This window comes from Rhinopithecus roxellana, chromosome 10 (genome assembly GCF_007565055.1).
Source record: "Rhinopithecus roxellana isolate Shanxi Qingling chromosome 10, ASM756505v1, whole genome shotgun sequence".
NCBI classification, from domain to species: domain Eukaryota; kingdom Metazoa; phylum Chordata; class Mammalia; order Primates; family Cercopithecidae; genus Rhinopithecus; species Rhinopithecus roxellana.
Window position 1 is genome coordinate 37876046 of NC_044558.1, and position 60948 is coordinate 37936993.

General features: G+C 37.8%; 1 long non-coding RNA gene across 1 annotated transcript; it reads right to left on the reverse strand.

The window, feature by feature from the left end:
- Window positions 1-47396: 47396 nt before the first annotated feature.
- Window positions 47397-59007, reverse strand: LOC115899884. Its single transcript, XR_004059467.1, has 3 exons — window positions 58559-59007; window positions 49991-50038; window positions 47397-48196 (listed from the first exon to the last, which is right to left on the reverse strand). It is a non-coding gene; the product is annotated as an uncharacterized LOC115899884 (long non-coding RNA).
- Between the last annotated feature and the right edge of the window lie 1941 nt (window positions 59008-60948).

The window sequence follows — 60948 nt, forward strand, 5'->3', positions numbered from 1 at the left end:
GTCACAGGTTAAACCCAAATTCAAGGAGAAGGGAAATAAAGCCCAAATAAACTACCTCTTGATGAAAAGAATGACCCAAAAGCTGCAGCTATCTTTAATATACCACTCAAACTACCAGGAAAATGGTGTGGAAAATATCCGTGAGTCCATCATGAACAACCACAGCATTGGGATACCCTCTGTTTCAGTCAGATACTACCAGAGAAACAGGAGCAATAGGAAATATATATACACGCATACATGCACACACACACACATATACATATGCATGTACATACATACTTAGAGTGAGAGATTTATTTTGATAAATTGGCTTATACGATGTGTAAGCCCCATCTGAAATCCATAGAGCTATCTAGTTTTTCTTTACAGAATATGATAATTTGTTGGAGCAACTAACCAATACTGTTTTAACATTCCTTTCTACTTGACTAAATTTTAGATAGGCCTCTTCCTGACTATAGGCCTCTGTCCACCTGTTTGCTAAAGCATTTACTTCAAAACACTTGGAACTGTAAATTGCTCCTCTGCCCCTTTGAGATGCAAATCTTCCACAATCCAGAACCCTCTTTCTCAAGGACCTGGGACCACCTCTTTGAAATGTGATCATGAAGAAGATAGGACCCCTCTATCCCAGTCTGTGCTGAGGAGTAGGAACCTGACTTCAATAAATGCCGATTAGCAAACATAGGTAATCTAATTGTATTAACCAACCTCCCCACTAATGTTTTCTGGTACTTTTCAACTAGGTTACCCAACTGCTTAAAAACTATCCTGCTTTTCAGTGAAGTTGAGTTCTATTTCTGTGCCCTATCTCAATAATTTTGAACAAGGTCTTCCTTGTCCATTTAACCAGTCTAGTGTAATTTTCTTTTACAACAGATATAAAGCTAATTATTGATGAGGCTGATCCTTTTGTGGCTTGCTTTCAAGTTTTCTTAGAGTGGTTCTCTAGTAGTCTTTTTACTAGGGCTGCTTTAGCCTTAGGCATCACAATGTTGTAGTGGTCTTTCTTGAATTCCCATGTTTTGTGCCAATGAGGTTACACCACTCTAATGAATTAGAACCTGAAATTCTACCACTCTTCTACAAGCTATGGAAATTGTTTGACTTATAACACACTAGTGTTGTTTCCCTGAGCATGAGAAATGCCCCTATACATGTGTACAGGTCAAGTCCTTAGCCAAAGATCCAGGAGGACATCAATACAGATTTTGAGCTTCTCATCTATGTAGCTCCCTTCTCTATAACACTTTGACCAGCAAAATTTAGCTGCCTTTGTCTTTTTGAACTCCTATTACTGACCTTTTGGCTCCATGAATCATGGTTCTGAGTCTCACGTCCCCACATTGTTATCTGGAAACACTTCTCCAGCAAAAAGTCAGGAGAATAGCAGAACTCATTTCATTTTTTCCATTTTTTCATGGACCACTATCTTCTGTTTGTTGTCTTGTAGATCAAAATTGTTTCTCCAAATGTCAGTTTTAACCCTAGTTTTTGTTTTATTGTGGTGTTGGTCAAATACCATCTTCTTTTCTTGATAAACGGAAGTGGAAGATTTAAAATATTATATAATTTGAAATGGCTATTCTATGGTAGATAAAGGCTTTGTGCCCAAAAAGAAGTCATTAAAATTCCTAGTATCCTTATGTGTTTATGTAAAATGTCATTTTGTTTGCATTTGAAAAACAGAAGTTTCCTAGATTAGTGCCTAAATACACAGCTGGTCAATTGCTTGCAATGACTTAATGTTAAATGCAATTTTATATAATTATTTTCATACATTTCTAACAAACACATGGTATGTTATTGGGGTTATATTTAGATCTGTAGTATATAAAAATCCTTTAAAGTATTCGTTTATATAGAGATCTATTTTAACTGTCCTTCAAATTTTAAAAAAATTAAATAAAACATAAGAACGCTAATTGCATGACTACAAAGTTTTCACAGAGAGGCTATTAAAAACCTGCAAGTGCATCATCAGAAAGCTTTTTCCATACTATTGCGTTTATTTTTCTCAAACTCAAAGTTTCCAGATTCTGTAGCTCAAAGAAATATACCACATCATGTGCGCAAGTTACACCTGAGAACCAGCCAAAAAAAAAAAAAAAAAAAAATGTTATTGAATGATGATGCTCATGCTTCAGTTCTTACTGGTAAAGATATTGTGGTAGACGAAATTCTAAGATGGTCTCCAAGATTCACACCCCCTGATGTATGTGTCCAGTATAACCCCTCTCCCCTTGAGTATGGACAGGACTTTGGAATATGGTTAACATAAACACTGTGATTAGTTTATGATTAGTTTACATTGTAAGCTAATTGCGCAACTGTGAGGGGACTTTGCAGATATAAATACATCCTTAATAATTTGATTTTGAGGTAATCAAAAAAGAGATTATCTCAGATGGGCAAGACCTAATCAGGTGAGCCCTTTATTTATTTATTTATTTATTTATTTATTTATTTATTTATTTGTTTGTTTGTTTGTTTATTTAATTTTTAAATTATATTTAATTTTTAAATTATAACTTAATTTAGGTTCAGGGGACATGTGCAGATTTGTCATATAAGTAAACTGCATATTACAGGGGTTTGGTGTACAGATTATTTAATTACCCAGGTAATAAGCATAGAAACAAACAGGTAATTTTATGATACTTCCCCTTCTCCCACCTTCCACTGTCAAGTAGGCCCCAGTGTATGTTGTTCCCCTCTTTATGACTATGCATGTGTTCCCACTGTTTAGCTCCCACTTATAAGTGAGGACAGGTGGTGTTTGGTTTTCTGTTCCTGCATTCGTTTGCTTATGATAATGGCCTTCAGCTTCATCCACGTTGCTGCAAAGGACGTAGTCTTTTTTTTCAATAACTGTAAGTATTCCATGGTGTATATGTACCATATTTTCTTTATTCAGTCTGCCCTTGATGGGCATTTAGGTTGATTCCATGTCTCTGCTATTGTGAATTATACTGCCATGAATATATGATTGCATGTGTCTTTATGGTAGGACGATTTATATTCCTTTGGGTATATACCCAATAATGGGATTGCTGGGTTGAATGGTAATTCTGTTTAAGTTCTTTGAGAAATCACCATATTGCCTTCCACAAAGGCTGAACTAATTTATAGTCCCATCTGCAGTGTATAAGCATTCCCTTTTTTTGCCAGCATCTGTTAATTTTTGACTTTTTAGCAACTGCCATTCTGACTCATGTGAGATGCTATCTCATTGTGGTTTTGATTTGCATTGCTGTAATGATTATTGAGGTAGATAGTCTTTTCATATGCTTGTTGGCTGCATGTATGTCTTCTTTTAAAAAGTGTCTGTTCATGTACTTTGCCAACTTTTTAACGGGGTTGTTTGTTTTTTGCTTAGAAATTTAAGTTCCTTGTGGTTTCTGGACAGTAGACTTTTGCCAGATACGTAGTTTGCAAATATTTTCTCCCATTCTGTAGGTTGTGTGTTTATTGATAGTTTCTTTTACTGTGCAAAACCTCTTTAGTTCAATTAGATTCCACTTGTCAATTTTTGTTTTCATTGCAATTGCTTTGGGCATCTTTGCCATGAAGTCTTTTCCATTTCCCATGTCCAAAGTGGTATTTCCTAGGTTATCTTCCAGGGTTTTGAGTTTTAGGTTTTACCTTTAAGTGTTTAATCCATCTTGAGTTTGTTTTTGTACATGGTACAAGGAGACAGTCCAGTTTCAATCTTCTGTATATGGCTAGCCAGTTATCCCAGCACCATTTATTGAATAGAGAGTCCCTTCCCCATTTTTGTCAACTTTGTCATAGATCAGATGGCTGTAGGTGTGCATCATTATTTCTGGGTTCTCTGTTCTGTTCCATTGGTACACTATCTGTTTTTATACCAGTATCTTGCTGTTTTGGTTACTGTAGCCTTGTAATATTGTTTGAAGTCAAGTAATGTAATGCTTTATTCGTCTTCCTTCTTTTTGTTTAGGATTGCCTTGGTTATTCAGGCTCTTTTTTCATTTCATATGAATTTTAAAATAGTTTTTGTTAAATCTGTAAAAACTGTCGTTGACAATTTGAAAGGAATTGCATTGAATCTGTAAATTGCTTAGGGCAGTATGGCCAAGAATCAATGATATTGATTCTTCATATCCATGAGTATCAAATGTTTTCCCATTTGTATCATATCTGATTTCCTTGAGAAATGTTTTGTGATTCTCGTTGTACAAATGTTTCACCTTCTTGGTTAGCTGTATCCTAGGTATTTTGTTCTTTTTGTGGCAGTTATGAATAGGATTGCATTCCTGATTTGGCTCTCAGCATGGATGTTGTTGATGTATAGGAATGCTACCGATTTTTGTACATTGATTTTGTATCCTTAAAATTTGCTGAAGTTGTTGATTAGATCAAGGAGCTTTCAGACAGACACTATCAGACTTTCTGGATATAGACTCATGTCATCTGCAAAAAGGGGTATTTTGATTTCTTTTCTCCCTATTTTGATGCTTTTTATTTCTTTCACTTGCCTGATTGCTTCAAGCAAGTATAGGACTTCCAGGACTATTAATGTATTGAATAGGAGTGGTGAGAGTGGGCATCCTTGTCTTGTTATAGTTTACAAGGAAAATGCTTTCAGCTTTTGCACATTCAATATGATGTTGGCTGTGGGTTTGTCATAGATGGCGGTCATTATTTTGAAGTATGATCCTTCAATGCCTAGTTTATTGAGGATGTTTAACAAGAAGAGATGTTTTATGAATTCATTTCAATAAAATGAATTTTATCAAAAGCTTTTTCTGCATCTATTGAGATAATCATGTGGTTTTGTTCTCACTTCTCCTTATGTGATGAATCATGTGTATTGATTTGCATATGTTAAACCAACCTTGCATCTCAGAGGTAAAGCCCATTTGATCACAGTGGATGAGCTTTCTGATGTGCTTTTGGATCTGGTTTGCAAGTATTTTGTTGAGGACTTTTGCATCTATGTTCATCAAGGATATTGGTCTGAAGTTTTCTTTCTTTGTCATGTTTCTGCCAGCTCTTGATGTCAAGATGATGTTTCATAGAATGAGTTGGGGAGGAGGATCTCCTCCTCAACTTTTTGGAATAGTTTCAGTAGGAATGATACCAGCTTTTTTTTATACATCTGGTAGAATTCAGCTGTGAATCCATCTGGTTCTGGGCTTTTTTTGGTTGGTAAGCTATTTATTACTGATTCCATTTTGTAACTTGTAGTTGGTCTGATCAGGGATTCAATTTCTTCCTGGTTCAGCCTTGGGAAGTTGTATGTGTTCAGAAATTTGTCCATTGCTTCTAGATTTTCCAGTCTGTGTGCAAACAGGTGTTCACAGTACTCTAATTTTTTTTTAAATTTGGAGACAGTGGTAATGTCTCTTTTGTCATTTCTAATTGTTTATTTGGATCTTCTCTCTTTTTAAAAAAATTAATCTAGCTTGAAGTCTATCTATCTTATTAATGTTTTTAAATAAGACACTCATGGTTTCATTGATCTTTTTATGTTTTTTGTGTTTCAATTTCCTTCAATTCAGATCTGATTTTGCTTATTTCTTGTCTTCTGCAGCTTTAGGTTTGGTTTGCTCTTGCTTCTCAGTTCCTCTAGTTGTGTTAGGGTGTTAATTTGAAACCTTTCTAACTTTTTGATGTGGGCATTAAAGCTATAACCTTCTATCTTAACACTGCCTTAGTTGTGTTCTAGAGATTCTGGTATGTTGTATCTTTGTTCTCATTAGTGTCAAAGATGTTCATACTTCTGAGTTAATTTCATTATTTACCCAAAAGTCATTCAGGAGTAGGTTGTTAAATTTCCATGTAATTGTATAATTTTGAATGATATTTTAGCATTGATTTCTATTTTTATTACATTATGGTCCAAGAGCATGATTAGTATTTTTTTAATGATTTTGCTGAGGATTATTTTCTGTCCAATTGTGTGGGCAATTTTAGAGTATGTACCATGTGGCGATGAGAAGAAGGTATATTCTGTTGTTTTGGGGTGATGAGTTCTGTAAAGTTCCATTAGGTCTATTGGTCAAGTGCTGAGTTCAGTTCCTAAATATCATTGTGTATTTTTTGCCTTGATGATCTGTCTGATACTGTCTCTGGGGTGATGAAATCTCCCACTTTTATTGTGTGAGAACTTAAGTCTCTTCATAAATCTATAAGAACTTCTTTTATAAATTGGAATGCTCCTGTGTGGATGAGTACATATTTGGGATTGTTAGCTCTTCTTGTTGAGTTGAACCCTTTACCATTATGTAAAGCCCTTCTTTGTCTTTTTGATTTTTGTTGGTTTAAAGTCTGTTGTGTCTGAAATTAGGAGAGAAACCCTTGCTTGTTTCTGTTTTTTATTTAGTTGGTAAATTTTTTTTCATTCCTTTATTTTGAGCCTATGGATATCATTGCATGTGAGATGGGTCTCTTGAAGACAGCATACCACTGGGTCTTGATTCTTTATCAAGTTTGCCACTTTGTGCCTTTTAATTGGGACATTTAGTCCATTTATATTCAAAGTTAGTATTGATATGTGCAGATTTGATCCTGTCATTCTGTCATTAGCTGGTTATTAAGCAGACTTGTTTGTGTGGTTGCTTAAAGTGTCACTGGTATGTGTACTTAAGTGTGCTTTTGTAGTGCCTGATTATGGTCTTTTCTTTCCATATTTACTGCTTCTTTCAGGACCTCTTGTAAGGCAGCTCTGGTGGTAACAAATTCTTCAGCATTTGCTTGTCTGAAAAGGATCTTTTTTCTCCTTTACTTATGAAGCTTAGTTTAGCTGGATATGTAATTCTTAATGGGAAATTCTTTTCTTTTAAGAATGCTGAATGTAGGCTCCCAATCTCTCCTGGTTTATAGGGTTCCTGCTGAAAGATCTGCTGTTAGCCTGATGAGTTTCTCTTTCAGGTGACCTGCCCTTTCGGTTTCATTTTGACCTTGGAAACTGATGTTTATGTGCCTTGGGGATGGTCTCATGTAGTATTTCATGGCGATTATCTGCATTTCCTGAATTTGTATATTGGCCTCTCTAGCAAGGTTGGGGAAGTTTTCATGGAAGATATCCTGAAATATACTTTCCAAGTTGCTTGCTTTCTCCTCTTCTCTTTCAGAAACTCCAATGAGTCAAGACTGTCTCTCTTTTTATAATCCCATATTTATCAGAGGTTTTTGGTCATTCTGTTTTCTTTATTTTTGGCTGACTGAGTTAGTTCTGAGAGAACTCGAAGATTTTGTACTCTGAAATTTTTCCTTCAGTGTGGTCTATTCTATTAATACTTTTGATTACATTATGAAATTTTTGTAATAGGTTTTCCAGCTCTGTCAGATCATTTTAGTTCTTTCTTTTCCTGGCCATTTCATCAATTAGCTCCTCTACTCTTTTATTTTTATCCTTAGATTCCTTGGAGTTGGTGTCAACTTCCTACTGAATCTCAATAATCTTCATTCTTATCCATATTTTGAATTCTTTTTCTGTCATTTCAGCCATTTCAGCCCAGTTGAGGATGCTCGCTGGGATACAAGTGCAGTCATTTGGAGGAAAGAAGCCACTCTAGCTTTTTGAGTTGCTGGAGTTCATGCACTCATCCTTTCTTATACATATGGGCTGTTGTTCCTTTAACTGACGTGTAATTTGTGATATAGTAGTCTTTTCTGGATATTTTCAGAAAGTGGAGGCTCTGTGCAGGGTCATTATTTATTTTTATTTTTATATATACATATTTTTATTTTACTTTAAGTTCTAGGGTACACGTACAACGTGCAGATTTGTTACATATGTATACATGTGCCATGTTGGTGTGCTGCATCCATTAACTCGTCATTTACATTAGGTATATCTCCTAATGCTATCTCTCCCCACTCCCCCCACCCTATGGCAGGTGCCAGTGTGTGATGTTCCCTTCCTGTGTCCAAGTGTTCTCATTGTTCAATTCCCACCTATGAGTGAGAACGAACTGGAAACCATTATTCTCCACAAACTGTTGCAAGGACAAAAAACCAGGGTCTTTATTTGTAACTGAATTCTTGTCCTTGGTTTCCCAGGATGAGTATATTAGCAAAGTATTTTTGGTGTTGAAGATTTGGCCTGTGATCCAGTAGGTGGCACATAACCAAAATGGCCAGTATGTAGGCTCCTGCTCAGCCACTTGACTCCTCTTTATTTCTTCAAGATGGTAGCCATGCTCTTTCTCAGTGTTCTGAAAGTGTGGACTCTTCTCCCACTTGATTACTGGCTACAGATCTCAGCATGGCACTCTCAGGCTGCACACTGTAGCTCTGGAGCAAGCTCAGGCTTTATGTTCTTTCCCTAGCTTGGAGGCAGCAGGGGAAGGGATTTTAGCAGTGGTTGTGGCAGAGGGCCTTTCACTTGTCTCTTGGGGCTCCACTCCAGAGAGATGTGGAGCTGCTATCAATCACTGCAATCAGTCTGGGATGGGGCAATTGAACTGTGGACCCAAGACAGGCGGGCCCTTCCTGGTAGTGAACAAAGAGGGAGGGCAGTTAACAGGAGAGACAGACTCATCTCTTCTCCTTAGGGCAACTGCAGCTTGCTAGAGGTGCAGTTAAAGCACTCATGGTATTTCTTTCTTTCCTGGTCTGAGGGCAGCAAGGGCAGTACCACTGTAGTGGCAGTCAGAGAGGGGTTTTTGGTGTTCTCTGGGAGCTCCATCTCAGAGAAACAGGGAGCCACTGCTACTGGGAATGTTCAGCCAGGTGGTTGAGCAGCTGCACTGCTGGCCTGATCTGAAGGTTCTGCTTGATGAGGAGCAACGGGGGTCAAGGACTCACAGAGAGGAGAGACTGATCTCCTCTCCATATGGTGACTGTGGCAAGCAGGGCATGAGCCCTCTTTGTTTCTTCCCCAGACTGAGGGCAGCAGAGGAAGATCCACCACTGTGGCAGTGGCAGAGGGGCTGTCAGTTGCCTCTGGGTGGCCCTCCCCAGGAAAACTCAGAGCCAATACCAGCGAGTGCGCTCAGTACTAGGTGGGGCAGTTCATGTGTAATCCTGAGCCAGGGGCCCTGCTTGGTGAAGGGTCAGAGATGAGCTCTTAGGTGAGCTCTTTTAAAGAGGACAAGCCTTCCCTGATTTTAGAGATTCTCCTGTTTTTCTAGAAGTAGTCAGCTATAAGAGAGGGCTACCCCTCTACAACTGTGAGAGGCTTCCAGTATCTGAGAGGGACCCATGAACAAAAGCTAACAATGAAATAACAACCTCAGTCTATATCCACCCACAAGGATCTCAATTCTGTAATATCTCTGTGAGTCAGCAGCTTGACCCTCAGCTCCAGAACAGAATGCAGTCTGACAAAAACATTTAACTGCAGTCTTGTGAGACTTTGAACAGAACATCCAGCTATGCCATGCCTGAACTTATAACCCACAGAATTTATTTTTTTATTTTTATTTTTATTTATTTTTTATTTATTTTTATTATACTTTAAGTTCTAGGGTACATGCGCATAACATGCAGGTTTGTTACATATGTATACTTGTGCCATGTTGGTGTGCTGCACCCATCAACTCGTCAGCACCCATCAACTCGTCATTGACATCAGGTATAACTCCCAGTGCAATCCCTCCCCCATCCCCCCTCCGCGTGATAGGCCCCGGTGTGTGATGTTCCCCTTCCTGAGTCCAAGTGATGTCATTGTTCAGTTCCCACCTATGAGTGAGAACATACGGTGTTTGGTTTTCTGTTCTTGCGATAGTTTGCTGAGAATGATGGTTTCCAGCTGCATCCATGTCCCTACAAAGGACATGAACTCATCCGTTTTTTATGGCTGCATAGTGTTCCATGGTGTATATGTGCCACATTTTCTTAATCCAGTCTGTCACTGATGGACATTTGGTTGATTCCAAGTCTTTGCTATTGTGAATAGTGCCACAATAAACATACGTGTGCATGTATCTTTATAGCAGCATGATTTATAGTCCTTTGGGTATATACCCAGTAATGGGATGGCTGGGTCATATGGTACTTCTAGTTCTAGATCCTTGAGGAATCGCCATACTGTTTTCCATAATGGTTAAACTAGTTTACAATCCCACCAACAGTGTAAAAGTGTTCCTATTTCTCCACATCCTCTCCAGCAACTGTTGTTTCCTGACTTTTTAATGATTGCCATTCTAACTGGTGTGAGATGGTATCTCATTGTGGTTTTGATTTGCATTTCTCTGATGGCCAGTGATGATGAGCATTTTTTCATGTGTCTGTTGGCTGTATGAATGTCTTCTTTTGAGAAATGTCTGTTCATATCCTTTGCCCACTTTTTGATGGGGTTGTTTTTTTTTTCTTGTAAATCTGTTTGAGTTCTTTGGAGGTTCTGGATATAAGCCCTTTGTCAGATGAGTAGATTGCAAAAATTTTCTCCCATTCTGGAGGTTGCCTGTTCATTCTGATGGTAGTTTCTTTTGCTGTGCAGAAGCTCCTTAGTTTAATTAGATCCCATTTGTCAATTTTGGCTTTTGTTGCCATTGCTTTTGGTGTTTTAGACATGAAGTCCTTGCCCATGCCTATGTCCTGAATGGTATTCCCTAGGTTTTCTTCTAGGGTTTTTATGGTATTAGGTCTAACATTTAAGTCTCTAATCCATCTTGAAATAATCTTCGTATAAGGGGTAAGGAAAGGATCCAGTTTCAGCTTTCTACTTATGGCTAGCCAATTTTCCCAGCACCATTTATTAAATAGGGAATCCTTTCCCCATTTCTTGTTTCTCTCAGGTTTGTCAAAGATCAGATGGCTGTAGATGTGTGGTATTATTTCTGAGGACTCTGTTCTGTTCCATTGGTCTATATCTCTGTTTTGGTACCAGTACCATGCTGTTTTGGTTACTGTAGCCTTGTAGTATAGTTTGAATCAGGTAGCGTGATGCCTCCAGCTTTGTTCTTTTGACTTAGAATTGTCTTGGAAATGTGAGCTCTTTTTTTGTTCCATATGAACTTTAAAGCAATTTTTTCCAATTCTGTGAAGAAACTCATTGGTAGCTTGATGGGGATGGCATTGAATCTATAAATTACCTTGGGCAATATGGCCATTTTCACGATATTGATTCTTCCTATCCATGAGCATGGAATGTTCTTCCATTTGTTTGTGTCCTCTTATTTCGCTGAGCAGTGGTTTGTAGTTCTCCTTGAAGAGGTCCTTTGCATTCCTTGTAAGTTGGATTCCTAGGTATTTTATTCTCTTTGAAGCAATTGTGAATGGAAGTTCATTCATGATTTGGCTCTCTGTTTGTCTGTTACTGGTGTATAAGAATGCTTGTGATTTTTGCACGTTAATTTTGTATCCTGAGACTTTGCTGAAGTTGCTTATCAGCTTAAGGAGATTTTGGGCTGAGACAATGGGGTTTTCTAAATATACAATCATGTCATCTGCCAACAGGGACACTTTGACTTCTTCTTTTCCTAACTGAATACCCTTGATTTCTTTCTCTTGCCTGATTACCATAGCCAGAACTTCCAACACTATGTTGAATAAGAGTGGTGAGAGAGGGCATCCCTGTCTTGTGCCAGTTTTCAAAGGGAATTTTTCTAGTTTTTGCCCATTCAGTATGATATTGGCTGTGGGTTTGTCATAAATAGCTCTTATTATTTTGAGATACGTTCCATCAATACCGAATTTATTGAGCGTTTTTACCATGATGGGCGTTGAATTTTGTCAAAGGCTTTTTCTGCATCTATTGAGATAATCATGTGGTTCTTGTCTTTGGTTCTGTTTATATGCTGAATTATGTTTATTGATTTGCGTACGTTGAACAAGCTTTGCATCCCAGGGATGAAGCCCACTTGATCATGGTGGATAAGCTTTTTGATGTGTTGCTGGATCCGGTTTGCCAGTATTTTATTGAGGATTTTTGCATCGATGTTCATCAGGGATACTGGTCTAAAATTCTCTTACTTTGTTGTGTCTCTGCCAGGCTTTGGTATCAGGATGATGTTGGCCTCATAAAATGAGTTAGGGAGGATTCCCTCTTTTTCAATTGATTGGAATAGTTTCAGAAGGAATGGTACCAGCTCCTCCTTGTACCTCTGGTAGAATTCAGCTGTGAATCCATCTGGTCCTGGACTTTTTTTGGTTGGTAGGCTATTAATTTTTGCCTCAATTTCAGAGCCTGCTATTGGTCTATTCAGGGATTCAGCTTCTTCCTGGTTTAGTCTTGGGAGAGTGTAAGTTTCCAGGAAATTATCCATTTCTTCTAGATGTTCTAGTTGATTTGCATAGAGGTGTTTATAGTATTCTCTGATGGTAGTTTGTATTTCTGTGGGGTCCGTCGTGATATCCCCTTTATCATTTTTTATTGCGTCTATTTGATTCTTCTCTCTTTTCTTCTTTATTAGTCTTGCTAGCGGTCTGTCAATTTTGTTGATTTTCTCAAAAAAACAACTCCTGGATTCATTGATTTTCTGGAGGGTTTTTTGTGTCTCTATATCCTTCAGTTCTGCTTTGTTCTTAGTTATTTCTTGCCTTCTGCTAGCTTTTGAATGTGTTTGCTCTTGCTTCTCTGATTCTTTTAATTGTGATGTTAGAGTGTCAAATTTAGATCTTTCCTGCTTTCTCTTGTGGGCATTTAGTGCTATAAATTTCCCTCTACTCACTGCTTTAAATGTATCCCAGAGATTCTGGTATGTTGTATCTTTGTTCTCCTTTGTTTCAAAGAACATCTTTTTTTTTACCTTCATTTCGTTATGTACCCAGTAGTCATTCAGGAGCAGGTTGTTCAGTTTCCATGTAGTTGAGCGGTTTTGATTGAGTTTCTTAGTCCTGAGTTCTACTTTGATTGCACTGTGGTCTGAGAGACAGTTTGTTATAATTTCTGTTCTTGTACATTTGCTGAGCAATGCTTTACTTCCAATTATGTGGTGAATTTTGGAATAAGTGTGATGTGGTGTTGAGAAAAATGTATATTCTGTTGATTTGGGGTGGAGAGTTCTGTAGATGTCTATTAAGTCTGCTTGCTGCAGAGATGAGTTCAATTCCTGGATATCCTTGTTAACTTTCTGTCTCGTTGATCTGTCTATTGTTGACAGTGGGGTGTTGAAGTCTCCCATTATTATTTTATGGGAGTCTAAGTCTCTTTGTATGTCTCTAAGGACTTGCTTTATGAATCTGGGTGCTCCTGTATTGGGTGCCTATATATTTAGGATAGTTAGCTCTTCCTGTTGAATTGATACCTTTACCATTATGTAATGGCCTTCTTTGTCTCTTTTGATGTTTGATGGTTTAAAGTCTGTTTTATCAGAGACTAGGATTGCAGCTCCTGCTTTTTTTCGTTCTCCATTTGCTTGGTAGATCTTCCTCCATCCCTTTATTTTGAGCCTATGTATGTCTCTGCATGTGAGATGGGTCTCCTGAATACAGCAGACTGATGGGTCTTGACTCTTTATCCAGTGTGCCAGTCTGTGTCTTTTAATTGGAGTGTTTAGTCCATTTACATTTAAGGTTAATATTGTTATGTGTGAACTTGATCCTGCCATTATGATATTAACTGGTTATTTTGTTCGTTAGTTGATGCAGTTTCTTCCTAGCCTTGATGGTCTTTACATTTTGGCATGTTTTTGCAATGGCTGGTACCGGTTGTTCCTTTCCATGTTTAGGGCTTCCTTCAGGGTCTCTTGTAAGGCAGGCCTGGTGGTGACAAAATCTCTAAGCATTTGCTTATCTGTAAAGGATTTTATTTCTCCTTCACTTATGAAACTTAGTTTGGCTGGATTTGAAATTCTGGGTTTTAAATTCTTTTCTTTAAGAACGTTGAATATTGGCCACCACTCTCTTCTGGCTTGTAGAGTTTCTGCCGAGAGATCTGCTGTTAGTCTGATGGGCTTCCCTTTGTGGGTAACCCGACCTTTCTCTCTGGCTGCCCTTAAGATTTTTTCCTTCATTTCAACTTTGGTGAATCTGGCAATTATGTGTCTGGGAGTTGCTCTTCTCAAGGAGTATCTTTGTGGCATTCTCTGTATTTCCTGAATTTGAATGTTGGCCTGCCCTACTAGGTTGGGGAAGTTCTCCTGGATGATATCCTGAAGAGTGTTTTCCAACTTGGTTCCATTTTCTCCCTCACTTTCAGGCACCCCAATCAGACGTAGATTTGGTTTTTCTACATAATCCCATACTTCTTGCAGGCTTTGTTCATTTCTTTTTCTTCTTTTTTCTTTAGATTTCTCTTCTTGCTTCATTTCATTCATTTGATCCTCAATCGCTGATACTCTTTCTTTCAGTTGATTGAGTCAGTTACTGAAGCTTGTGCATTTGTCATGTATTTCTTGTGTCATGGTTTTCATCTGTGTCAGTTCGTTTATGGCCTTCTCTGCATTAATTATTCTCGTTATCAATTCTTCCACTCTTTTTTCAAGATTTTTAGTTTCTTTCCACTGGGTATGTAATTCCTCCTTTAGCTCTGAGGAGTTTGATGGTCTGAAGCCTTCTTCTCTCATCTCGTCAAAGTCATTCTCCATCCAGCTTTGATTCGTTGCTGGCGATGAGCTACGTTCCTTTGGAGGGGGAGATGTGCTCTTATTTTTTGAATTTCCAGCTTTTCTGCCCTGCTTTTTCCCCATCTTTGTGGTTTTATCTGCCTCTGGTCGTTGATGATGGTGATGTACTGATGGGGTTTTGGTGTGGGTGTCCTTCCTGTTTGTTAGTTTTCCTTCTAACAGTCAGGACCCTCAGGTGTAGGTCTGCTGGAGATTGCTTGAGGTCCACTCCAGACCCTGTTTGCCTGGGTGTCAGCAGCAGAGGTTGCAGAAGATAGAATATTGCTGAACAGCTAGTGTACCTGTCTGATTCTTACTTTGGAAGCTTCCTCTCAGGGGTGTACTCCACCGTGTGAGGTGTGGGGTGTTGGTCTGCCCCTAGTGGAGGATGTCTCCCAGTTAGGCTACTCAGGGGTCAGGGACCCACTTGAGCAGGCAGTCTGTCCTTTCTCAGATCTCAACCTCCGTGTTGGGAGATCCACTGCTCTCTTCAAAGCTGTCAGAGTCGTTTGCGTCTGCAGAGTTTCTGCTGCTTTTTTGTTGTTGTTGTTTTTGTTGTTTAGCTGTGCCCTGTCCCCAGAGGTGGGGTCTACAGAGACTGGCAGGCCTCCTTGAGCTGCTGTGAGCTCCACCTAGTTCGATCTTCCCAGAGCTTTGTTTACCTACTTAAGCCTCAGAAATGGTGGGCACCCCTCCCTCAGCCTCCCTGCTGCCTTGCAGTTAGATCGTAGACTGCTGTATTAGCAATGAGGAAGGCTCTGTGGGCGTAGGACCCTCCCGGCCAGGTGTGGGATATAATCTCCTGGTGTGCCCGTTTGCTTAAAGCACAGTATTGGGGTGGGAGTTACCTGATTTTCCAGGTGTTGTGTGTCTCAGTTCCCCTGGCTAGGAAAAGGGATTCCCTTCCCCCTTGCACTTCCCAGGTGAGACGATGCCTCACCCTGCTTCAGCTCTTGCTGGTCAGGCTGCAACAGCTGACCAGTACCGATTGTCCGGCACTCCCTAGTGAGATAAACCCAGTACCTCAGTTGAAAATGCAGAAATCACCTGTCTTCTGTGTCGCTTGTGCTGGGAGCTGGAGACTGGAGCTGTTCCTATTTGGCCATCTTGCTCCGCCCCCAGAATTTATGAGATAACAAATTTGTTATTTTAAACCACTAAGTTTCGGGTACTTTGTAATGTAACAATTGATAATTAATAAAACCACATTGGTTAATAAAATGTTAATACTTCTACCAGTTTGGAAATAGCTTCTGCCTAAGCTCCTGAATATCCCTCCACCATACCTGGTCATCAGGCTATCATTGCTCTTAGACATATGGACGCATCACCTAATTGGTTAATGTTTGAACCAGCAGGGACCTCCAGGACCTTGCTTCATCAGCATAGCAGTTTCCCTTCTGATTGGCCAGTGTTCAGGTAATACTAAATATTATACTATATTATATATCATTATCTATTGAGTTATATATATCAATTTGTGCCAATATTCCTTGACTTACCATGGGGTTACATTTAGATAAACTCATAATAAGTTGAAAATATTGTAAGTCTCATGTGCATTTAAAACACATAACCTACTGAACATCACAATTTAGCCTTATCCACCTTAAATGTGCTCAGAACATTTACATTGGCCTACTTTTGAGCAAAATTTTCAAACCCAAAACCTACTAAAATTAGTTGTTGAATAGCTCATGTTATTTATTGAGCACTGTAATGAAAGTGGAAAACAAAGAGGTTGTATGCATACTTGAAGTATGGGTTCCACTGAATGTGTGTCACTTGCACACCATCATAAACTTGAAATCTGTATATATTTCTCTCTCTCTCTCTCCATAAATATATATATATATACACACACACACACAGACAAACATGTTTATATATATATATATATATATATATATATTACATAATATATAGTAATCTCTTATTATGTTGGTGCAGAATTAATTGTAGTTTTTGGCAAAAACTGCACAATTACTTCTGCACAAACTTAATGCATTATGTAATATATATATTACTATACTACATATGTTAAAGGTATATCAAAGAATTGTTGAAATTGTAGAGAATAAAGCAGGAAAAGTCCCTGCCCTCATGGGACTTACTTATGAGCTAAAGAAGAGATAGAAGAAAAAAACATCAAGTTAACAAATACAATTTTGGACAGTGATCAATACTATAAAGGAAGTCAACAGAGCCTGCGTGACATAAACATCTGCTTCATGTCAACCATTTGCCAACTTAGTTTCCTGAACTGCCCTATTTTGTCACAGCTTCCTTCTTGACCTCTTTTCTCATTTTGTGCTGCTGCTGATAATAATGATGATACAATAAAAACAAGCACAAGTATGCATCCAGAGTTTTCTCTGTGCCAGGCAAGGAGATAGTTGCTTAACATACATTACCTCACGTAATTCATTCAACAACACTGTAACTTGAGTACTCTTTAAAGTACTCGTTTGATATATAATATGTCAATATATATATAGCAACATATATAACATAGTAAGGATAATATTCAAAGTATTTAACATCCAGTATGGCATGACTACCGGCCAAGCAAAATGATGGAGATTGATTGGCAGGAAAAGGACCTCTCAGAAATGTGGGATTTGAACTCAGATCTGAATGAAGCAGAGTCAGCCATGAGACAATCTCTAAAAGGTAAGTTCAGAAAGGTAAACCAGGTCACTTTATTTAACACTACTCAGACAGTTGTAAGTCATGTAATTTTGTTTTTAAGTGATAGGAGTGGGCTTTCAGTAGGCTTTCAGTAGGGAAATGACATGATTTAATTGACTTTTTATTTTTTTTTTTTTTTTTTTTTTTTTTTTTTTTTTTTTTTTTTTTTTTTTTTTTTTTTTTTTTTTTTTGAGACGGAGTCTGGCTCTGTCGCCTAGGCTGGAGTGCAGTGGCCGGATCTCAGCTCACTGCAAGCTCCGCCTCCCGGGTTTACGCCATTCTCCTGCCTCAGCCTCCCGAGTAGCTGGGACTACAGGCGCCCGCCACCTCGCTAATTGACTTTTTAAAAACACCACTCTGTTTCCTGCTGCATTTAACCTCCAGCATCTAATAGCCAGGCAATATTGCCAGGAGCTTTATATAGGGAGTTCCTTTATAATACTTCTGTGTACCCACATGAGTGTCCCATGTGGCCTCTCAAGTGAACAAATTTTAGTTAACTGGAAGCTACCAGTGTAATTCCTGACACCCTATTGTTTACAAAAGTTTTAGGTCAAGTCATGTAGCTGTAGCGTGTGTGACATTTTTTAAGCATATTGATGAGGTATCTTCTTAGTTGATCCTCATTTCCCCACTTCTTAGAGAAGCTGGAGAATCTGTTTTAGTACAGCTGTAATAGAAGAATGTAGGCTGGATTGCTATATGGCTAGAAAAAGATTAACTGCTGCTATATTTCCATCATTCTTTCCCATGTCTCCTCATTTAATACAGTATTTTGATGATATTGTATTTTTGGCTAGGATCTGAATCACACAAGTTTTTCTCACACAGAGTGGTCAACACATGACCTAAAAAGGGTTGTATTTAATGACAAGGTTTAGCTTGGTAGTGTGGATGACAGTTTGGGGCTATGTATGCTCCTCCTGATTCATTATTGGCCTGGAGCAGTACCTTTAAGGAGCTGTCCTGCTCTGGAAGTGCACGCTGAGCTCTGCATGACAGAAACATCTGCTTTATGTCACAGTTTGCCAGCTTCGTTTCCTAAACTGACTTGTTTGTCAGTGCTGCATTGCATTCCTCACAAGGTCTCTACTTCTTGACTTCTATTCTTTCTATGATGATAGTAACAATGATACTTATAATGATAATACAGTAACAATACCCAACACAGTATGTATCCAGTGTTTTCTGTATGCCAGACATGGTGATAGTTGCCTAATACGTATTATCTCATATAATTCATTCTATAACTCTGTGACTTGAGTATAATTTTTAAGCCCATTTTACAGAGAAGAAAACTGAAGCCTGGAGGCTTGACGATATCATAGCTTGTGAGATGTGAACTCAGAATGTATACCCAGAAGAGATTAAAGCCCAAAGAATTTTCATCCATTTTTCTTTTCCAAACTGCTGAGTGCTCTTGTTCCTCTAAGCTGTAACTGATGATTTAACTTGATGTGTACATAGACTTGTTTGGGTAATAATGCTTCCAGCTTTGTCTTGCCTTGGAAAAACCCTTCCAGTGTGCTTCTCTTGAGTAACAAAGGCAGATCCATGGTTTTCTTTCTCTGATTTACCCATAATGCTTCCTACTAGGCTTTCTCACTTAAAACCACTTGCAGAGCTCACAGATCAAAAGGAAACTATGTTATAAAAATGTTGTAACGTATACAAACTGAATTATTATTGAATTACGTTGCAGGGGCCAGAGAGTTTTTTATAAGGCCAAGAAATATATGTTTTTATTTATTAATATACACATTGCTAAAAAAATAAGATTTAAGGCCATTAAAAATATAATATCAACTCAACTTGAAGCTCTTTAATACAATCTTAAGACAGTTACAGAAAATTAATTGCAAAGAAATTTATTTTGCTAAGTAAAACTGTTTGGAATTGTACTTGGTCAGAAATAAATTATATTTGTGTTAGCCACAAAATATGTAATGGTTTTATAAAAATCTATTTTTCTCTAATCACAGTGTTGGAAATGTAAAAGATATTTATCTTTTAGAATCTTCTAGATTTCATCAGTACTTGTATTTGAATATGAAAAAGTATTTTCTTTCCCACTTATGAACTGAGTTAAAATAATATTCACTTTCCGCAAATTATTTGAATTTGCTTTTATGTTGCATACGCATTTAATCTGCTTTTCATACTCATTTAATCTGCTTTTGTGTTTGTCTGTTTGTCATCAAATAGCATGACAAGGCAATTTATTATTCTTAAGCAGCAGGTAGTATTTATTTTCTGGCTACCCTTCTAATGGATGCAGACTTCAATGTAGCAAGATAGAAATATTTTCAAAAGTACAATATTTGGATATACCCTCTGGCTGACCACAGTACCCCAACTGAGTAATTTCATTGGTTCTAAGGGAAATAAATCTTTCTTTCTTTTTCTTTTTTTTTTTTTTTTTTGAAATGGAGTCTTGCTCTGTCACCCAGATTGGAGTGCAGTGGCGCGATCTTGGCTTACTGCAAGCTCTGCCTCCTGGGTTCACGCCATTCTCCTGCCTCAGCCTCCCGAGTAGCTGGGACTACAGGTGCCAGCCACCATGCCCGGCTAATTTTTTGTATTTTTTTAGTAGAAACGGGGTTTCACCGTGTTAGCCAGGATGGTCTTGATCTTCTGACCTCGTGATCTGCCCGACTCAGTCTCCCAAAGTGCTGGGATTACAGGCATGAGCCACCGCACCTGGCCTCAAAGGGGAATAATTCTTTAAATAATATTGCAGCATCACAACACAGTAAATGGTCCAATAATTTTCAACAGTGACTTTTCTTGTGCATATTAACTCTGCATCTTTATATAAGCACATATATAGGTAAAAATAGACCTGGGCATTCTCATCCTCAGAAATTCCATTGTAAACAAACAGATGTGTTTTTTTCCAATCGTATTTCCAGATTTACAAGTCAATAAATTTAAAATATGTTAACTATTGAAAATAAAAATATTTTTAAATAGTTTTTTTTCTCAATAATAATGGCAAAAATATATTTTGAATATATTTCTGATAAATGCATTTGAATTGTTTTCCCCGTTATCTAAACTGAGTTTATTTTCTGACTGAATTTGTCTCATTGTTTTATCTTCTAAGGCAGGGAAATTGCTATCTTCAAAGAACATAGTAAACAAATTCAAAAGGCACAATCCTGTCTATTTCCCTTTGGATAGCTAAGCAATTTTTCAAAGACTTGTTTAGTTGAAAACTTACATAAGAATGGTAGCAATAATTCATTTTTTAAAAATAACATTTTGAAAATATTTGTTAAAATATAAGAGAAGAGACACAGGTGATTGTCATAGGTATAAAATTTTTCTGATTCATATTATATTAAACTTGTTATCAACTCATGGAATTTATATAAATCCAATGGAATGAAATTTGAGTTCATTCTAGTACCACAGAAAAAGTAACTCAGAATCTTCTAACTGCACATAAAAAAGGACATAAAAGTTAAGTAACATTTTTTTCTGAATCTTGAATAGTATTGATTCTGTGATATAGTGACTTGGATATGCTTACCTTTCTTATTTCTTGGTATATATATATAAAGACAGTGTTTAGTTTTTTATTCAAGTACATTATATTGGATTTTTCCAATAAAACCTTTCAAATCTCCAAGAAAGTTGATACTCATGAAAAATGGTAAGCATTCAATGAATGTTTGCCTTTCAAGATGATTTTGGTTAAAAACAAAGACTCTGACTAAGCACATTTATGGCTAAAATTAAAGAGATAATTGTGTTTATTTTCAGTTCTTTTGTGATCCATTTTCTCCCCCTGGAATCCTCATAACTAGAATGACAAGATGGTCTATATTGGTTTTTCTAGTTTTTATTCATTTTATTCTATCTATTTCTCTTGAGGTCTCAAATGCTATTATATATCATAGTTGTTTCCAATTATCTAATTACTTTTCATTTTTAAGAACTAAATTGATAAGGGCATTGGCCCTGTGGACTATTGGAATTTTGCCAACTCTAATTGTTGGTTGACAGCAAAGCCTTCTCCACAGACAGTGAAATACTGCTCAGGCATGACTGGAGTAGTTTCTGGGGATAGGAGATTATCTTATTGTGCCTCTTGCTGCCATAAATGCATTTTTATAAATAAAATCAGGTTAAAATGAATGTCATGGAGACATATGAAGGGAAACACAAATTGCTAAAAATGTAGTAGGCAGATTTGGAGAGTTGGGTAGAAGGCTGCAGGGGCCTGCAAATAGCCAAGAAACTGAGTGAGAACATGGACTGTGGACTCAAAGCAGTCGCGACTCGAGTTCTATCTCTACCACTTACTAACTGAGCAGGGCACTGGACCTCTCTGAGCCTAATGAATAAATAAGGATAAGATTAGTAGGTATCTCATAATATGATAAATAATTTAATACTAAAATTAAAGAGATAATTATGTCTGTTTTCAGTTCTCTTGTGATCTGTTGTAGGCATCATGGATACAGCATTAATAAAGTTTAATCTCTGACTTCATGGAATTTGCGGGGGAGAGGGACAATAAATAAAGATGTAATTGGTCAAGGAGCAAAGATAATACAAGATAAAAGAATAGAGAGTGAAAGGAAAAGAAAGTAGGGAGGCTGTTCATATTTTAGAAAAGATTCTCGGTGAAGATATCAGCAAAATAATTGAATCTGAAGGTAATGAAATAACAAGTCATGTAAATGTTCTGGAAAAAAATACCATTCTAGTCAGAGAAAGTAGAAAGGATTGAGTCAAGAACACATATGGTTTGTACAAATGGGCCACCAGTGAGGATTCAGTGAAGTAAGAGAGGAAAGAAGGCGATTTTCATTAGATAAGGGGCAGTGCGTGGGAAGGTAGCAAATCATACAGGCCCTTGAGTCAAGGTAAAGACTCTGACTGATATGTGAAGCCATTGGAGGATTTTGTGCAGAAACATGACACGGGCTTGTTTATGTTTTGTAGAATAGCCCTGGCTGATGAGTTGAAAAGGCAGTAGGAGAGAAAGAATGGAAACAGAAAGAAGTGTAAGAAATAAGATAATTGCAACTCCAACTAATGCAGTAGCCCAGTGAACAGATTCAAGATACCATTTAAAAATAGACTTAAATGAATTTACTTATGTATTGACTGTTGGGTAGGACAGAAAGAGAAGGTGTTTTGCCTCACAAATAAATTACCATATACTTAAATGGAAAAAATTAGAAGAGGAGCACTGTTGATAGAGAAGAGAGGTTAAGGACGTAATATATTTGAAATGCTCATTGGTAGGTAGTTACATATAGGAGACTGAAGTTCAGAAAAAGATGGAGATATAAATTTAGAATCCATCAATATGCAGCCATTATCTTAAGTGAAGACACTATGTGACTTCTTCTGGACAGTTAATGTGATAGATACAGGGTCTAAAAACTAAACTCGATGACATTCCAGTATTTGAAGTCAGAGAAGATCAGTAGAAACCCACAAAGGGCCCTGAGAAGAAATGGCTAGTAAAAAAGGAGGTGCACTTAGAAAATTCCAGATAATCAGGGAAGAAAATATTCCAAGGACTAATCAACAGTTTCAACTGCTATCAGCAGATGAGTAATGTAAAGTGACTATTGAATTTTGTAACATGGGAATGACTGTTGACCTGGATAAGAGAAATTTTGGTGGAGACAAAAGCACTATTGAAATGAGGTCAAGAGAAAAGGGAAAGGGGGAAACAAAAGATAGCAACTTCTAGGCAACTCTTTCAAGAAATTTTACTAACCAAAAAAAAAAAAAAAAAAAAAAAAAAGGAAAGATAAAGTAGCTAGAGGAGGAAGTGTGATTAATAGTTTTTTGTTTCATTTTGTTTTAAAATAAGAGATTATCATGTCTCTTAAATGAGATAAAATATATAATGCATATAGAAGAGAGACTTACAGCACAGTTATTCATGGTGGCCTTTGATTGATCCAGGAAAGGTCCAAGGACAAAGAAAACATCTAAGAAAAGAGGGACCCCCTACTTTTCCTTCATGTGGCTCTCAGAATAATCATAGTATGTGTTGGGAATACAGCATTCTGAGGTAGGGAGGAACTGCTTGCAACAGCTTCGGCCTTACTCCTATTCCTCCTAGGGAATGTAACAGCTTGAGTTAAAGGGAGCTGTCTAAGACAGCTGAGGCCTGGTTTCTCACTCCCCTCGAAGCAGAATGTCCTTCGAAGCTTTGCTCACTGGTCCTGTTGCTTTTGAGTTATATAATCTAGGATGGTCTGCCTTTTGGGGCCCTCAGCTGTGATGCAAGTGGGGCACACATAGTAATCATTTCATCTGCCGCAGGCAGTTTTCCTGAGCCTTAGTGAACTGGCTCACGAGGGATCTTAGCTTTCTCTTGTTCCTTGCAACTTACCTGCAGATAATAAATCCAATTCGTATAACTTGTTGCATATGAGTGTCTGTCTCTGTGGACTTAGACAAGTTGATAACCAGTGCACAGTGAACCTGCTCCTCCAGACTGGCATATAACAGCTCAATGTGGATACAAAAAGATTCTTTAACTTTCAACATCTTTTTTTTTTTTTTTTTTTTTTTTTTTTTTTTTTTTTTTTTTTTTTTTTTTTTTTTTTTACTTACCCTCAAATCCAGTTACTTTTCTGGTCCTAGTTTACATCTTTGTATCTATTTGTTTAAATGCCACCTGCTATGGTTTCGAAGTTTCCTCCAAAACTCATATTGAAACTTAATCTCTATTGTGAAGGTATTAAAAGGTGGAGTCTTTGAAGGTAATTAGTATTAGATAAGGCCATCAAGGTGGGGTTCTCTTGATAGTATTGGTGGTTTTAAAAGAAAAGAAAAACCTGAAATAGCATACCAGCTCAGCAGCATGAAGCCCCTAACCAGATGCAGCCCATCAACCATGGACTTTCCAGCATCCAGAGGTATAAGAAATCAATGCTTTGTTTATAAATTACCTAGTCTTACATATTCAGTTATAACAACAGAAAACAGACTAAGGCATCATCTAATGTTTATGACTCACAAATTTATATCTCAAGCCTAATCATTTCCTCTAAGTGCTAGACTCATGACAGCACTTCTTGAATGCCTAGTTGTCACCTCAAACTTGGCATATTCATAGCTGCAACTCCAAAGAATTCCCCATCACAGTAAAAGACATCTCCATTCATACATTCCTCTAGTCTTGAATTCTGTGGTCATTCTTAACTATTCTATTTTTCTAACATCTCACTTCCAATTTATCAGCATATCCAATTCTACTATCAAAATGTATCCCCTATAGATATCAGTTCTGACAATTTTCTACCCCTTCACAGATGCTACCATTATCTTTTCCCAATAATACTGAAATAACCTTTGTGGGAGGCATTATTTTTGTTAACCAATATCTGGTTCTTCTCTATTTGTGGGTACAAAAATTCTTGCTCGGCCATGTGACTTGTCTGAAACAGTAAGATATGTACAAATATAATCTGTTTCACTTCCAAATAAAGTCATTTAATTACCATTGCTGACTTTCTAGACCTTTCTTTCCCTTCTTCAGCAACTGTAGAAGCACCTGTTGGTGTGGTGGTGCCATGAAATTGAAAAAACCTACAATGCTGCATGTAGAAATGCCTCCAACCACAGCACACTTTGCATTGTTGTTACCTAGCCTGACTGATACAACCTCCAAACTGTTTTCCTTGGTATTGCTCTTATTTCCACATACCTATAGACTAGTTTCAACCAAGCAGCTAATTTCTCTCTTAGCACATAAAATATTATATCAGTCCTCTTCTTCAAGCCTTCTGCTGGCTTCCCATCACACCATAAATATAATCTACAGACAATACCAATACTTCCAAGGCCCTAAATACATGATTTGATCCTACCATACTGTTTGATGAATCTTACTACCGTTTCCCTTCACTCATTCATTACTTCAGTTACACTGAGCTTTCTAAATTCTTTATGACTAGTATGCTCCTGCTGGAGCAAAAATTAAAATAACATCTCTTTTGTCATCTACTCTCTGGTCAGAGCTCCCCAGTGACATAACTTAACCAAAAATCAGCTGGGAAATACCATTTGCAGCTTTCTAGTTCTAGCAATCCAGAGAAGAGTATACATGAGCAAGTATGGGCTAAGAGTCATAAACAACTAGCCAGTGCTCTTGGCATAATATAAATTGCACAATAAATATTTATTGAGAAGGCAAAATGAATATGTCCTCCTCAAAGTTTTTCCTATTAATCAGCACTGGCTTATAAGATTATGAATAATATAGAGAAACACAGCTTACGACAATGGAAGTGGTAATTAGAGAGTTGTTTAAGTAGGTACAGTAATCTTCAAAACTCAAATGTTAAGCAAGCCAGTACAATGAGACTCTTTTCTCATAGGTGAAAGTTGCATTAAAATATGTCACTGAATAATACTCTTATTGAAATCCTCCTCCTGAAAAGATGTGTTATAGTGCTAGTCTAAGGCTGCAGTCAGTTGAAAGACAAAATTAGAATAAATTTTGTTAAAGATCTAATTGGCTTTTATTCATGATTCATGGATTGGGCCACCTTTATTCTATCAAACAGATGAAAGCTCCCACCGGGCAATTGACAGAACAGTGGGATTTGTAAGGTAAAAACAACAAAACAGGATAATAGAAAAAAAATGCTGTTGGTGAACATAAGGCTATTTCAAGTTTCTTTTCTTGGAAGGGTAAAAGCACAGGGGACTTCCTTGTTACACTGACGTGGGTGACCTGAGCTCTTTTGGATTGGGTGCTGTGAATATCCTGTTTTCAGGAAAAAACTGATATGTTTAGGGATCCCACTGCTTTTTTAAAATTTCAGTATAATTATGTGACACTTAGCATAAGTGATGCCATTTTGCTTTGGTCTGGTCTGTTAAGGCCCGTTGCAAAAGATCAGTTCAAAACAATAGTCCCTCATAATTCCTGCTTAACAGATTCTAGTATCCAAATATGGCAATGATGCTAGGACTGACATGAAGGTCCCAGAGCATGAACTAAGGGAGATCTGAATAATGATAACCAGAGATAAAGCAGTAGTTTCATGAGACTAGGTAGTGAACATAATGAATAGTGAATACAGTGAAAATAAGGAATGGACAAAGACTAGAGTTGCGAAGAAATGGAGAAAAGGCTTAGAATAAAGGATACGAGGCTGAACCTTACAAAAATGCTTGTAGTTCTGGAGCAGAGCTCTTGGTAGCTTTCTGAACAGAAGTAAGTCTTTATTCTCTTTAAGGGGAAAAGCTTCTGACACACTGTGAGATTATGAAAGAACAGATACTTTGTTAAATTCTAGGCACTGTGTTAAGCACTTTACCTGAATGCATTATCTAAATTGTAGTTTATATTTTGTTCTGTTTGTTTTTGTTTGTTTGCTTGTTTTGAGACAGTGTTTCGCTCTGTTGGCCAGGCTGGAATGCAGTGGCACAATCACGGGACTTCCTGGACTCGAGCAATAATACTCTCACCTCAGCCTCCTGAGTAGCTGGGACCATAGGTGAGTACCACCATGCCTGGCTAATTTTTATTTTTATTTTTACTTTTTTTGGTAGAGATGGGGTCTCCGTTTGTTGCCCAGGCTGGTCTCAAACTCCTAGGCTAAAGCACTCCTCCTGCCTCAGCTTCCCAAAGTGCTGGCATTAAAGGTGTGAGCCACTGTGCCCAGCCTAGTTTGTAGTTTAGAAAACCCCCAAAGTTTCTACAGTCTCAATTTCATAACTGAGAATGAGACCTTAGAAGTTAAGTCATTTTCCCCAAGTCATACAACCAAGTAGTGGAAACAGACAAAAATCAAAGAATGACCTGTTTTCACAGTGATGGTCTTCCCCAGTAGCCAGATCTCTTGGTAAAAGTTTCTGGCATCAAATATATTAAATATATAGGACACATACACACAGACAGAGGAAAAAACATGTTATCAATAATGCAAAACGTAACTGTCTTAGAAACATATATAGTGAACTGATTTATCCTGCTAATCAAGTTTCTCATATTAAAATGCATTTTTTTTTTTTTTTTTTTTTTTTTTTTTTTTGCCCAGCAGCACAAGCCCTGTAAGAATGTGAGAGCACTCAAGGATGTTGGCTACTGGGAGTAAACATTTGTGACTATAACCCACAAAACTATCTGCACATGGCTAATCAAGAGAAGACTGCATTTTTCTATTTTTGTTTATAGGACACCAGTAGAACATTTTGCATTAAATCTATAGTGATGATAAACTGCCCAATGGGATTTTCTGCATTCTTGTAATCACCCTTAGGATGGAAAACAATCCCATAAGTTTGCACTTTTTGAATTCTATTGTGGGGAATGCTGCAGTTAGGTGCTATTGAACCAATCTTTGAAAATTAAAAGACCTGTAGAAAAATATGTCAGTTTACATTCCACTTTTTCACTCCCTTTCCCAGTGTGTAATAGACTAAAAACAATGGGTTATCTCTGTGAAGAACTTGGAATGTAGCATTAAAATCATTTAAATGTGCTATATCCTAGCACATTTCTCTGGCAAAGGACAGGAAGAAGCACTACAATCAAAACAACAAATTTTATACACAATTCAAAGATATAAATGAGAAAAGTAACTTAAGGAAATAAGATCCTTTTTTTTTTTTTTAGATCTTGAAAGGAATTAGCATTTTACCTAAAAACCATTTTGCTATTAAAGGCTAATATATGTAGCACAGTTACGCAATCATTTATGCTAGATTTTTCGTCTACCCTGGTTGACACCCGTATTCTTTACTAGAACCATTATCCTTTACAGCAGTGTTAACAGCTCTCAGGCACTTTCTAACCTCCCATTCAAACCACTACCAGTTGAATCTACCAAACACAGAATTTGCTCTCCTAGAATTTTTAGATTCTACATCGTTGAAAAGTACAGACCTAATTCAATTTTTGATGTATTTGATACTATCATTTGATACCAATTTCTGATACTAATATTCACCAGTACCTTCTCTTTGAAATTTTCCTTCTTTGGGTTGTTTATCAACATTCTTCCCTGGTTTCTTCCTACCTCCCTGACCACTCCTTTACAAAATCTTCTCAGGGTTTCCCCTCTGCTTTTGTTAATGCTGTAAGTGTTAGTGTTCAACAAGATCAGTTTTTCTACTGTCTTCTATAAGTCATTAATTGTGATCTCATCTCCTCTTAATTACGATTTCAAAAATTATACTGGATCTTTTTAATCGTACAGCACACTGGATAGTTCCAGTCGAGCCTCTATATCAATAAAACTAGATGCAAATCTATCATATTGACAAACAATCTGTTCTTTATCCTGTATTCTTTATTTTGTCTAATGTCACAGCTATTCATATAGCTTTCCTAGTCCAGAATCTGGGAGCTGTCTTCAGCTTCTCTTTCACTTGCAACACCCAACACACCTGAAGGAGAATGAATCAATATTAATACTATAATTTTAATAAATACGTGCAAAATATTTCAATTCTCTCTCCTTTTACTACCCTTTTTCTTCCATTTTAAATTTTTAATTTTATTTTACATTTATTTATCTGTTGTTTTATTTTATTTTTTTATTTCCATAGGTTTTTGGGGAACAGGTGGTGTTTAGTTGCATGAATAAGTTCTTAATGGTGGTTTGTGAGATGTTGGTGCACCCTTCACTGAAACAATATATGCTGTATAAAATTTGTAGTCTTTTATCCCTCATTCCTCTCCCAGCCTTTCCCCCAGGTCCCCAAAATCCATTGAATAATTCTTATGCCTTTGCATCCTCATAGCTTAACTCTCACTTATAAGTGAGCACATAAGACATTTGGTTTTCCATTCCTGAGTTATTTCACTTAGAATAATGGTCCCCGGTTCCATCCGGGTTGTTGAAAATGCTGTTAACTCATTCCTTGTTATGACTGAATACTATTGTGTGTATATATATATTTGGTATATATATACACACCAAATTTTCTTAATCCACTTACTGATTGATGGGCATTTGGAATGGTTCCATATTTTGCAATTGCGAATTGTGCTGCTATAAACATGCACATGCAAGTATATTTTTCATATAATGACTTCTTTTCCTCTCGGTTGATCCCCAGTAGTGGGATTGCTGGATCAAATGGTAGTTTTACTTTTAGTTCTTTAAGGAATCTTCACACTGAATGGAAAAAAGTTGAAAGCATTTCCTCTGAGAACTGGAACAAGACAAGGATGCCCACTCTCACAACTTCTATTCAACATAGTACTGGAAGTCCTAGCCATAACAATCAGACAAGAGAAAGAAATAAAGGGCATTCAAATTGGTAAAGAGGAAGTCAGACAGTCACTGTTTGCTGATGATATGATCATACCCATAGAAAACCTAAAAACTCCTCCAAAAAGCTACTAGAACTGATAAATGAATTCAGCAAAGTTTCAGGATACAAAATTAATGTACACATCAGTAGCTCTGCTATACACCAACAGAGACCAAGCTGAAAATCAAATCAAGAACTCAACCCCTTTTACAGTAGCTGTGAAAAAATGAAATACTTAGGAAGATACCTAACCAAGGAGGTGAAATACTTCTACAAGAAAAACTACAAAACAATACCAAAAGAAATCATAGATGGCACAAATTGAAACATATCCCACGCTCATGGATGGGTAGAATCAATATTGTGAAAATGACCATACAGCCAAATCCAATCTACAAATTCAATGCAATTCACAGCAAAATGCCACCATCATTCTTCACAGAATTAGAAAAGATAATGCTAAAATTCACATGGAACCAAAAAAGAGCCTGCACAGCCAAAGCAAAACTAAGCAAAAAAAAAAAAAAAAAACAAATTGCAGGCATCACATTGCCTGACTTCAAACTATATTGTACAATGAAATAGGTTTTCAGTCATTGACAGATGTTTCATGGGGAGTGGAAATTGTCCCTGGTTGAGAACCACTGCTCTAGATATTCAGGGCTCCCAGTTCTCACCTTCAAACATGAAGATACTCTATTGTGTACTCTATTAGATTCAGGAGTACATGTGCAGGTTTGTTATATAGGTAAACTTGTGTCACAGGGGTTTGTTGTACAGATTATTTTATCACACAAGTACTAAGCCTAGTATCCAATGGTTATTATTATTATTATTATTACTATTTGGCTCCTCTCCCTCTTCCCACCCTCCATTAATAGGATTTTGTGAAGAGATTCCAAACCATGTTGTAATTACCTAATTGTTTGTTCTGCCTGATGGACAGGCAAAACAAATTCAATGAGTCCATGGCACTGCAGTAAAGAAAAAGTTTAACTGATGTGAAGCTAGCCAAGCCATGTAGATGAAGTTGTGACTCAAATCAATCTCCCCATGGAGGTTAGAGATTTTCAAGGACAGTTTGGTGGGAGGGGGACTAGGGAAAGAGGGATGCTAATTGGTTGAGAATGCCATCATCATTGAGATATGAAAAATCGTCCTTGTGTACTGCAGTAGTCCATTTTCATGCTGCTGATAAAGACATACCAAAGACTAGGCAATTTACAAGACAAAGAGCTTTAATGGGCTTACAGTTCCACATGGCTGGGAAGCGTCACAGTCATAGTGGAAGGCAAAAGGAAAAGTCATGTCTTACATGAACGGCCGTGGGCAAAGACAGAGAAAGAGCTTGTGCAAGGAAACTCCTATTTTTAAAAATATCGGATTTTGTGAGATTCATTCACTAGCACAAGAACAGCAGAAGAGCATGGGAAAGTCCCACCTCCATGATTCAACTATCTCCCACCAGGTCCCTCCCACAACATGTGGGAATTATGGAAGCTACAAGAAGAGTTTTACGTGGGGACATAGAGCCAAACCATATCAGTCTTTCCCTAACTCCTCCCAAATCTCATGTCCTCACATTTCAAAACCAAGAATGCCTTCCCAACAGTCCCCCAAAGTCTTAACTCATTTCAGCATTAACTCTAAAGTCCACAGTCTAAAGTCTCAACTAAGACAAGGCAAGTCTCTTCTACCTATGAGTCTGTAAAATCAAAAGCAAGTTAGTTACTTCCTAGATACAATGGGTGTATAGGCATTAGATAAATACAAACATTCTGAATAAAAGAAATTGGCCAAAACAGAGGGGCTACATACCTCATGCAAGTCCGAAATCCAGTGTGACAGTCAAATCCTAAAGATCCAAAATTATCTCCTTTAACTCCATGTCTCACATCCAGATCACACTGACGCAAGAGGTAGGCTCCCACATGTGGCAGCTCCACCCTTGTGACTTTGTGGGGTATAACCTCCCTCCTGACTGCTTTTATGGGCTGGCATTGAGTGTCTGTGGCTTTACCAGACACACACTGCAAGCTGTCCGTGGATCAACCATTCTGGGGTCTGCAGGAGAATGGTCCTCTTCTCATAGCTCCATTAGGTGATGCCCTAGTAGGGACTCTGTGTGGGAACTCTGACCCCACATTTCCTTTCTGCACTGCCCTAGCAGAGGTTATCCATGAGCCTCCCCCCCCCCCACCCCCCACCACCCCAAAGCAAACTCCTGCCTGGGCATGCAGGCATTTCCATACATCCTCTGAAACCTAGGCAGAGGTCTCCAAATCTTAATTCTTGACTTTTGTACACCCACAGGCTCAACACTGCATGGCAGATGCCAATGCTTGGTACTTCTACCTTCTGAAGCAACAGCCCAAGCTGTATTTTGGCCCCTTTTAGTTATGGCTGGAGCAGCTGGAACGCAGGGCTCCAAGTGCCTAGACTGCACACAACAGAGGGACCCTGGGCCTGGCTCACAAAACCATTTTTTCTTCCTAAACCTCTGGGCCTGTGATGGGAGAGGTTGTTGCAAAGGTCTCTGACATGCCCTGGAGACATTTTCCCCATTGTTTGGTGATTAACATTTGGCTCCTCATTACTTATGCAAAATTCTGCAGTAGGCTTGAGTTTCTCTTCTGGAAGAATGTCTGCTTATTATTTACCTATGCCTGTATCTTAACAAAATAAAGGTCCCTCTCATAAACTTAACCTTGTGGACTTTCATTAGTTTTACAAAGGCATTTTAGTTTTGGAAATGGCTATTATCAGTCTTGCTTTAAAGTGAAACTATAAACTAAATTTCTTCCAAAGTTGACTTGGCCTATCCCCAAGCATAGCAAGGACAGCTTAGAGGTTAGAAGCAAGATAGAGTTAACTATGTCATATTTCTCTTGCCATCATAATTCTGTAAAGATGGGTTCAATGTTTACATAAAACACAACAAATATGTACACATGTATACGTAAAAATACAGACATACATAAAGGTCTTACAGGCTTCATTTAACAAATTTTAGCTATGAGACAGGTAAAATAACATAAAACTCAACAGTTTATAAAGAACAGTTGCATCCAAATTGTGCTTTTGCAAGTTAAGTGAACCAGTTCACATGGCTAAAGCCGTTTACTAATAGTAAGAACACCTTCAATATGTTTTATTTGGTCAAGTTTTAAATGATTTAATTTTTCTGGTGAGTCATTACCCTGAAATTTATTTCCAAAAGATAGCTACTAAGTTCTAGAGAAGATGGGATAGGAAATTAACATATCAAAGGTAAAGAGAAAATAATGCAAGTTTTTCCAAGAAGGATTTTAGGGTGTGTCAGTAAGGTCAGACATAGAGGAGGATTTAAAATGGATGCTCAAGTAACATAAAATTATAGAATTTCATTACAGAATTTTACAAAGAAATACACAGATGGACCTAGAGAAGGTTCAGAAGTCTAACTACATTTGGTTATGGAAATGTGAATCCAGTTGGGCAGGGGAGGTGGACTTGAGCTTAGGAGTTTGAGATCATCATGTGCAATGTGGCAAAACATCATTTCTACAAAAAATAACAGAAGTTAGCCAGGCATAGTGGTGTGCACCTGTAGTGTCAGCTACTCTGGAGCCCAAGGCGGAAGGATTACTTGAGCCCAAGAGGTCGAGGCTGCCGTGAGACACGTTCACACCACTGGACTCCAGCCTGGATGACAGAGCAAGACTTTGTCTCAAAACAAAGGAAAAAGAAACGTGAATAATTCTTACTCCCCTCATGTATCCTCTTAGTAATTTTCACTCACAGACCACCAAATGAAGAAAGCAGGGACTTGATGGGGAACATACCATGGATTCAAGGGGACCAGCTGGAAGATTGAGGGTGGGAAAGGAAGGCAGAGCAGAAGGAAATGAAAGAACAAACAAGTCTTAGAGAAGCCAGTTTGGAAAGATCTTAAGTCTTCAAAAGAGGCCAATGACGTTTTATATGATCCTCAGCAAAAATTGTTGCAGTAAATAAAGCAGACATAGGGAGCAGAGTATATAGTTAGCATGGCTTGGAGAAGAGAGAAATTCAGTTGACTGAGATGTTCACACGGGAAAAGCAGGATCCTATAGAGAGAATCAGAGTGCTAAACAAAACAAAACAAAACAAAAAACCATAGACTGAATATCAGTTTTGAATTAAGCTGACTTCTGACCACAGAGCTCTTTTTAAAATTGTATTTCCTTTATTATCTTAAGTGCAGGACAATTTCAGTTCCAATATTCTGACATTTTACAGTGTCTGCAGGCATCCTGAAATGGATAGCTGAGGTTTTGGGGTTGATAAAAATAGGTAGGCTTCAAATTGCCTCTAAACGCACATTCCTGTTTTTGGAAAAGACTCAGTTTGTAAAACCCTAACAGTTGCTTTTAACTCTTCAACGAATTGCGATGCAGATTGAATGATACCAATGGACTGACCCATCCATCTAATTGCATTGTCTTTAAACTTTTTTTTTTTAATCAGGAGATTTCCCACTAAAATATAAATCAAAAGATTTATCTGTTTTAGATTTAGAGCTGTTCATCTTTGAAATATTTTAATAAACTTGCTTCTTATATTCTGAGTATGCAGTTCCATTTTAGCTTAGGAGAGAAGACAAAAAAAAAAAAAAAAAATCCTATCACACTCTGAATATAAACCAAAGTACTAACCCGAAGGTATATCTACAAGTGACTCAAGACCAAAACTAGTATGCAAGGCAAAATTATTAAGTCTTTTAATGGCTTTAACCAAGATTTCCTAAGAGAAAGCAAAAAGATCCAGCCCTTTAGAGATCCCAAAAATAGACAAAAAGAAAGAAAAGCTTCAAGAGTTAGTGTACTTATCCATAAATGAGGTACTACTCACATTTCTGTCCAGCCATATTCTTAGAGCTCTCAACCTTTTGGTTGGTAACCTACACATAAAGGTCCTATAACCTGTATCCCCACAATAGACAGAGAGTTTTAAAAAAGACATCAGTTGCTAAGATAAACAGGAAAACAAAAGCTATTCATAGGAGGAAAGAGGATCACTAACAAATGGGTACCCAAAAAATCAAGAGTCAGACCAATTCAAAACAATTAATTTAAACTAATTCTTGCAAATTAATTCAAAAGAATTCTTATAAAAGTTTTTCTCTGGAACTATAGAAATTTCCTGACGAAACAGAGCCACATTCAGAGGAAGGAAATTTTAAACCAGGGGCTCAGAGATCCAGAAGATTTTCAGCCCAGAGGAAGGGAATTTATGAATTTTAACTGATTTCTGCTTCTAATTTTGCCAAGAAATTCTCTAAAGTTAGCCGTTACATTTCTTTGTGTTCTCTTTTTAATTTGATCTTTTCATAAAAAAAAAGTTCTCAAAGATTTTGAGAAAATATTTTCTTAAAAAATCTTTTCTCAAAAACATCTTTTAAAACATAGCCAATTTATTCCAAAAGTGACTGAAACCAATAATCCTTCTTCATGGAAAGACATGGAGGTAAGTTTTCAGATTTAGAATACCATGGCACTGTCAAAGTGGGTACACAAGATGCAGCCCTGCCACCAATTTAGAAAGTTTACTCCCGGAGACAGAATAAGAAAGCAAAGAAACTTTTCATTACCACAGACAGTTAAGGATTGCGTTTGTGAATACAGCCTCTCCAGATTCCTACGGGCACATGGGGTGCCACATGGAGTGCCTCCAGTCACAAACCTGATCATCTGTGACACTGGCTGGGCAGACGTTATTGGGATTGGGCTTCCTTAGCACTCTCCAGGCAACAGAGGTTATGATGACAAAAGCCTTTATGGACTGGGACCTCTTAAGATAAACTGCCCTGAGAGTTGGAACAGCCTGACAAAGAGAATGTTGCTTGGTACTTTTTGTCTTGGGTTATGACCCTTTTTGACTAGCTGTCAGATGCAACCTGACAATTGCACCCCTATGGGTGGCAGAAACAAGAAAGAGACGTCCTTCCTCACTGGGTCAGAAAGCCAAGCTCCCAAGACACAAAACAATATAAAAGGAGAACCTGTCATCCAGTTTTTGTTTTGGGCACCCACAGGAAAGTTTGTCTAAGAAGCTGCTCTGATGAGAACTGTGAACTCACCAGTTCAAGGCTGACTTGAACAGCAGGTTTACTGGACCTAAGCCTATGTGCTTTAGCTTTTCTCTTTATAACAAAATGACACAAAAGATGAATACAAAGAAAAATAAAGACCATCTATGAGAGGGAAAGGATCATAAAACAGAAATACTCACACTAAAAATAAAAACACCAAAGTTGCTATACAAGAACTAATTTACATACACTTTTTTTCCTGCTAATCTACATTTGGAAAGGAAAAAGAGAAAAAGAGAGACTCCCGCCACTTGCTCAACTAGACTCCACAGGCAGAAAGCCAGGAGACTGACTTAACAATAATTCTTACCTTTTGTCAGCTTCGTCAGGTCTCAGGGTCTCACAGCCTTCAGAGTGAGCAGAGAGATTTGTTCGCCTGGCTTCTCACCGAAACTGCAGAGGGGAGGGAAACTTTTCTTCCACTTTCAGAAGTTTTGATAATTTCAGTCTTTGGAACAAACTGACAGCAGACAGATTAATAGGAGAAAAGACTTACAAATTTATTATGTGCACATATGCATGGGATCCACACAAAATATGAGACTCAAAGAAAGGCCAGATGGTTGAAGCTTAAATAGCATTTTGAGCTGCAGGAAGAAATAGGGGCTTGGGGCTTCTCAAGGGGAGTTGGCAACATAAGCAATGGGAGGGTGAGGGGAGGAAATGCATGATGAACAAAAGTTACCTTGTAACATAAATATAATTTCTGAGGTATCAGTTGTCAGAAGAATAGACAATGTGGACCTTTAGTATCCTTTCCTATGAGTTAATATTTCCAGTTTGATGAGACGATAGGGATGGGGGCTCATGACAATTGCATTCAATCTAGAGGAACATCATATAAGGGAACTTAAGTCACATAAGGGAACTTCAGAAAAAGTCCGTTCCTGCATTTGCTGCTCTCAAGGTGCTCTTGGTTTGAAGTGCAAAGTGGCGTATTTTGGGCTATCATTTCCTGAGCTCCAACACCTGAAACGAAATATGTAAAATAAATCAAAATGCATATTTTAAAGTAAACTGATGCAATGGGAGAAAAGAGAATCAATTTGATTTCAGATTTTTTCTTTAAGTGGCGCAGAAGCCTTAACATTGGACACATGGAAAAGAAATTATGATTCTATGTTGTCATGTAGCAAACACTATATCATTAATCTTAATCATGTGACCTCTGTTTAGTGCCTTTTGGCTTTGTGCTTTCCCCCCCTTTTTTTTTTTTAAACAAAGCCTTTAATACTAATTATAATGACCAAACAGAATGTAAAGTATTGTAACATGAAAAATGCATTATGTTAAAGCTGAATTTTTCTGAAATGAGACCCTAGGATAAAGATTTCAGTGCAGGTATTTTACTAGAGCTAATTCCAGGAAAAACCAAGAGAGGAATGAGAAAAGGAGACAGGGACAGGAAGAAAGACAATAAAAGGATTATTATTAAGCACATTATCTCTGTGGACGTCTGAGCCTCATTCCTACTGGAAAACTGAGATTAATCCAGCCTCAGAGTTGCTTTCCACAGAGGGGTAAGGATACTGGGGTATGTGTCTTCCAAATCTCACCTGCCACATGCCAAAGCTTAATACTTACGGCCAGCCCTGTGGGAGGCTAGAGAGGAAGCCCTCATGCAAAGTCAGAGGTGTTTTCAGATGCAAGAAACAATGTATGGGAATGATAATGCTAAGGAAATATTAGATGAGTGCCAACAGTTTCTGCTAATGTCCACATCTTGCATTGTTCGGATCTACTCACATATTATATTACTCACATATTCAGATCTACTCACATATCTACTCACAAGGTTATATTACTAAGAGCTATCACTTCATCTTTAGGCTAGTGGACAGTCAAAATTTCTAGGGGAAAAAAAAGAAAAATGACTTACAAGTTAGGAAACTTCGTGGGACAAGCTGCTGTTTTAGATATTTATTCTGTTTTTGGCTAGTGGACAGTCAAAATTTCTAGTGGAAAAAAAGTGAGGCCACCCTTGACAAGGGTGGCCATGTTGATTTTATGGTACTCTGGTGTTAATGTCAGCACAGAATCTGCATCTAAGTGCTCTCTCGGGAGATCTATATATTTCTCCTTTTCCCAATGTATGCTATCTTATTAGAGAAAAGGAATGGTGGTGGGGGATTGCTATTGCTTCTTATGTATATTCCTTCTTATGAGTTCTTCCTCTCCTTCAATCAATAATTCTAAGTCTGAAAACTGGCTAAGGTCTCGAAACAAGGATTGTGATTTTCCATTATAGAGGCTGACATCAATCTTCTCACTTGTTCTTGACCTTCTTTGATTATACAGGACAGGGTCCTAACTTCTCCTGTAAAGGTCTAGACAGTAAATATTTCATAGTTTTGTAGGCCATACGGTTTCTGTTTTATCTACTTAACTTTGCCAGCATAGCACAAAACAGCCATAAACAGTAGGTAAATAAATGGACATGGTCATGTTTCACAGAAAAAAGACTAGATTTGACCAACAGGCTGTAGTCGGCTGACCCTGATACAGGTCAAATAATGCTGGTTGCTGGCTACCTGTCTATCTCATCCCTAGCTCTATGACCTATTACATATAATGGAGCTGCAGTGTAGGTCCTCTGCATGTCATCCAGACCTTCCTACCCATCATTATAAGTAGATATGCTTTGCTACTGATGGTTAAATGCTGTCACCTGATATCAAATATGCCATGATTTTATTATCCATATTGACCCCAAAGGCACAAGTTCCATATAAAAATCTTCTATCATCAACCCAGAATCATAGACACAGTCACAACTATACTTGTCATCAGTGTTGGCACCTTTGTCAATGGTGACTTCCTTATAATTTTAGTAAAAAGAGCGCCCTCTAGGCCCCTCCAGGAAACATATTTAGATGATGTGTTTTCCAGATTTATATAATATATTCATTTTGACAAGCTTGATTCTCTGAGGTTTTCACCCCTTCTGTCACACTCTGCTAAAGCAAGTTTATTTACTTTAGGCTACCATTCCAAGCTTTAAACAGTTAACCCAATAATATAATAGAAGCAGCTCATGATCACATTTCCAGAAGTTTAATCCTGAGTTATGAGAGACTACTACCCCATCTCCATTGATATGGTTTGGCTATGTCCCTACTCAAATGTCATCTCGAATTATAGCTCTCATAATCCCATGTGTCGTGTGAGGGACCCAGTAGGAGGTGATTGAATCATAGGGGTGGGTTTTTTTCCAAGGTGTTCTTGTGGTAGTGAATAAGTCTCACAAAATCTGATGGTTTTATAAAGGGCAATTCCCCTGCACACACTCTCTTGCCTGCCACCTCTTGTCTGCCACCATGTAAGACATGCCTTTGTTCCTCCTTTGCCTTCTGTCATGATTGTAAGGCCTCCCCAGCCATGTGGAATTGTGAGTCCATTAAATCTCATGTTATTTTTAAACCACCCAGTCTCAGGTATTTCTTCATAGCAGTATGAAAATAGACTAATATAGTAAATTGGTACCAAGAGTGGGGCACTGCTATTAAGATACCTGAAAATTTGGAATTAACTTTGGAACTGGATAACACACAGAGGCTGGAACACTTTGGAGGTCTCAGAAGAAGACAAGAAGATGCAGCAAAGTTTGGAGCTTCCTAGAGATTTGTTGAATGGTCTTCACCACAACGTTCAGACTGCGGTGGTCTCAGATGGAGGTAAGGAACTTATTGGGAACTAGAGTAAAAATGATTCTTGCTATGCTTCAGCAAAGAGACTGGTGGCATTTTGCCCCTGCCCTAGAAATCTGTGAACTTTTAACTGGAGAGAGATGATTGAGGGTATCTGGTGGAAAAAAATTTCTAAGCAGCAAAGGTTTCAAGATGTGACTTGAGTGCTCTTAAAAGCATTCAGTTTTATTCATTCACAAAAATATAATTTGTAATTGGAACTTATGTTTAAAAGGGAAGCACACTATAAAAGTTTGGAAACTTTGTAGCCTGACGATGTGATAGAAAAGAAAATAAAACACTTTCTGAGAAGAAATTCAAGTTGGCTGCAGAAATTTGCATAAGTAATAAGAAGCCAAATGTTAATTGCCATGATAATGGGGAAAATGTCTCCAGGACATCATCACAACCCTTGCATCACAAGCTAGGAGTCCTAGGAGTGAAAAATGGTTTTGTGGGCCAGGGCCAGGGCCTTGCTGCTTTGTGCAGTCTCAGGACTTGGTGCCCTGCATTCCAGCCATGGCTTAAAAGGGGCCAACATCCAGCTCAAGTCATTGTTTCATAGGGTGCAAGCCCCAAACCTTGGTAGATTACATATGGTGTTATGCTTACGGGTACATAGATATCAAGAATTGAGGTCTGGAAACCTTACATCTAGATTTCAGAGGATATATGGAAACACCTGGGTGTCCAGGCAGAGGTGTGCTACAGTGGTAGAATCCTCATGGAGAACCTCTGCTAGGGCAGTACAGAAGGGAAATGTGGGGTCAGAGCTCCCACACAGAGTCCCCACTGGGGCACTGCCTGGTGAAACTGTGAGAAGAGGACCACCATCCTCCAGACCACAGAATGATAGATCCCCTGAAAGCTTGCACCGTGCACTTGGAAAAGCCACAGACACTCAATGCCAGTCCATGAAAGCATCCAGGAGGGGTGCTGTACCCTGCTAAGCCACAGGGGCGGAACTGCCCAAAACCATGGGAACCCACCTCTTGCATCAGTGTGACCTGGATGTGAGACAGAGTCAAAGGAGATCATTTTGGAGCCTTAAGATTGATTGCCTTACTGGATTTTGGACTTGCATGGGGCCTGTAGCCCCTTCATTTTTGGCCAGTTTCTCCAATCTGGAATGGGTGTATTTACCCAATGCCTGTATCCCCATTGTATCTAAGAACCTACCAACTTGTTTTTGATTTTATAGCTCATAGGTGGAAGACACTTGTCTTATCTCAGATGAGACTTTGGACTGTGGACTTTTGAGTTAATGCTAAAATGAGTTAAGATTTTGAGGGGCTGTTGGGAAGGCATGATTGGTTTTGAAATGTGAGGAGATGAGATTTGTCAGGGATCAGGGGTGGCATGATATGATTTAGCTGTGTCTTCACCCAAATCTCATCTTGAATTGTCACTCCCATAATCCCCACATGTCATGGGGTGGTGCTGAATCATAGGGTTAGGTTTGGCCTGTGCTGTTCTCATGCTACTGAGTAAGTCTTATGAGATCTGATAGTTTTATAAAGGACAGTTCTCCTGCACACACTCTCTTGCCTGTCACCATGTAAGATGTGTCTTTGTTCCTCCTTAGCTTCCACCATGGCTGTGAGGCTTCCCCAGCCATGTGGAACTGTGACTCTGTTAAATCTCTTTTTCTTATAAATTATCAAGTCTCAGGTATATCTTCATAGCAGTATGAAATGGACTAATACATTCTTAGTGTTCACTATCTAGCCTTATATTCCATTACCCCATCCCCTACTTCTGGTATAGCATTTCAAGATTAATTATGAGGCATATTATCCCAATTTCTGGTAGTATATTTCTGCCAGTTCCTACTGCGCTTCTGGTAAATTGTCCTTTTCCTTTTGTTCCAGTACAGTATTTCATTACTTGGGCCATGCTGAAACAACTCTGCTTATTTGTCTAAAGGCAATGGGGTGAGGCAGTGGAAGATCTTGAGGAAGGTAAGCATGCAAACAAGGAGAGGTTGGATTCTCTCTTCTTGAAAGGAGTGGTGGTGAGATGGGGGGACTTTTGCTGATGTAGACTATCTGGGATAATATGGGGATTCAAGCTTTTCAAGTCCATTCACCCACATATCTTCATCTAGCTCTAAGGGTCCCACTTCTTCCTTCTCAGAGTACTGACATTGATGTAAGAGGACTGTAAATTTAAATCTTCATAAGAGCACAACAATTAAAATCAGGAATTTCTGATTTTCAGCAGATCCTGTTCCCTTCAGTGCAAGATTTGTGATTCTCTTTATTATTGCCATGGAGACTTTCCAGCTTTTGCACAATCCTTTGGTAATTAGTAGCTGACCTAAGCCTCTCGTATTCTTCCTTCAGGATATCTGGGGCAGTTAACAATAGTCAATCAACTCCAAGATGTAAATAATAATCATTTCCACCATGTCTCTCAAGGGCTAGAGCTACAGCATAAGCCAGTGCATCCCCTTTCACCTGTATTTTATTACAAGTCATCACAGGTAAGAGCCTTAGCAATAGTGATGCTATGCATGCCAGGGTATACATCTGTCAGTTACTAAGTCATGGACCAGTTTCCAGGAGTTTCTTTATCTCAGACCACTTCGTCCTTCCCTAAAGTTTATGACAGGATGTACTGAATGAAGTTTTGCCCAATAGGGAAGACATTTCCTTACTGCTATCTTTCTACCTCTGAGTAGCAAATCTGGTAGTTTTCCTTTTTCTGCTTGCACCAACATATCAAGCAAACCACCCCTGATCCAGGCCCAGGTGTTTAGCTCCTGTATTAGCTGGTTCTAAGGGGTCCCTCAAAAGGCCATTTGCAAGAGCTCAGAAACAATTTCTGATGGAGTTCTTATCACCAACTGACTGGAAAACTCTCTAATTCCAGATATTTTTTAAATCAAGGGATAGATTAGGATCAGAACTTTTCATACTACCTTGAGTTCCTCAACTAGCATATCTCAAAATAAGGCCAGGCACGGTGGCTCATGCTTGTAATCCCAGCACTTCGGGAAGCTGAGGTGGGCGGATCACCTGAGGTTGGGAGTTCGAGACCAGTCTGACCAACATGGAGAAACCCCATCTCTACTAAAAACACAAAACTATTTGGGCATGGTGGCACATGCCTGTAATTCCCAGCTACTCGGGAGGCTGAGGCAGAAGAATTGATTGAACCTAGGAGGCAGAGGTTGCGGTGAGCTGAGATCGTGCCATTGCACTCGAGGCTGGACAACAAGAGTGAAACTGTCTCAAAAAAAAAGAAAAAAAAAAATTGAGGATAAGCAGCTTATTTGAGAGTTTTGAAAGATGTTCCCAAAAAGTGTTGTCAGGGGAAGAAGAAAATAATACAAAAAAGGGAAAGAAGACTGTATTATCAATCAAGTTAAATATGTGGGCAACTAGAATGCAATCTTGCTGGAGAACTCTAGTGGACAATGTAAAACGTGCCACAAAATTATGTTTCCCAAGGAAATCCTCAGGAAAGCTGGAGTATTTTTCTTTAAACTCTAGTCAATCGGTGGCCAAGGACTGCTCCTGGGGTGTAACTTCCTATTACTTTCAGAGGTGAGAGGAGGGAAAGCCTTGAGACTGAAAGTGGCAGTCATTTGCAGCAGGGCCCTGTGGTATGCACTGGCACAGAGAGTGCTAAGAGGATCTGAGCAGGACATGAATGATCTGCATATGATAGATCTGATGGAAAGTGAAAAGACAGATGGCCAGAGGAAGAAAAAATTTTATTTCTTAGACTTTAAACATATCATAACAAAGACCCTCCCAAAATGCTATGGCTCAAAAAAGAATAGAAGCTTATTTTCCTCTCATGGGATGCTCAACATTCCTGGTCAATAACTGGTCCATGCCATCTTTCAGAGTCCAAGACTATGGAAGTTTTACAATATTCAGCATATGGCTTCCAAGCCACACTAATGATCATCTTTTCAACCAGAGGAAGGGGAAAAGAATAGAATGTGTGTTAGGGTTCTCTATATAATAGGATATATACATATATATATATATATATATATAAACACATATATGTATCTATATATGTATATGTATATATATGTGTCTATATATGTGTGTGTATATATATGTGTGTATATATATGTGTATGTGTGTGTGTGTATGTGTGTGTGTGTGTATATATATATATATGGGGGTTTATTAAGGAGTATTAACTCACATGATCACAAAGGTCCCAAAATAGGCTGTCTGCAAGCTGAGAAGCAAGGAAAGTCAGTTTGGGTCCTAAAGCTGAAGAACTTGGAGTTCAATATTCAAGGGCAGGAAGCACCCAGCTCAGGAGAAAGATGTAGGCTTGGAGGCTAAGCCAGTCTAGTCTTCACGTTCTTCTGTCTGCATTTTACTTTGGCCATACTGGCAGTTGATTAGATTGTGCTCACCCAGATTAAGGTGGGTCTGCCTTTCGCAGCCCACTGACTCAAATGATGGCAACACCATCACAGACACACTCAGGATCAATACTTTGCATCCTTCAATCCAATCAAGTTGACACTCTGTATTAACCATCACAGAAGGTAATAATATTATTTTAAGCAAATGTATAGAAGCTAACAGATATCATTCCCACACCATGTTGTATTAGCAAGAATTCTGTCACACGATTACATTTAGCAACAAGTCTTTCTGAGAACCATAGTACTTAGTTGGGCAGCCACATTTTAACTAAAACTGTTTCAATGCGGAAGTAAAGGAGGATGGATTTTGGTGTAGTCTCTGCCTCAGAAGGTAAGATAACTATAGGGGATCCTAGGCCCTAACTGAAGATCATGGAACAAGAAATAGTAATAAATCTATTATTCAAAATTATAAAGATAATCAACATAGCTATCAAAAATTAGAAAGAGAGGGAGGGAATTAATGTCAGCAAGACAATCATGTTTCATAAAAGGGACTCAAAAGTAATTGTTTAAAGGTTATTTTAGAGGTGATTATATAGTAGCTTAAATTAATCACCAAATGATTTTAAAACTAAAAATAGTTTATAAAATAGTTGCATCTAGGTATAAGTGGCAGGATAGGTAAAACTTAATCTTTACCATTGCTTTGAAAATAATTAAGATACATTTTGAAAATATAAAAAATGAAGTAGATCTCAATTTCCTGGTTTAAATTGATTTCTAAAATATATTATCATCAGATAAAGCGAAGTATATAAATGTATTTCAGTACTATCCCATTAGTGTGAATAAAAATGATGTACACATATACACACACAAATGTGCTTTTTTATCTTTACAATTATTTTTAGAAAGATACATGAAAGATTGTAATCAGGGAGCTATTGTTATCATCAATGATTGAAATTGCTGGTCAAGAGTTTGGATTAGAAAAAGGAAGATTTCAATTCTTCAGATTTTTTACTACCACTTTAATGCATTACTTTCATTTAAATAAATTTTAAAAATCCATTTACAGTGAAATTATTTAAGTTCATTGGATAAAAATGTCAAAGCTCTTAACAACATGTTCTAATTGTGCAACCTGAGCATTGAGCTCTTTTAAAATTCCTGTCTTCACTGCAGCCGTCTGTCTCCCATCAGTTGCTAAAATTATTGAGTTATAACAAGACAGAGTTTCATTAATATGGACAAAGAAGAGCACTCTTTTTTCCCACATTCCCCATCAGTGCTATCTGACTGACTTCCATTCACTCAGAACAAGACAGTTCTAAGTTAGCATGCATTCATTCATCCATTTATCAATTCATTCATCTCCTTAAAATTTCAAGTCAGAAGCAGCAACAAAATCGTTAGAAGCAACTGATGAAAACATCATGGTGGGTGATGGATGGTGAAAAGGGAATTTCTGAAGACAGCTATGTTTGGGAATAGGTATTTGCATTATTTCATGAGACTTTAACAGCTATGGCCAGAGTTGGAAGGGATAGTCTTAGTTTTTGTTTCCACAATTTTTAGATTATTTTAAATTTTAGATTGGTTTTTATTGTAAATTCTTTAGAAATAACAGACCTTTAGAAGAAAATATTGAGAGGAAGGATATTTATTTATAATAATGATTTTCCTATAGTACTTTAATGAATGTGATTACTGAAGTGTGGTAGATGTCCCAATACATCTCCTTACCTGCTCCCTTTGTACAGCCAAAGAGTGATCAATAACAGTCACTGTTAGTATAACATACATTCATGAGTTTTTTTTTAACATAAGGCAAAGTTTCCATTTCCACATAATGAAACATTTTGTGATGTAATTCTTTTCATTTCTCAGCTGGTTCAATGTATTTTTTCTCCAAAGGCAATCAAATTTGCCCTGTAGTTTATGCAGTGAGGTCCTATGGCCATTTAGAACATCACATTGACTCTACCTTTGTCTGATGCTTCTGGTCACACGGATACATTTGAAGTTGTTCTTGGAGGTATTTACATAAATTATTTAAAAGCTTTGGTGCTGTTTTAATTTCCTCTCTTCCCCTAGGATGCTGGGGTAGGCTTGCTCTGAGTGGGGTTTTGGATTCTGCTGGGCCAAGCCCAGAGCTGGGAATCTCGTTCCCAGATATCAGGGTCATGGAAACCAAAGAAGCAAGCAAAGCCACAAAAATAGCAAAAATGTCCGAAAGCAAAATGGTAGAAGGTGACTCAGAGGATCATTCAATGTGAGGCTATCAGAGGCAGACTTCAGAGTAGAGGTCTGGAGAAACAGGAGTCTGGAATTTGGAAGTGGGTACAAAAAATAAATAAATAAATTGAAACAAAAAGCTACAAGAGGTCTTAGGAATTGCCCAAGATGATGTTACACTGGTATCCTTGACAATGACCAACAGGCAGGTGGCTATGTGTAGCTGTTCAGCTTGTTCAGTGTATAAAACAGATTGGAGACTCCAGTGGGGGCATCTCCACTGGTCTAGTCTGCCCAAGGGAAGCTTGTTTGTTTGTTTGTTTGTTTTTAATTCACCCAAAGGGTTCATACAGGACAATGTAGCCTTGAGCTCAGTTTAAATAGCCAAGTTTCCACCTGGCTGCGTTATACCTTTTAATCATATTCCTTTCTCTAAACTACAACAGCCTGTCCTCAGTCAAGCAATAAGCACATAACAAAATCATTGCAAAATAAACAAAAACAATAATAACAAAAGAATTAAAGCCAAAGTTTGAAGACAAATTTGCAGAACAAATTAAGAGTTTCTATATGACTTAGAATTCCTGGTAGCTACTTTCCCATACAATTATACATATATGTGTGTGTATATATATGTGTGTGTGTATATATATGTGTGTGTATATATACATATATATACATATATATATACATATATAATCAAGTGGGCAATGCTCAGGGTAAGACTCCCTCTTACTCTCTCAATAGAACACTACACTTCTTATTATTCATTGTTTTTAATTACGGGATTTCATTATTTGCTTTCTTTTACAAAAATGCATTGAGTTCTTACTTTACATATTCCAGGAACTATTCCAGGAAATACAACGGTCTTTGCTTTTATGGAGCTTACAATTCAGTGATAGAAAAACAGCGATCCTACCAAGATAAGCTTTCTAGTCTAAAGAAATAGAAAGAATGCCTTGGGAGCATGAAACAATGGGAATTGGATGGGGGAAGTAACTGATGTAGACCTCTCAGCCTCCTGGCGGCAACAGATTATGTTCTATGAAAATACATCAACATGTTTCACTCCATGAGATTACTGCATGGCTTTTGAATTATAAACACCTTAATAAAATAACAAATGCCCTGTACCAATTAATCAAGTGTTCTAGTGTTCTAAATGTTCAACTGACAGTCATAAATCTAGTTACAGACACTGGGGTGGGATCACTTTCTTATAAAGATTAAAAAGGATTACATATAAGGGGGGAGAGATAGTACATCTGAGCTGAAAGGATGGATGAGAACTGATTCTGCTTCATCCCAGCTTTCCAGTGCCTTTTAATAAAGTAACCCACTCTTTTCCCAACATTGCTAGAATTCAAAGGACTTAAATTTGAATGCCACCGTACTACTTGTTATGGAACTTTCCTGCAAGTTTCATCACTTGGGAAAAATAATGCTTGTCAATGTTGAAGGATTAAATGAGAAAATAGAAAAAAATGCATAGCATTAAATAGATTGTGTGGTTTTTAAACAATTAGTAATCTCCTTGTTAAGGAGTATTTATTTTGACATAACTCAAGAAAAAAAACCTGGCCACTGTCTTGATTAACATAGAGAGAAAAACCTTGAGTTTCAATATCTATTGTCTGAGACTTGCAGCCAGCCACAGGGCCAGAGCTCTCCCTTTTCCCACTTCCCTTTGGGACCAGCAGAAATTAATTAATTCCATTAATATACAACTGAAGTCTGAGATGCCACAATGTAAGACAAAAGAAGGAGTGGGAACTGTGACTTCTATTGCTACTGTAACAAATTACCAAAAACTTGAACATTCAGATGCCAATTTATCATTTCAAATTTTCTGTGAGGCAGAAGTTCAGGCACAGTGGGACTCAGCTGTTTCTCTACTTAGAGCTCCACAAGGAGGAAATCAAGATTGCATTCCTTTCTGGAGGCTCTGGAGAAGAGTCAGCTTTCTCATTCAGGTGAGTGGGCAGAATACAGTTCCTTATGGTTATAGAGGTGAGGTATATGTTTCTTTGCGGACTTTCAGTTGTGAGCCTCTCTTGGTTACCAAAGACCACTTGCATTCTGCTCTTTGCCCCTCTCATCTTTGCACCAGCAACGGGGCATCGATTTCTTCACTCTGAATCTCTCTGGCTTTCCCTTCTGCTTGATTCAATGGAGGTAATTCTCTACTTTTAAAGCTCATGTGATTAGATCAAATCCAGACGGAAAATTCAGGAGATATATATATATATATATATATTTAATTTTAAGGTCTCTAACTTTGATTCATCTGCCAACTAACATCATATATTCACAGTTACTGAGAGATTCGCGTGCAGACATCTTCTGAGGCCATTATTTTGCTTATCTCAGCTTGGTTTCACTGTGGTTTCACCTGTGGGAAAAGGGGAGGAGGAGACACAAGGTAGAAATGGGATGACAAACAGGATGGTTAACTGAAAATAAAGAACCCGCATCTGTTTGAAGATTTTGTTTGGCTAGCGGGGTGTTTGCTGTTTGTATTGTTTCTAAAGTGAATCTGAATGCCTTTTGGGATGGCATGTATATGCGTACTGGTTCCACGTTTCCCACCATTCCTTATTATGTTACTCTGCCCTGCTTCACACAATTTTCTTACATGCCTGGTCTCTGAGAGCCTCTATGTTTGCAAAGATTGCCTTCAAGTGAGTTCCATGGAAGATAAGGAGGATAGAACAATTAGGGCATATGAGGGTCAGGGTTCATTTGGTCAGGGGAAGACAGAAGAGTCATGATTCTTGCCATTTCACCCCATGGGGATTTGAAGAGCACTAAAAGATCGATCTTTGTAGAGTACAATGCTCCACAACCAGAAAATGACTCCCAATCCAGAGTTATTCTATCATCAATTTTTCTGATACTTTTCATCTAGAAAGAAAATAGGAACATATCCTAGAGGACAGAAAGAAAATGTCTCCCAAGCTTAGCTACACTAGTATATAGTAGGGGCTTAGTAAATGTTTATTACTTCTACTGACTTGTCTGTCTCTCTTCACGAGCTCATTTTTTAACTGTTCACGAAAATGCCCACTAATATGGTCTCTGTGCTTGCCATCTATCACATGAATAAATTCACAACATGAGTACATTCATAAGAAGCGATACAGTGACATGAAAGTTAAAGTGAGCACAGGTTCTGGAGCCAAACTACTGAGATCCAAGACTTGGCCCTACCATTTATCAACTGCTTACAACTAGGGAAAGTTATTTAACCCTTCTGGGACTCACTTTTCTCATCTGTAAATTCGGAAGAGAAATAGAACCTACTGCAAAGGATTTATGTGAGGAGCAAGGAGGTTACCACATATAAAGAGACCATCTGCTATTTAGTGCTTAATTAATAAATATTGAATATAATTGTTATTAAAACCTCTTTATTTTATCTGTAATATTTTTAAGAAAGAATGAGTATTGCATTGCTTACAGATTGAAATGTAGTTTTAATATTTTGTGTCTAACGTTTAAAAAATGTACTGACTTCTCACAAGGGGCTCATTGGCCTTGTAAGACTTCAAAGTAAACTGACTGTACAGGAAATAACCATAAAATTTCCCGGCGAGGAGTGCAAGACAGAGGCAGGAGAATAAATGTGTGTGTGTGTGTGTTTGTGTGTGTGTGTGTGTGTAGAGGTGGGAATATAACTGACAGGGAAATAAAATTCTACCTTAGCCAGAGTTGGATTTTCCATGACACTAATGAAGCTTAAACTCTAAAAACTTTTATGATACAAACCTTTCCAAAACTTAAGAGGGGACCTAACAATGTGTCAACTTAGATTTGTGTTGGTAATTTTGTAATAAGTTTCTTAAAATATATCTACCAAAGGAAAAAATTACATCAGATTTCTCCTCAAAAATGTAGCCAGGTCACCCCAAACCTGGTCTTAACCCCCAAAAAAGTATTCTTCTGTAACTAATTCTATGGGATCCCTGAGATCTGCATGTGCTTTATAAGTATCCCTACTGTTTATGTCTGCCAGGTTCTGTGCTATTAAGTCTACAATAGGTTTGGTTTATTGACAGAAAATACCCAGTCTCTCTAGTCAGAAACCTATTTATGATTGGAAACTCTTTCCTATCCCATAGCCATCACATTAACAGTGGCTTACATCCTAGAGTTTCTGCCTCCTAATAGTTCTCAAGGACATTACCTTTGTTCCACCTCCACTGCCATGCTTCTGTTCAGAACGTCATCAAATCTGTCATGGATGAATACAATAAGCTATCAACTGATGTCAGAGCCTCCACCCTTATCCTAATTTTCAATTACCACAAGTATTACCTTCATAAAACTCAAATATGATCATGATAACCCATTTCATAAAATCCTTCAATTACTTCCCATTTCCAATAACATAAATGTCTTAGTAGGAAATGTAAGATACTTCACAATCTGACCAGTGTCTTTCAGTATAATCCCATCTTCTGCCATTTGCTTTGTTTCCATTTCCCTGTAATATTGAATTACTCATTTTCCAAATATGCTGTTCTGATTCACAGTTACACTTGTATCCCTTCCTTCTACCCCAGGTAACAATGCATTTAACCCCAATACTCTACTGCCTGTTGATCATACTCTGCCTGGTGAATTCCAAGTCAACTTTCAAGAGTCAGTTTTTTTAAAAAAATTAACTCTATTAAGAATTCCTTGACATGTCCTCAGAATTAGGCATGCTTTCTTTTATGGGCCCGTTGTTCTTTGTTTACAACTCCTTCATAATTATTGCTACATTATCTGCAAAGGCAAGAACCGTTTATTTTCTCTGTTGTAACCTCAAACCCTAGCCTAGCACTTTCTAGAAGATGATATGTTTTCATAAATTTTGGGGAAAGGAATGATTGAAGGAATGGAATAAATTAGGAGAGATTAAAAATGGTTGCCTATAAGTTAATTTGCATGAATAAATCTTGCTCTTCCAAGAAACATTTCAGTAAGTACGTCATTGGCATGCCATGTCTTTTCTTTCCATATTAATCTCTTGGGTACTTATCACAGTACAGAGAACATTGTAAATACTTTTTAATTGATTAAACTTTATCAGCAAGGACAATCTAAAACACTCCATTTAACTTATCTGATAGAAAAGTTAGAGAGTGCCACACAGAGAAAAATAGGAGCAAATAAAAGCCAACTTCCACTCCAGGTATGGAAGATTGCTTTCCTTCCTTAAGATCTCTAAAATAGTACTGAGCATCCAGTTTAAGAAGAAGATCTCTGTGATAAGAAGCCCACAGCAGTTTTCATGGTTTCCATCTTATAAGAAAAGTCAGTGGGAGCCATTAGATCCCTTCATAGATTAATCTAATTCGCATTCAGACAATCCGACTCCAGATATCAAGTTCTCAAACACTCCACTTCACTGCTTTCTGATGACTGAAAGTACAAAAAAGTAAGAAGAATTTGGTTTGAATCACTGCTGCAGCCCATATTAACTCTGTGATTTTATGAAAGATCTCCAATTTCTCAACTTTTAACCTTTCTAGTATAAAATACAAAAAATAAGTTTTTCTCATTTGGCAGTTTTAAATGTGATTTTAAATTTATTTGGCACACTGACCATCAAGACATGGGGTTTATGTTCCTCCCTTTGCATCCAGATTCTGTAAATGACAGATTCTGTAAATGACCAACATGATTCAATAGAGGTGACACTGTGACAGTTCCCAGACATGGTCCTTAAGAAACTGCCCCATCTATTGCTTATCACCTTGGATGCTCTCTTTCGGAATCTAGTGTCCAAGTATGAGAAGGCCAGGCCACATGGAAAGGTTATGTGTAGGCATTCAGGCCAACAGCTCTAGTAGGACTCCACCTGGTATCAATCCTAGACATGTAAAAGAAGAAATCTTTAAGATGACTCTGGACCCAGTCACTATCTGACTCAATTACATGAGAAACCTTGAGTAAGAACCACCTGTGCCCAGTCAACTCCCAGAATAATGAAAAATATTTTTTTAAAAAATAGATAGTATATTAATCAGGGTTATCTAGAAGGGCAGAACTCATAGGATGCATACATAAAGGAGAGTTTATTAAGGAGTATTGACTCACACAATCACAGGGTGAAGTCACACAATAGGCTGTCTACAAGGGGAGGAGCAAGGAAGCCAGTCCAAGTCCCCAAACCTCAAAAATAGGGAAGCCGTCAGTGCAGCCTTCAGCCTGTGGTTGAAGGCAAGAGACCTGAAGGTGAAGAACTTGGAGTCCGATGTTCGTGGGCAGTAAGCATCCAGCACGGGAGAAAGATGTAGGCCAGAAGACTAAGCCCGTCTAGTCTTTTTCATGTTCTTTGGCCTGCTTTTATCCTAGCTGTGCTAGCAGCTGATTAGATAGTGGCCACCCAGATTGAGGGTGGGTCTGCCTTTCCCAGTCCACTGACTCAAATGTTAATCTCCCTTGGCAACACCCTCACAGACACAGCCAGGAACAATATTTTGCCTTCTTCAGTCTAATTAAGTTGACACTCAATTTATTAACTATCACAGGTGGTTTGAAGCCTGTAAATTTTAGGGTGATTTGGTATACAGCAGTAGATAACAGAAACTGTTATTTATCCTGTCAATATTGTTACAAGTATGAAAGTCCTTGGCAAATTGTAAAGTATTATACAAATGTAAATAAGTATTATTTAACCTGTATCAAGTATATATAAACAGATGATTCCCTATAGAATAATACACCATCATAGAAATTTGTCTAATACCAGGGGCCAGTGAGTACATTAATTTAAATCCAGTGGGTATTCCTTGAGTGTCTACTCATTGTTAGCAGTAAATTAGGTTCCATGAAGACACAAAAACAACAAAGGCAGGAGTATGCCACACATTCTAAGAATATACGAAAAGCATCTTAAAACTGAGCTGTAAATGAAACATTTTATTTAGTATCCTAATTTCTCAGAAACCTTGTTTTATTCCCTAAAGCATTGTTTACTTCTTTTTTTTTTTTTTTTTTTTTTTTTTTTGAGACGGAGTCTGGCTCTGTCTCCCAGGCTGGAGTGCAGTGGCCAGATCTCAGCTCACTACAAGCTCCGCCTCCCGGGTTTACGCCATTCTCCTGCCTCAGCCTCCGGAGTAGCTGGGACTACAGGCGCCCGCCACCTCGCCCGGCTAGTTTTTTTTTTTTTTTTGTATTTTTAGTAGAGACGGGGTTTCACCGTGTTAGCCAGGATGGTCTCGATCTCCTGACCTAAAGCATTGTTTACTTCTTGATAGAAAGTTGGTTGGTGCTAGCATCAGGAAATTTGGGGTTTCAGTCTTTCCTCTAATACTTCCTTGAGTACATATAAAACATATTTAGGTGATGGGTTCCTATTGTAAAATGAAGGTAAAAATGTCTATATTGCAGGAGCCTTGGGAGGATTAAATGACATGTATATATTAAGAGCCTAGCACAAAGAATGAGATCAGTTAATAGACAGCTCCCATTATAATTGATCCTTCTAGGTTTGATCTCCATTGTAAATTTGCAATAAAAAAAAAAATCATGGGGCCGGGTGTGGTGGTTCCTGCCTGTAATCCCAGCACTTTGGGAGGCCAAGGCGGATGGATCATGAGGTCAGGAGATGGAGACCATCCTGGCTAACATGGTGAAACCCCGTCTCTACTAAAAAATACAAAAAATTAGCCGGGCATCCCAGGTACTCGGGAGACTGAGGCAGGAGAATGGTGTGAACCCGGGAAATGGAGCTTGCAGTGAGCCGAGATGGTACTACTGCACTCCAGCCTGGGCAACAGAGTGAGACTGCGTTTCAAAAAAAAGAAAAAAAAAATCATGGACATCTATCATTATTCTTCAGAAATATGGCTGTCAGGTTTTCCTGAGTTCAATTCTTAAGAGCAAAAGGCTGCATTTGTTCTTGAATTAATTCTAATGCTTCTCTATGAACCACAGACATGTCAACAAATCATGTCAATTTTCCCTTTTTAAAATACCCTGGATCCAGTGCCCCTCAAGACTTCCAGCAGCACCAAACAGGCAAAATCACTGTCATCTCTCACATGAATTATTATAAGGGCCTCCTCATTTAGATTTCTAGGACTTTCATTAAAAAGTGCCACAAACTGGGTGGCCTAGAACAACAGAAATTTATTTTATCATATTCTGGAGACTTACAGACCAAAATCAAGGTTTCAACAGGGCCATGCTCTGTTTGAAGGCTCTGGGAGAGGGTCTAGATCCTGACTGCTTCCCAGTTCTGGTGGTTGCTGGCAATCCTTTACTATTTCTTGAATTGTGTCAACATAATCTCTGTCTCTGTCTTCATAAGACTTTCTTGTTTGTATGGGTCCAAATTTATCTCTTTTTATAAGGACAACAATCATTGGATAAGGGACGACCCTAATTCATAATGACCTAATTTTAACTTGATTACATCTGCAAAGATCCTCTTTCCAAATTAGATCATTTTCACAAGTATCAGGGGATTAAGACTTCAACACATCATTTTGGGAGATATAATTAAACTCATTAAACTTCCCAGTTGATCCCTGCTTTCCCTTTGATTCCTTTAGACTATTCATTTCATCGCAGTCAGAATGCTTCCCATGTAAACTCTTTAGTAATGCTCCATTTCCCTGGAAGTAAAAAAATCAGTGTCATGAAAGAGGACAAAAAGTTTATCATGAGCTCCCTTTGCCTGTCTCCTATACTCACCCTAGGGTCATTTCTCACAACTCTTCCTGGTACTCCTTACGTTTCAGTGCGTCAGGCCCACTTGAAGTCCCAGTGCCCCTGCTCTGGGGCTTTTTTTTTTTTTTTTTTTTTTGAGACGGAGTCTTGCTCTGCCACCCAGACTGGAGTGCAGTGGCCGGCTCTCAGCTCACTGCAAGCTCCGCCTCCCGGGTTCATGCCATTCTCCTGTCTCAGCCTCCCGAGTAGCTGGGACTACAGGCGCCCGCCTCGTCGCCCGGCTAGTTTTTTGTATTTTTTAGTAGAGACGGGGTTTCACCGTATTAGCCAGGATGGTCTCGATCTCCTGACCTCGTGATCCGCCCGTCTCGGCCTCCCAAAGTGCTGGGATTGCTCTGGGGCTTTTGTACTCAGGGTTCCCTATACGTGGAATTCTCTCCCCTTAACTCTCATAGCCTCACAGTTTGCTTCCTTTTCCTTTGGGTTTCTACTTAAATATCACCTTTGCGGAGAGAACTTAATGATTACTCCATAGAAATTAATACTCCCCTTTATCCTATATTACTTAGCATTAGTATCCTGCTTTGTATTTCTTTATAGATGGTACATGTCTCTAAAGGCCATATTACATATGTATTTGTTTAATATTTGACTTTAACTCCTTGACACACACACACACACACACACGCACACACGAATGTGAACTCCAAGAAGGCAGGGATTTTGTTTTTACCACTGTATCTCTTTTGCTTATGTGAAATATCCAATAGTAATGCAAATGATTCTTGTTCACAGACATGCAAGTTGTGTCTGGTAGAGATTGGCCTGATTTATTGCCTGGTGAATACTGACCAGTTTTAACAGTTTGTCTTCAATTAAGTGCATTTATATCAGCATTCCTGGTGGTCTTATATCCATGTGGTTCTTTGAGGTTTTGAACAGCTTATAACATCTTACTATTTCCCATTAATTATCATCTCATTTGTTAATTTCTCATTAACTATCTCTTTACACCATTCATATTGATAAGGTTTCTAGAAAGGGGTGAATATGAATTGAGTTTCAAAGAGAGAGTGTAGGTATGCACTAGAAGAAGGGAGGGCAGGTGACACATGGAGATTTACAAAGCAAAGAAGGCAATAGAATTTATGCATAGTAAACCCTGTTAACTCATAATTTTAAAAAGGTAAAATCATGACTCATAAAAATGTAAAATAAAGACAATTAAGCACTTTAACTTGTTAAGTAATGAGGGAACTAGTAAGATGTGAACAACAGTAAAGAGTCTTAATCTTTGTAAGACTAATTCTTCAAACTGCCAAGAGCAGGAATCATTTGTGTCACTATGGACAGGAAGTATCTGCACTGTCATCAGCCTTTCAGAAATTTATCTGTATCTCTAGAAAGGTGAAAACTACACCAGTCACAAGTAACTCAAAGGTGCATACCATGAAATACCGTAAGATAAAATAACTCTGAAGACTACCCTAAAAAACATTCAACATTCCATTGAAACGACATCAGTAAACTTTTTCAAAAATCTTTCACAGTGTCCCTAAAAACATCAAGCATATTATGTAATGTATACAGTCCCACATGTTTCTGAGAGTGATGACTATTTGTTTGGTTGGATGAAGGGGTAGCCCAGTTGGTGAAAGATGTTATTGCAAGGCAAGTTAGGATTTTATATAACAAGTTATGGAAAGTCATTCTAAATTCTCAAGCAGAGGAGTGATTTGATGAAAACAACATTTAAAAAGAATCATTTTAGCAGAGATGTGTAGGATGGAATCTAAGAGTTGGAAGATAGGCAGGGGGAAGACAGGAAGCAACAAGATATACTCAGAAATGTTCTAGAGGAATTCAAACCTGATTTAGGCCTGAGATTTACAAATGATCCAGGAGAGGTTGGACAGAGAATATTGGTTTGGAGATAGTTGATATAACTGAATTGACTGAGAGACAGAGTTAAGGCTCCTTGAAATTTTTCAGAGGTTACCTCATTGTGAGGAGATTTTATAGTTCTAAAATGTGTACTTTCTAACATTTGACAGTCTATTTCTCTGCATTTATATGACTTTTTCGATGGCATGCTAGTAAGTTACTTTTTCTTTGAATTTAAAATATCACATTCACTTTTTATTTAAGCCTTAGGCTTTTGTAAAATTTTCTTACCTAAAATGTTTGCTTCCTAAAATGTTTTTCACCTCTACCATTTGAGAAAGGCATACATCCATAAAATATTCAAGTGTATTTATTTCACCTCTGTAGAAGTATTTGTGATATCCTTTCTATGATGGATATTATTTAGATGTCAACTCTCGTGTAATGAATTCATATAATTTCACTACTATTTATGTTTAAATGCAATATTGCATGCTAATTAAAGCTCTTGCAATATCTATAGCAAGCTTAGAGAAATCCATTTTCTCTTTGTAAGTTTTTTCTTTTTTAAATAAGTAGTTTAATTACATTTTCTGTTTGTGTGTGTTTGTTTCACTGGGTTTTACTTGGTTTATTAAAAAATAAGAAGCATCGTGTCTTTTCAATATTAGAAAACAAAGCATATCATTGAGGTCATTTAAATCCATAGCAAAGCATGTTTGACGTGGTTAAGATATAGACTGATTTCAGGAAAACAAAGTATCAAGGAACAGTCTCATGGTAACTGCAGCTAAACATTTGAAATTGAAGCCATGTTTCCAATCTGTGATTTGAGTATGCTTTTTTTCACTCACATGGATTTTGTAGAAATTAAACAGTGGTATTTAATGAAAATGGCCTTTTGTAGCTTGACATATTGTAAGCAAACATACACACTCTAAAAATGCACATCCAAAGTTGACCTTTTGAAAATTCAGGCTGTACTGAGGACATCATAAATGATTCACCAGTGACAGACATACAGGTAATTTTTATGACCTGAACCATGAATCGTTCTTTAGTTCTTGATTCAAGTGACTACTTTTCACTATAGTGAGCCATGAGTTTCAGAAACAAACCTTTTGCTGATAAGGAGATTTACAGAGAACAAAAAAGCCTGAGTCAACTATTTATCTGGGACCAAATTCTCTGAACTAAGCTTAGTTCAAGCAAGAGGTTTTCTAAGCAGTTCATTTATTTTAATATGGTGTAAGCGATTTGGAGTTACATTGTAGCTTATGGTCGCAGAGCTTTGACAGAAGAGGCGGGGAAAGGCCTGGAGGTAACATTTCATGCATTCTTAGAGATAAGAATTAAGCACCTGCTAGAAGCAAAGCCCCATGCCAGATGCTCTGGAGATACACAGGCCTAGCCTGCAAGGAGCTTCCCTCTATTCTAGAGGGAATAAAATAAGTTCACAGATCATTATGTTATGATAAAGTATAAGACAGAATGTTATAAATAGCAAAGAAAGGGTAAAAAACAAACATTTTTTTTTTTTTTAAGAAATTCCAAAGACGGAGAAAGTACATTGGTTTTCCAGGGGAATGAAAATGACTTCAAGGCGTTTGAGTAGAACAGTGTTTCTCTAACTTCTGCATGCATAAAAGATACCTGGAGAGCTTGTTAAAATTTAGATATCTGGACTATCCCTAGAGATTCTGATTTCTAACATCTGCATTTCTAACCTGCACCTTAGGTGATTGAGATAGAAATGGCCCAAGTACCCTACTTTAAAAACACATGCTTAGAGCCTAAAAGATAAATAGCATTGAGATAGCAGTCATAAAAGGAGAAAGTATTCAGATGAAAGGAATGATAGAATTTAGAAAGGGGATAAAATGGTGAGGATCTCACCTTGGTGGGTGGGTGGCAGGCTGGGGAGGGGTGTTGGAATCCCTAATCAGGATTAACCTATTAAAATAATGGTTTTCTGATGAGCAGTTCCAGAGAAAGGGAGTCTTAGAGTTTAGCAACAGAACATATTTCATAGTACTACTCAAAAATTATCTCTAAGTTGATCCAAAATTGATGAAAGAGTAAATAAAATTTCAATAAGAAGTTCTCACATTGCAGGGAAAGCTCTTCTGAACAGCTACAGGACAACAGAAGGGAAAACATTCCCGGGAAATCATCAGGGAGCCCAGCAAAGTGACAAACTCACTTGTTTTCCTTTTCTTTTTCTTGAGACGGAGTCTTGCTATGTTGTCCATGCTGGTCTAGAGCTTCTGGGCTCAAGTGATCCTCCTGCCTCAGCTTTCCCAGTAGCTTGCATTACAGGCATGTGGCATGTGCCCATTTATGATCAGCTCATTTTTGAAACAATATGCAGTTACAGGTTTTCTGTTGGTCTGCTTTGAGTAATTGTTGTTGTTTGCTGGTGCCAGGCTGGCTCACTCACTGTATCCCTGCAGCCAATGAACAGTACTCAATAGCATGTGCCAATGATGGTCTTCGGGGAGTTGGGGGAAGGGAGAAAATTACTTTTCTTCTATATCCAATTGCAAATGGTTAGGGATTTCCTGTCTCCTATATTTCTGAGCATAAGCTTGGAATCCCTCACTTACATTTTATTTTCACTCACATCCCTACTTTACATATTATCTGCCCTCACACAACATTCTACTAAAGAAAAGGAAACTAGCACTCCTTATCTGTGTCAGCATGTAGCTAAAGCAGCAGAGGCTGGGGCTAGAACTCAAAAAAAAAAAAAAAAAAAAAAAAATGTGCGATTGGTAAACAGCCCATTTCCAGCCTCCAGCAAATGAGAATTTTCTGAATGTTCATCGCCACAAAAAACCTGCAAAAGAGTCAAGAAAATTATAGCCAACGTGTGATGTACAACAGGAAATGAAAACCAAGGAACAAAAAGTACATCAAAGGCAAATGGTAAAAGATCTTGAATGTTAGGGCAAAGAACTTTTTTCAACAGACGAAAGGGAATCATTAAACATGATCTAAATTTGGCTGTAGGAAGTTTGAACTGGCGACAGTATGGAAAGCATGCAGAAATTGGTTAAAAGCAAAACAAACAGGAATTTTAAACAGATACACCGAGTTAAAATTATTCTTGATCAGTCCCTGCAAAAATCCTTTGTTGACCTATAGAAGACATGTAGTTACATGATTAATTCCAATTTGTTTCTTAAAGAGTTTTTGAAACTGTTTCCACAGAATTTTTATAAAATTGGTTAAGGGAAAAAATAAATTTCAACTAGGCTTGCAGCACAATCAGCAGCAATCATTAAGCCAGCTTGCCCTTTGGTCCACTTCCTTGTAGAAGTCACTGCTTACTACACCAAGTTCATGGAATCCTTGTCACAAGTTTCTTTGTTTCTTTCTGTTCTATAAATAAAGCCTAAGAAATCGAGAGATGATAAGTTTTCCACTTGAATGTCTCCTTTAAGTTCTGTAAATTACCTCCATCACCTGATCTGAAGGGTCCAGCAAGGAGCTGACTCATGGAAGAATATAGTTTCTACATCCGGATGATTTTATCCTCATTACCCCAATCAATTAATGACCCCAGTTCTCCAGCTCTTCACTCTCTACGATCCTCTTAACATCCTAGGCCAGAACCCCTCACAGAGACAAACTTGAGGCTTGAGAATTGCAAAGATCAGGAAGTAAAAATATTAAAGGATTATACGTATGTTTATTTCCTTTCCTGCCATATAGTTCCATCACTCACATTTTAAGCAGGCATTTGTTCTCTATATTAGATTCTTCTTATGGTAATCACTATTCTAAAAAATAAACCTCAAAATAGAAATACTTTGTTCTCATTGGATCAGAAAAAAATAAATTAAAGCTAGTCAGAGCCTTTCTCCATCTTTGGTGGATAAAAATGGTGAAGAGGAGAGATCCTCAAGGTCTTCTTATTTAACTTTTTCAATATCATTACATGTCCCTTTTACCCACACCGCCCCACAGCTTCTTATCTTGCCTTTCATGGAAACCAGAGGTAATGGGTAGTAATCTTTCTCCAACACCATTTACTCCGTAAAGTTTTCTTAAAGCATTCAGTCCATACACAACTTTCCCTTTCCTCTGTAGTGACCTCAAAATATATTTTGTATGTTTTCCTGTATTCTATTATATATATTATGATATATAAACATATTAATAAATATAGCATATTAAAATATATACTATAGAATATACACATATTAACATATTAATAATATATATTTATGTATAATACATAGACCTTGAAGAATTTGTATATATTATATATATATATATAATAGGATACAGGAAAACATATATACATATATATAAAATATGTTTTACTATACCATACCTTATATGGTATTCTGTTCTATTTGTAATTGCTGTTTGTCCAAATAAGAAAAAGTTCTTTTAGACTAAAAACTATGCCTTATATTACTTTAATGTCAGCATTGCATCTAATATAGATTTGAGCACACAGTAGGACAACAATAATATACTACTTATTAGCTCCATAGTGGTATATAGCTTAGACCATTAGCATTTAGTAAAGATTATATAATTCTACCTGATCTCTGTTTTATATTAAAATTTCAAAGAATA